The sequence below is a fragment of the Cyrtonyx montezumae genome, unplaced genomic scaffold (assembly GCF_038088225.1).
Source record: "Cyrtonyx montezumae isolate F1298 unplaced genomic scaffold, pur_monq_1.0 scaffold_37, whole genome shotgun sequence".
In the NCBI taxonomy this organism is placed as follows: Eukaryota; Metazoa; Chordata; class Aves; order Galliformes; family Odontophoridae; genus Cyrtonyx; species Cyrtonyx montezumae.
Window position 1 is genome coordinate 1,546,948 of NW_027072042.1, and position 60,948 is coordinate 1,607,895.

Sequence of the window (60,948 nt, forward strand, 5' to 3'; positions counted from 1 at the left end):
GCAGGTTGGATTCGCTGCCATTGGGAACAGTGCCCCACGGCTCCAAGCTCAGGGACGGGCAGGAAGGGCCCAGGAACACCAGGACTGGGAGGACGGTCCCCACCAGGCAGGGCTGGAGTTGCTGCTGCCCTATGGGTGCTGGGGCATCCATCTATGTGCACCAAGCCCCATCCCAGGAGACAGCGGGACATGGTCCACCCAGCATCACCATTAACAGTCTGGGCGACAGGACAGAGCGCACCCTTGTTATGTTCACAGACACGAAGCAGAGGAGTCCCTCTGCGGCCGGCACCGTGTGTTGGAGGCTGGAAAAAGGCCGTGTGCTCCGGAGTGGACTCTAGAGGTCTCTGTGGGGTAAGAAATGCCGCAGGGCCGCAGCACGGGCGGTGGGATCCTTCCCGGAGGGATCCCGCGGCGGTGGCACCGAGGGCAGACGGGCTGAACGCGGATGGCGAGGGCCTGGCATGGGGAGGATGCCCGCCCCCAGGAGGCGGCAGGTTTGCGAGGCACGCATTGGCACAGCCCCGCTCAGACCCCACCACCCGGACTGGGAGCGCTGGTTGAGCTCTGCAGTAATTCCCGAGCACCGTCACTGCTTTGCACTGCTGCGCACACACGTGTGCTCACACTGAACATCTGCACCGCGTTTGGTGGGGGCGACATGTCGGAGCACCTCCACAGCTCTGTGCCCAGGGGCAGCCCAGGGCACTGTGCCTGGAGAGGGGCCCCTCTTTGATGCACTGTTTTCCCCTCTTTGTGTTCCCCCTCTTTATCAAAGCCCCCTCCTGCAGCCGCACTGCGGGGACAGGAGCGGGGACACAGCCTGGGCACGCTGCGTGCTCCCTGCACAACATCACCTGCTCACCTTCCCAGGCCGTGCTCAGCTGGTGCTGCCAGCTCTGCTAACACAGCCATTGTGCCATTGTTTGAGGGCTTTTCAATCAGCACTGTTTGCTTCACAGACCTTGTCCTCCCAGGACACGATGCCTTCCTCCCCACTCCCTGCTCCGTGGGTGCAGAGCACAGCCTGGGAGAGCCCCCGTTCAGTTCTGGCACAGCACAGCTCCACGGGGCCGGTGCTGATGCTTTTGGCTTTTCTCTCCCACAGCCCTTTCCTGAGGGCTGAGCACTTTGCTGCCAGAGGGATGAGGCCCATGTGGGACCTGAACACCCCCCCACGCTGGGAGCAGAGGGGCAGAGTGACACAGCACTGCAGCACTGGGGGTCCAGGAGGAGCTGTGCCACCAGCCCCTGCCTCCTTCAGTCCATTCCCTGATGCCTTCACTGCCCAGAGGTCTGCAGAGCAGAGGAGAACCCAAACACTGCTGGGAGCAGACTCCCCTCCCCACAGACCCTGCCCCACGCCCAATGCATCCACCCAGGGCTCAGTGTTGGGGCTCAGGGTGCAGCCCCTCCACCCTTCCCCCAGCCGGGACCCCAGCACCCTGCAGCACACGCGGTGTGCCTGAAGCCAGGCTGGTTGCATTTGTTGTTGTTCTTCCAAAGGGAGAGGAATCGCTCTCAGCAGAAGCGCTCAGGAGGAGCCCACCTGCTGCTGCTCTGTGCTGGGGCAAGAGCTGAAGCCCCCAACTCTGCGTGTGCTCAAACGTTTGCTTTATGACTGCATTTCCAACCACACCACCCAGTGAGCAATGCCCAGTATATATTTAACCTTTAAGTGTTTTCTCCCTGGGAGAAGAGAGGAGGCAGAAGGCAGTGCTCAGAATAAAAAAAAAGCTCAGATGTTTGCTCAGCAGCAAACACCACACGGCCCCGAGGTCAAGAGAACAGAAACGTGGAGGAGCAGCAGCACGGATGCTCTGGAGATGCTATTTTTGCTCCCAAGAACATCTTCCCTCCAAGAGCTTTACCTGCGTGACGCAGAGACCCCACAGCAATAGCTGCACTGCGGGGCAGCTCCGTGCCAGCAGCAGCACGCTCTGCTCCGACCTCAGCACTCCCAAACTGCCGTGGCACATTGGTCAGCCCTGCTCACCACGAGCTGTGCGGGGCACACGAAGCAGCCACGGTGAGCAGCCAGCTGGAGGCTGTGTGCAGTGGAGACACAGAGCAGCACCTGCCCTCCCCAGATGGGTGCTGTGCCCATGGTCATATTCGCTTGGGTCCCCTCCGACCCAACCCTTCCATGAGTCTGCTACTCTTCCTCTTCCTCCCGGAGCTGAGGTGCACCCCAGGCAGCAAAAGGTGCACCTGATCCTGGAAAGGGCTGGGACTGAGCTTCTGCTGCTCACACACACCGGCAGTGCTCCTCTGCCGGGCATGGGGGGCTCATCCTCTGCTGACCCTTACCTCCAGCAGAGGGGGAGTGCACCCCACTCTGTGCACACAGAGCACCACGAGCTCCCTCCGCTCAGTGCTGTTCAGGAGCACAGTGTGTCAGAGAGCAGCACATCGAGCACAGAGCCCTGCAGAGCAGCAGCCCCAGCCCACGTCACTGCCCATGGGTTCTGCCACCCCTGTGGGCAGCACCAGTGCCAACCTTCCTCTGCCCCAGAGCTGTCCAGCTGAGCTCCTTCTCCCTGTCCTGCTGTCTCTGGAGTCACGGTTTTGTTCCTGAGCTTTGCTACCATTCTGCCTTGTGATTTAAACATATCCCACTTTGCTCACTGCCCGAACTAGAAGTTCATCCCCTTCCCAGGCACTTTGCAAGCCCTCTGCCTGCCCTTCCCAAGCTGCTCCCCTCAGGTCCTCCAGCCCTGTGGCCATTTCCACCTCCCCCTCCTGTCCCTTGGCACCAGGTCTCGCTGCTCCCGTGCTGCCCAGGACAGGAGCATCACCTCATGTCTCCATGGGATGATGCCCACCAGCCCAACCCTTCAGTTTGGGGCACACGGGGATGGGCTGATGGTTGGACTCCGTGATCTCAGAAACCTTTTCCAACCTCAGCAATTCTATGATTCTCCCTCAGCACCGCGACAGCCACGCTCCCCACCCCCTGCACCCAGACCAGGCTGTGTTTGTGCAGCTGGAGGCCGCAGCTGACGGCCCTTTGGGGACCACTCTCACTCTGCCAGCGTTGGTTTGCACTCACTGACCCGGAGCTGCAGATTTATCAGTGCAGTGCCTGGAGAGGCCCATGGAGGTGGTGCCCCAGGAGTGAGGGGTTGCTGGTACAGCCCTGTGCTGCTGGTACAGCCCTGTGCATCGTGCTCTGAGCAGCTCTGCTGTGTCCACCTCCAGCACAGCCCAGCCCCACGGGCACTATTCTGCACAATGGCCATTGAGAGGTCTCTGAACCACGCTGACACCTCACATCAGGAATCCCTGCCCACGGGAGGGGTTGGATCCAGGTGGCCCCTGAGGTCCGTTCCAAGGCAATCCGTTGTGTGGTTGCACAGATCCAGGCTGCCTGGGCGCTGCTTTTTCCTCAGCTGTCATCCTTGGGCAATGGCAGACCCCTCTGTGTTATCTTCCATGAACTCACAGGCATTCGACTGCTCTCTTATTTCTCTCCTTTTCCCATTTCTGGTGCCACATCAGTGCCGCTGGGTCCCACACCATGGGGCAGTGGGCCGCAGTGCCACTCCCACGGCACTCAGAGGACACGTGTAACTCAGAGCACTCCAGATGCACGAGTGACATTTGGCATCACACGGAGGCACCGGGTGCACTTCTCAGGTCACCTGGGTGTGCTGCCCTTCCCCTGGAGACCCATCCAAAAGGGACCAAGGGAAAGGAGGGAGGGGCACGCTTCAGCATAGGTTCATAAGGTTGGAAAGGACCTACAAGATCATCCAGTCCAACCATCCTCCCATCACCATCCCTACCCAACTACTAAATCAAATCCCTAAAAGCAGGGTCTGTGTTAGGACAAGGGGAAATGGTTTCAAACTGAAAGAGGGTAGAGGTAGGTTGGGTACAAGGAAAAAGCTGTGTGCTCTAAGGGCGGTGAGGAACTGGCACAGGTCACCCAGAGAAGTGGTGGGTGACACATCCCTGGAGACACTCAGGGTCAGCCCAGACAGGGCACCGAGCATGGAAACACAGGTGCAGAGCTGGAGCACAGGGCAGCATGCAGCGGGGGGGTCACGGTGCACATGACAGCACGTGGCCCCGCAGGGTGGGCTCCGAGGGCAGGGGGCCCTGCAGCTCCCACAGGGACCACCTCTCCACAACAGCATCTGCTCACGTTGGCCGTGCAGGGGACACGTCCCCACGGACACAGCCCTGCCCTGGCTGCTCCTTCTCGTGCATCTTTGGGCTGAGAGGTACTCTGTGAGATTCAGCTCCGGTCCCGCGTGGGTCCCACTGAGGACGCGGAGTGGTTCTGTGGTTAACGTGGTGCTGTGGGTGTCCACACTCGAGCTGCACCCAAGCACCACAAATCACGGAGCCACGAAGGCTGGAAAAGCCCTCCAAGACCCCTGAGCCCAACCCAGCCCACCCCGGTGCCCACCGACCGCACATGTCCACCTGGCCCTGCTCTGCCTGCAGTGGTCCCCAGGAGGTGAGGGATGGTGCCCCAGGAGGTGATGTTGGATGAAATGATCTTAGTGGGACTTCCAACCTTTATGTTTCTATGATTCTGTGTCCCAGGAGGTGGCGTGTACCCTCCTGGGACGGGATGGACGTCGTCTCAGGAGATGATGGATACTGTCCCAGGAGGTGATGGTACTATTCCAGGACATGATGGGTACTGTCCCCAACCTGCCTTAGGAAACAAACAGCAGCCCCACTGATGGGACCCGAAGTGCTCTGGTGCTGCAGGTTCCCAGCACATTTGGCCTTTGCCCCACCTGGCAGCTCCAGGTAACCCCACTCCCAGGGAAGGACAGGGATGGGGATGGGGATGGGGATGAGAACAAAGTCAGGGATGGGAATGGGGCCAGGTAGGAGACCCCACCATGGTCCCACTGCCCAGGTGCTCTCAACCCGTCCCCACTGGAGGGGACACTCGGTGGCTCCAGGACTTTCAGCAGCTGAACATTCTGCAGGGCTGAAGGCATCATGATTTTCATTACACTTGGAATTCCTCATGGCCAGCGGAGATCTAATCGTGCAATAAGCAGGCTGTTAAGCCTCGTACTCCAAAGAACGCTGAGGCCATTGTCTCCTAATCACTTCAGCAAATTTTAATTAGACCAGAACGTATTCTCTATAATCCCCTTGCAGAGGAAGCAATGTCCCAGCCAGGGACAGAGCCAGGGGGTGCAGAGCAGCTCAGTGCTGCTGACGGAGCAGCAGAATGGGAACCTCCCCAGCATCCAGCTCCGAGGCATCTGTGTGTCTGTGTGTCTGTGTGTCTGTGTGTCTGTGTGTCTGTGTGTCTGTGTCTGTCTGCCAGCCGAAGAGCAGAGCACAGCTCTGGCCACACGTGCAGGTCCAGGAGTACAGGAGCTGAAGGTCCTCGAGTGGAGGATGGGGACGTTCAGAAATGAGGTGGAGCCGCTCGTGATGGAAGCACAGAGAACCGAGCAGCAGCGCACGGTGCGTCAGCAGTGCAATGGCATCAGGAAACAGAGGGCTGCAATGCCTCTGATTGACAGCAGTGGGATAAGAGTGTCCTGGGAGCTCGGGGAAAGGAAAAGACCATGAGGGCACTGAGACCAAGAGCTGTGCAGGAGGGGAAAGGAGCGTTCGCTGGCAGTGAGCTCCCCCACGGCCGGAAGAGCTCCAGACCCAATCGAGTTAACAAATCAAATTCCTCAACAGATAATGAAATACATAAAGTTGTACCCAACAAATGGAAGAGAGTTAACTCAGCTCAGTGCCATCCCAGCTCCACATCACCCTGCTCTGCATCACCATCACCCATGCCACCGGGGAGGGGAGGGGAGGGGAGGGGAGGGGAGGGGAGGGGAGGGGAGGGCAGGGGAGGGGAGGGGAGGGGAGGGGAGGGGAGGGGAGGGGAGGGGAGGGGAGGGGAGGGGAGGGGAGGGGAGGGGAGGGGAGGGGAGGGGAGAGAGAGGAGAGGAGAGAGAGGAGAGGAGAGGAGAGGAGAGGAGAGGAGAGGAGAGGAGAGGAGAGGAGAGGAGAGGAGAGGAGAGGAGAGGAGAGGAGAGGAGAGGAGAGGAGAGGAGAGGAGAGGAGAGGAGAGGAGAGGAGAGGAGAGGAGAGGAGAGGAGAGGAGAGGAGAGGAGAGGAGAGGAGAGGAGAGGAGAGGAGAGGAGAGGAGAGGAGAGGAGAGGAGAGGAGAGGAGAGGAGAGGAGAGGAGAGGAGAGGAGAGGAGAGGAGAGGAGAGGAGAGGAGAGGAGAGGAGAGGAGAGGAGAGGAGAGGAGAGGAGAGGAGAGGAGAGGAGAGGAGAGGAGAGGAGAGGAGAGGAGAGGAGAGGAGAGGAGAGGAGAGGAGAGGGAGGCCATCTGGTCCCACTCCCCACAATGTCCAGGGACACCCACAGCTCCAGCAGTGCTCACAGCTCCATCCCCTGACCCCGGGTGTCTCCAGTGATGGAGCACCCACCATCTCTCTGGGCAACCTGTGCCAGTGCCTCAGAGCCCCCACTGTAAACAACTTCTTCCTTACATTCAGTCTAAATCTGCCCTCTGGTTTGAAACCATTTCCCCTCAGTAGCACAGAATAGAATAGAACAGAACGATTGGAAAGGATCTGGAATTTGATTATCGAGTTGAACTCCTTGTGCACCTCAGGGCAAACCAGAAGTTAGAGCACATTCCTGAGGGCATTACCCACTGCCTTCTGCACACCCGCAGCCATGGGGTTCAGCACTTCTCTAAGTCAGCCCCAGGACAAAAGCTCCACGTGGAGGCGGAGGCAGCACTGTGTCACAGCGGGATAGGAGCATGACAGCTCTAGACAGAACAGTGGCAGTGCCCACTGTGCTGCTTTGCTCCTCGCTGCTGCTCGGGTCTCCTGCAGCCATCGGGGGATGCAGGTGGTGCAAGAATCGCATCACTGCGTTGTGCTGATGCAGCACTCGTCCCGGGGATGTGTGTGCTTGGCACCAGCAGAAGTGCTCGGGCTGAGGATAACATCTCAGCACTGCTTCTGGAGAGCACTGAGCTGCACAGAGGCGGATGCAGAGAATGAGGCCTTGATCAAACGCGTCCTGAAGCTGGAATGGGATCACTGCTTGCATCAGCTGGTGCTGGGGGAGTCACACAGCAGCACTGGGGCCCCATTCTGCTGCTCTCGGGTGGACGGAGCTGCTCCAGTGCTGAGCGAGGGCTGCACCGGGGCCGTCCCACGGGGCACTGTGTTTATTGGATCTCGCCTGCTGCAGAGGAAATGTCTTTTATTACTCGGCCGTTTATTGATTGGATCTGTGCTTTCTGTTTTACGCTGAGGTTTATATTTCTCGCTGGGCACAAGCTCTGTTTTGAAAGCTCTGTATAATATCAGTAGGTGTGCCAACACAGTGTGCTGGCTGCCCCAAAGCCGATGGGACACCTCACTCTGCAGGCACCGCACCACGCTAGGCACACGTCGGTCCACCTGCCTTCCCCATCACATCGCTCTGAGCAGTGCTGCCCGTGGATGTCCCATGTCCCATCCAGCGATGGGAACTGCCCCACTGTGGGGCCACAGGAGGAGCTGTGGATGGGCACAGGCACAGTGCGGCCTCGAGTCGCATCGGGGGAGGTTTAGCTTGGGTTCTGGGCAGTGGCTGGGCACTGGCACAGCTGCACAGGGAGTGTGGGGGTCACCGTCCCCGGAGGTGTTTCAGAACCGTGGGGATGTGGCACTGAGGGCCGTGGTGGTGTGGGCTGGGGGTGGGTTTGGGGATCTCAAAGGGCTTTTCCACCATAGCGAGCCTTGGGTGCTATGATTCTAGGAACAGGGATGGGGCCTTTGGATGATGCCTTTCCCCTCTCCAAGTGTTGTATCGGCAGCACCGGGTCCTGCCCTTCCAAAAGAAGGAACAGTGGAGAGGCTGTGGATGCCCCATCCCTGGAGGGGCTCAGGGCAAGGCTGGATGTGGCTCTGGGCAGCCTGCTCTGGTTGGCGACCCTGCCCACAGCAGGGGGCTGAAACTCAATGATCTTTGAGGTCCTTTGCAACCCAGGCCACCCTATGATACAGAAAGGAGTTGTGTGTAGCCCAAGTACACACAGAGGGTGAGGGAGGTGTATGGGGGCTCCCAGCCCTGACAGAACACAGGGCCCCCCAAAGCTCCCCACGTCCTGCAGGGCCCATGGCAGGGTCACACAGCAGCACAGGGGTGGCAGCAGGGGGGCTCAGGGGATTGCACACTGAGGTCAGGCTGAAGGCTGGCAGATGAGTTTCCCAGAGCACAGTGTCTGAATTGAAGAGAGCAGGGAATGGCAGGGAGGGAACGAGGAGCTGAAATAAGTGCAGTGTGGAATAATCTAGTTTCCTAATGACAGAATTAATTCCAAAATCTATCTGACCTTGAGAAAGTTGGATGCAGAGAGAAAGTCGATCACCCAGAAACTGCAGCAATTAACAAAATTACCACTAGCATGGAGGGGAGGGGAGGGTGAAGGGAGGGTGAGGGGAAGGGGAGGGGTGAGAGGAAAGGAGGGGAAGGGGAGGGGTGAGGGGAAAGGAGGGGAAGGAAAGAAGAAAAAGAGAAATTATTACTGTTGGAAAAGCCCTCCAAGATCCCTAAGCCCAACCCCAGCCCATCCCACCGTGCCACATCCCCACAGTTCCTGAACACCTCCATGGTGACCCCACTGCCGCCCTGGGCAGCTGTGCAGTGCATCACTGCTCTTTTAGAAAACAATTCTTCCCTGATATCCACCCTAACCCTAACCCTGGCACAGCTTGAAGCCATCACCTCTTCTGTCTAGCCTGGTCTCCAGTGCTGCAGTTTCTGTAAACTTGCATCACAAGGAGGGAATTGTGGCACCTCAGCATGACTCCAAAGTGCCACAGCCCCACATCCCAGTGCCATGGAGCTCAGAGCTGGGGCTGGGCATGGGACGGGCTCCTGCACATCACTGCTGTCTGTAGGAACTGTGATTGGGATGCTAAACGGGCTCACAGGGATTAGTCACAAGAGCAGCACATCAGTCAGACAAATCTGCTTAAGCGAAGCACAGGAGTGAGGGGAAGCACTAATTGCTCTGTGGGTGAGGGCTCTGGTTAATCTCCCAAGGACGGAGGGCTCGGGGCATTGCCACGCAGGAGGTGGCAGCTGTCCCAGCAGTGCTCTGGGCATGGCCTGGAGGGAAGCCTTGCACAGCGGCTGCTCTGGGACATCTCCAAGCAGGGATGCTCCAGCCCTTCTCTGGGCAACTCAGCTGACCGAAGGGAAGGGCTGAGGTGTCCATTTAGCACTCTTCCATCTTCCAAAACTCACGGTGAGCTATAGGCAAGCACTGGGAGGGCAATCCCATGGGGCGCAGCAATGCTTTGCACAGCAGTAAAGCAATGTCTGCTGGGACAGACAGCACGTCAGGATCCAGCACGGCTGGTGGGGAGCTGGGGCACCCCCTTGTGCCACACACCGCCGTGTCCCAGTGTGGTCCTCGATCCACAGCTCCACCGATCCCACAGCTCACACTGAGAGGGAGAAGCACTGAAATTGGGGGCCCTCCAAGCAGAACACAGCCCTGCAGAGAGAAGCCACGCCGTGCATGGAAGGAATCAGAATACCTGAGATCATTTCCTTTGCATTTGTATTCAGGGCTCATCCGTGGCATTCTCTGTGCTGCCTGACTTCAGACTGACTGCCCTCCTGGCAGACACACATTAAGAGGGAACAATAAATTGCAGTACGGTTCTCCTGTACCTGGGTGCAGGGCAAATGGAAATAAGTTTGGAACAAAGCTTTATTTATGAACTTGGAATTGGATTATCGAGTCGTTGGCATCAGCAGCGGCAGCGCTGCTTTTTTAAGACCTTCCAGAAATTTCCAGGGAGATGTAATCCCTTCTTCTGACGATCTCCAGACTGTCCCTCATTTCCTCAGCTCCCCGATAACGTCTCTCTGTGCTCGTGCTGACGTTACTGCTCCTCATACATCAGATCACGATCTGGGAGCTGCAGCACAGCGCTCTGCTGGAGGGCACTGCAGCTTTGCCTGAAGCCCATCACGGAGTCAGAGTAATCCTTAGAGTTGGGAGGGACCTTTAAGGGCCATCTACTCCAACTCCCCTGCAATGAACAGGGCCAGTGCAGCTCCATCACTTTGCCCAGGGCCTGATTCAGCCTGGAAAGTCTCCAGGGACGGGAGATTCCCATCGATGGGAACGTGGTTGGGTTTTGTCCTGGGGATGTGAGAGCTCACCCAGCGGGGCAATGGAGCACAGAGCCATGGGGAGAGCTGAGTGCATAATGCCAGGGGTGGGAGCAGAGCCTGCATGGTGACCCCAACACCTGGGCTCAGGAGCTTCATCTTCGTTGGAACAGGCTGGTGTTGGCACAGCTGCCCAGGGAGGTGGCGGAGTCACCGTCCCTGGGGGTGTTCAAGAGCAGCGAAATGTGGCACTGAGGGACGTGGTCATCGGGCACGGTGGGGTGAGCTGGGGTTGGACTTGGGGATCTCAGTGGTCTTTCCCAACCTTGACAATTCTCTGGTGGCTTTCCTTCAAAGCTAGAGACACTGCAAGCCAGGCAGCAGATGCCATGCCAAGTGGTCACCACGCCAGCTGATCACCAAGTGCAACGGCTGCCTGCCGTGCCAAGCGGGCCCTGTGCTGCCTTCCCCGGGGCACCGCTCAGCATCACATCCCAGCGCGTGGGCTGCAGGGAGCTCCCCTCCTGTGTCCTTGAGCCGGCGGCCGCAGCTGGGCTGAGCTCTGCGTGAGTAATCCGCAAAGCCGTTGTGCTGATTGTCCGCTGCCCTACTTAACTGCGTCTCTGTGCCGAGCTGCAGCTCACTGCGAGGATGCACTGTGCCTCTCCCTGCAGGACCAGAGTGCGGACAGAGCACCACTGCCAATTAAATCCGCTGGGTTTCAAAATGCCGCACGATGAGGTCTCAGGAAAGGGGGCTGTCAGAATCACGGACCGGCCCAGGTTGGAAAGGACCTCAAGGGTCATGAATCTCCAACCCCCTGCCACAGGCACGGCCACCAACCTCCCCATTTCATAGCAGACCAGGCTGCCCAGGGCCCCATCCAATCCAGCCTTGACCACCTCCAGGGACGGAGCATCCAGGACCTCTCTGTGCAGCCCGTTCCAACACCTCACTGCTTTCACAGTAAAGAACTTGCCCCTAACATCCAACCTAAATCTTCCCTCCCTCAACTTAAAACCATTTCCCCTCGTCCTGGTGTTCTCTGCCCTGTCAAAGAGTTCACTCCCCTCCTGTTTACAGGCTCCTTTAGGTCCTGGAAGGCTACAGTGAGGTCACCCCACAGCCTTCTTTTCTCCAGGCTGAACAAGCCCAGCTCCCTCAGTCAGTCTCCGTCGGGGAGGTGCTCCAGCCCTCTGAGCATCTCTGTGCCCCTCCTCTGGACCCTTTCCCACAGCTCCCTGCCTTTCTTGTACTGGGGACTCCAGACCTGGACACAGTACTCCAGATGAGGCCTCACAGAGCACAGTAGAGAGGAACAATCCCCCCCATCCCTGCTGGTCACCCCTTTCCTGATGGAGCCCAGGATACCGTTTGCTTTCTGAGCTGCAAGAGCACATTGCCAGCTCACGTTAAGTCTTTCACCCACCAGGACCCCCAGGTCCTTCTCTGCAGGGCCGCTCTCAAGGACTGCTCCTTCCAGTCTGTATCGGTGCCGGGGATTCCTCCGGCCCAAGTGCAGAACCTTGCACTTTGCTGTGTTGAACCTCATTATGTTCACCCAGGCCCGCCTTTCAAGTCTGTTGAGGTCCCTCTGAATGGCATCCCTCCCTTCTACCATATCAACCACACCACTCAGCTTGGTGTCATCAGCAAACCTGCTGAGGGTGCACTTGATTCCGTTGTCAATGTCATTGATAAAGATGTTAAGGAGCACCAGTCCAACACAGAGCCCTGGGGGACACTGCTCGTTACCAGCCCCCACCTGCACACAGAACCATGAATCGCCACCCTCTGTCTGCAGCCTTTCAGACATTTGCTTATCCATCAGGTGGCCCACCCAACAAATCCACGTGCCTCCAATTTGGAGATGAGGATGTGGTGGGGACCGCGTCAAAAACCTTCTCAAGTCCAGCTAAATGACATCAGTCGCCTTCTCTTTGTCCACCAATGCCATCACTCCGTCACAGAAGGCCGCAGGTCTGGTTAAGCATGACCTTCCCTGGTGAAACCGTGCTGTCTCGGATCATTCCTCATCTGATCAAGCATGTCATCCAGGAGGATCTTCCCAGGCACAGAGGTGAGACTCACCGGCCTGTAGTTCCCCGGGTCCTCCTTGCTCCCTTTCTTGTACATGGGAGTGATGTGACCCTTCCTCCACTCATCCAGGACCTCACCTGACAGCCACAACCTTTCAAATATGACGGAGAGCAGCTCGGCAGCCACCTCAGCCAGCTGCCTCAGAACCCTGGCATGCACACCATCTGTCCCCATGGACCTGTATGCATTCAGTCTCATCAGGCGGTCTCAGAATTGCTCTGCCCTTACAGTGGGGGGGATTTACCACGCCAGTCCCCACCTAGAGGTTCAGGGATGCAGGGCTCAGGGATGTGAGAAATACTAGAATCCTGGCTGCCAGTGAAGGCCGAGGCAAAGAGCTCATTCAGTACCTCAGCCTTCTCTTTGTCCGTGGAAACCAGTTCTCCTTTTACATTTACCAAAGGAGGTACACTCGTTTTGGCCTGTCTCTTCTAGCCAATGTACCTGTAGAATGTCTTCATATTGTTTTTCACATCCCTCACCAAGTTCAGTTCTGCCTGCGCCTTGTCTTTCCTGATCCCACATCTGCAAGTCTGGAGGGCATCCCTGTATTCTTCCCAGGTGACACGCCCTTGTTTCCAGAGCTTGTAGGCATCTTTCTTGTGCTCAGTATGCCCAGCAGGTCCTTGCTGAGGACATGTACCACTTGAGGCAAACAGAAAATTGCCTGGAATGGGACAGAAAATGCTTTGCAGAACAGCACAGGAGCTCTGGCAGTCCTCTGCTTGGATGCTGTGTGGGAGTGCAGACCCATGGAGATGTGACTGAGCTGAGTGGCCCTGAGCCTTTCCTTTTTGTAGGGTTGGGATAACTGAACGAGCATCGGGGCTGAAGCTGAGATCCTGCATGTACCATTGATCTCCATCAGTGCACGTGCACAGGAGGATGAGGCGGGTTCTGAAGCAAGGGGTCCAGATGCAGCAGCACAGGAGGTTCTCCAGTGGTGCTGGAGGTTCCCACTGCTCTCTCCTCTCTCAGGTGACAACTGATAGGTGTGAGGGTACAGCCCTACGTTGTGCCAGGGGAGGTTTAGAGCAGAGAGCTTGCAAACAGGGAGGGGAAGTCAGGCACCAAGGCAGACTGCCCAGGGCCATGATGGGGTCACCATCCGCAGAGATATTGAAGAAATGTGCAGATGTGGCACTGAGGGACGTGGGTCAGCGATGGGGCTCAGTGGGTCGGGTGGGACTTGGTGATTTTGAAGGTTTTTCCAACCTCAATGAGTGCTTCAGCGGTCCCAGTGGCTTCCCCATGCCAGCTGCTGTAAGCAGGCCTCTGCCTCACGGATGATCAAACAGCCCTGACCCCGCAAAGCATCACCGAGTGCTCTGACACCCCAGGGTCATTTCCCTGCTCTGGGCCTAAGGGCAGGCACAGCAGTGTGGGACAGAGCCAGCAGGCAGCTCTGCACCACGTCCTCGGGACAGAGAGGACATCATGCCACAGGGCTGACACCAAACCTTCTCAGGTGGGTGGGAGGAGGATCCAAAGGACACAGTGGGTATTTGCAGTCCACCCCCAGTCCTCACTGGGGCACACTGAGCTTGTACACCTGCAAACACTCTGCTCAGGTGTTTTCTGGGGGCAACGAATCGCTGAACCACAGAACCACAAAACACTCTGAGTTGGAAGGGACCCGCAAAGAAAATGCAGTCCAACTGCTGGCTGCACGCAGGACCACCCCACATCCAAACCCTACGTCTGAGAACATCCTTCTGGTGCAAAGTTCTCTGGTCCTTCCTGAGGATGCTGTGGACACGGACCCATCGCGGTGCAGAGGGAGGGCGGGCAGTGCAGGGCCCGGGCAGTGCTCTCTCCTCTGACCCACGAGGTGCCCTCAGTGCTGAGGTTCAGTGCTGTGCCAGGAACACACAAACACTGCTTCACAAATGCCCATGGTCAGGGTCGTTAACAACTGCTGAAAGACCTAAGGAGATGCGAACAGGAGGGGTGTCAGGGAGATATCAGGTAAAATATTTAACGGACTATTGCTTTAAAGCACTTAAAGCCTTAACTTTGTGCTTGGTCAAGCAGAATTTGCTGCTGGTACAATCCGTGCTGGTTGTCCCCGAATGCCTCCCCGTGACTGCTTTGTTTGGGGACAGGGAGCACAGGGGGACACGCTCCTTCCAGGGACTGAGCTGAGGTTGAGTGCTCCACAACCGTCTGCCTCCCCCCACCTCCCGTGGAGGATGGGAGCTGTGCCAGCTGCTTCCCAGTTATTGGGGAACCCCTCCAGTCACCGCCGTTTTCCACGGAGGACAGACAGGAGCTGCGAAATCCGCCCCAAAACCTGACCAGAGACCCAGGAAAACCAGCTCTGCTCAAAAGATGGGATGTGGGGAAAGGGCACACATCTGTCCATCTGCTCACTCTGAGCAGTGGTACCACAGGAGCTGTGGATGGGTACAGGCACAGCACAGCCTCGAGTCGCATCAGAGGTTTAGGTTGGGTACTGGGGAGGGTTTCTTCTCAGGGCAGTGGTCTGGCCAGGTCAGGGTTGGGGGCACCATCCCTGGAGGCCACTGCGACGTGCCTGAGGATGCAAAGTGAGCAGCACCGCGGGGCTGAATCCACGTGGGATGTGTCCAAGGGCCAACAGCAGCAAAGCACAGCCGCACTGCGAGGGGAAGCAAGCAGACAGCAGGGCTGGAAAACCAGGGGCTGCCCCTCCGTGCTCAACCACCAGGCACACGGCGCCGGAGCATCGCCCACCCGGCCCAGAGGAGCTGCCAAGGGGTCAGCCCCGGCCTGGGGTGGGCACAGAGCACAGCGCTGAGCTGCGTGGAGGCACGAAATGCCACGAGCACGCACCGCCACGGTTGGGCACAGGGGAGCGCGCACTGCACTGAAGAACCGGCAGCGGAAAACAAGGAGGACGAGGCTCTCCTCCGGGGCCAACAGCGACAGGACGAGGCGGGGTGGGCAAAACGGGCCGGCGTGGCTCAGACGCGGGGCGAAACCCCTCCGTGGGAGCGCCGCGTCCCGGAGCTGCGGGCCCCGAGCCGAGGGTCCCCCCAACCCCACCGCCCTGTGCCCGTCCGGACCCAGAGCCACCCACCCACAGTCCGCGTCCCCTGGAAGTCAGCGCAGAACCCCACGCGCCCGAGACCCCGCGTGGACCCCCGCGGCGGCCGCTTCGCGCATGCGCACGGCCCCAGGCCTCGGCCACGCCCCCTCCCGCTTTGAGCCGACTTTCGCCGCTGTCCCCGCCCCTTCCGGTCCCGCCCCGGATACGCTGCGCCGCGCTCCGCACGCGCTCCTTTTCCGCCGCGCGCTCCAAGATGGCGGACACGCAGGTGGGGCCCACGCCACGCGGGGCCGCGGGGGGGAGGAGGCGGCGATGGCGGCCGCCGTGGGGACGGGGAGGAGCCCCGAAGCGGGCGGGGGGCGGACGTACTCTGCGCGGATCGGGCGCCGAGCGCTGGGGTGGCGGGGTTAGGCCGCGGTGTCGTGGAGGCCCACGGGGTGGGGTGTGGGTGGGCGTGGGGCCGGGTGTGATGGGCTCTGCGTGGGTGTGGGGCCGCGGTGGGGTGCGGGTGGGGCCTGGAGCTGTCTGTGATGGGGTCGTGGTGAGCGTGGGGCTGTCTGTGATGCCCTTTGTCCCCACTCCAGACCGAGCGGGCGTACCAGAAGCAGCCCACGATCTTCCAGAACAAGAAGAGGGCTCTGCTGGGCGAGGGCGGCAAGGAGAAGCTGCCCCGCTACTACAAAAATATCGGCCTCGGCTTCAAGACGCCCAAGGAGGTACGGTGTGACCCCGCAGTGCTCTGTCTGCTCCTGGAGCAGCACAGTTCGTGGGACCACAGAGTGGGGACGTTGGAAAGGAGCTCAGAGATGACCCAGTTCTGCCCCCCGGGGTGGGGACACTTCCCACTGGGCAGGGCCCTCTGTATCTCCCTGATACCTAATCGTTTACTACGTCTCCCTCTTTCAGTTCACAGCCGTTCCCCCTTGTCCTGTTGCTGTGTCACTGTATGAAGTTGCTCTCTAAGGTCTGGAAGGCCACAGTGAGGTCTCCCTGCAGCCCTCCCTTCTCTGGGCTGAGCACCCCCAGCTCCTCAGCCTGTCTCCATACAGGGGTGCTCCATTCTCTGAACACCCCCATGCCCTCCTCCAGACCCACAGCCCCACATCCTTCCTGTGCTGGGAGCCTCAGGCCTGGACACAGTGCTCCACATGGGGCCTCTGGAGGGCAGACAGAGGGCGACAATCCCCTCCTGTCTGCTGTCCCCCACCTCTGTTGGGAGGGGGACTGAAGCCCAGGGGACTGGTGGCCTTCGGGCTGTGAGCACACACTGCTCCCTCTCATCCAGCAGAACCCCTTGGTCCTTCTCCACGGGGCTGCTCTCAGTGACTTCTCTCAGTCTGCACAATCTGGGATTGCTCCAATTGAAGCGCAGCACTTTGCATTTGGCCCTGCTGAACCTCACGAGGTTCACACATGTCCTTGTGCAGGACCTTTTGGGTCTGTTTCTGTCATATCAATTGCAGCACGCGCAGCTCCTCAGCACCTGGGTCTCCACATCACTGGGTCTCTGTGCTGCAGGGCTGCCCGTGTGCCCAGACACTGAACACTGCTTCTCTCATAGGCTATTGAGGGCACCTACATCGACAAGAAGTGCCCCTTCACTGGTAATGTCTCCATCCGTGGCCGGATCCTGTCAGGTGAGTTGTGCAGCACCAGAAACGTAAGCGCGTGATGCCACCCGAGCAGAAATCACACAGAGCCCACAGGTGCCCCTCGGGAGCTGCGGGGCAGCACAGCACTGGTCCTTGAGCTGCACATGATGCCGTTCTCACGATGGTCTTCCAAGCCTCAGATCGCAGGGGCTGTGACGACAGTGCCACATGGCATTGCTGATGCTTGGAGCAAGGACCCACTGCTGGTGTTTGTGCAGTGCAGGCTGTAGGGCAGAGACCAGGGTGTGTTAGGGGCTCGTCGAGAGGACAGATTGATCTGTAGCACAGGTTGTAGGCCGGTAAGGGGGAAGGAAGTCCTTGTGTCCTGCAGGAGTGAGAGGAGCCGCCCTGAAGGGACGTGTGGTAATTCATTGTTCACCGAGGTCAGCTGGGCCACTGCCCTCCCGTGTTGGGCACTGCTGCTCGTGGGTGACTCCTCTGGAGGGCTCCGTGCTGCAGCGGGTGGAAGCAGCTCCTCTCTCGTCCCCAGGCGTGGTCACCAAGATGAAGATGCAGCGCACCATCGTCATCCGGCGGGACTACCTGCACTACATCCGCAAGTACAACCGCTTCGAGAAGCGCCACAAGAACATGTCTGTGCACCTGTCCCCGTGCTTCAGGTGCGTGCTGGCACGGCTCTGCTCGCCCGCATGTGACACGCGTGTGGGCTGTGCGGTGCTCAGCCCTGTGCCGGCTGAGGGTGCTGCTGGTGGTGATGTCTGAACTCACGATGGTCTTCAGAGTCCCCGCTGGTGAAGGGGCTGCTGACAAAGGCTGTGGCCGTTGCTGAACCAGCAGGTGTGGTCTGTCTGCGTGCTGCGTGTGAGAGCACGTGCTCGCTCGGGCCTGTAGTTATTGAGAGGTTAAAAAAGCAAGGAAGAGCTCGGGCTGATGTTTCCAAAGGAAATGCTGAGGGTGCTGGGGGGCTTCAGAGGCTGGTGTGTGTCCCCATCTGCATGTGCCAGTCCAGCTGTGTTGGCTCAAGGAGTGCATCAGGACCAGAAGGGAAACTCGTGGCGGCTGAAGGGTTTCCCTTCGGGTGCTCAGCACTCCTCCTGCACCCGGGGGATGCTCCCATCTGCTGCTGCAGTTCGTGCTCACGTGGAGGGACGGACTGAGGCCCGGGGGGATGAGCTCTGCTATTTCAGCACAGTCATCACTGCAGCTCTGATGGTGCAAGGTCACTTGCAGTGCCGTTCCACAGCACTGGCACTGTGCTGCAGAGCAGGGAACTGCAGACTGGCAGCACTGAAACTGCTTTCATTGCAGGGATGTGCAGATCGGAGACATCGTGACCGTGGGAGAGTGTCGGCCCCTCAGCAAAACCGTCAGGTTCAACGTCCTCAAGGTCACCAAGGCTGCAGGCACCAAGAAGCAGTTCCAGAAGTTTTAAAAGCAGCAGATGGAGTGTATTTGGGAGAAATAAAACCTTTTTAAATCTACCCTGGCTGTGTGATGTGGAGCAAAGGGCACAGGAATGCAGCAGCACGTGTGAATGCATTGAGCTGCAGGAGTGGCTCTGAGCTCGAGGGGATGTGGTGTCAGGCAGGTGCTGCTCTGATGTCTCAGGTGTGGGTGAGGGTCAGGGGATGAGCAAGTGGGCTGCAGGGAGGTGGGCACAGCTTGGGCTTAAACGTGTATTAACCGTGTTTAATGAGAGCTGCCACGTGGTGGGCCCTCAGAGGTGTGAGAACCAGAGGTGGAAGTGGAGCACCTCAGATCAGGGTTGCTATGCTCTCAGCACCGCCTTAATGGGGCTGCTCGTTGGCACCATTGCAATACTGAAAAGGGACGAGGTGGGGTATGGGATTCATGGCTCAGCAGGGCTGTGGGACTGCATCCCCCAGCTATGGGGCAGCGCTGCTGTGTCTGAGTGGGCAGAGCGTGGGGGTGGGGTGGGGTGGTGCTCCTGGAGGCAGGGCTGGAACAACTGGGCACTGAGTAAGGCTGATGGTTGAAAACTTGGGGGCTCTTGGGACACCCTGTGCTGAATCAGTCTCGCCTTTCCTGTGCCTGGGAATGGTTTCCAGGAGATAGCAAACACCCCCAAACTGTCCTGTAGGGGATCCTCTAGGAGGCAACGCTGCCAACCCCCCATCCAAAACCTCACGTCCCCTTAGGAAGCAGTGGGGAAACTCCAAGTTCCTCCCGGAGGTTTTTGGGGAGGGCTTTTACATCTTTTACTACTTTTACAGTGCCTTTACATCAATGCACACTGCTCGGGAAGCAAGCAGGGGGAGCTGGAAAACGGGATGTGCTTGGAGCACTACGAGCTGGTGGCGACCATGGGGGTGTGGGGTGGTGCTCAGAGGGTGTCGCCTTTTCAGAAGGGGTGGGCTATGTGGGAAGGGGGGTCGCCCTCTGTGTTAAGGAGTGGACAGACTGAGGAGCTCCCTCAGCATCTTCATCAGTGATGGGTTTGAGCGCACTCTCTCAAGTTTGCTGATCACACCAAAGCTGAGGTCAGAAGGAGGGACCATCCACAGGGACTTCAACAGACTCCAAAGGTGGGACCGTGTGAACCTGAGCATAGCAAAGCACAAAGTTTTGTGCCTGGGTCTGAGTAACGCCCGGTGCATGTAAAGACTGGGAGAGGTCCTGGTAGATGAAAAACTGAACGTGAGCCAGCAGTGTGCTGCTGCAGCCTGGAAGGCCAATGGTGTCCTGGGCTCCATCAGGAGAGGGGTGGCAGCAGGGACAGGGAGGGGACTGTCCCTCTCTGCTCTGCTCTCCTGAGGCCCCATCTGGAGTACCGTGTCCAGGTCTGGGGCCCCAGTACAGGAAAGGTGTGGGGCTGTTGGAGAGGGTCCAGAGGAGGGCCATGAGGATGCTCAGAGGGCTGGAGCACCTCCCCTACAAAGACAGGCTGAGGGAGCTGGGCTTGTTCAGCTGGAGAAAAGAAGGCTGCGAGGAGATATCATCACACCCTTCCAGGGCATAAAAGGGGATTAAAAACAGGAGGGAAATCAACTTTTCACAAGGGTAGGCAGAGAGAAGATGGGGGGAATGGTTTTAGGCTCAAGGAGAGAAGGTTTAGATTGGAAGTTAGAGGGAAGTTCTTCACAGGGAGAGCAGAGAGGTGCTGGAACAGCCTGCAGAGAGGCTGTGGGTGCTCCACCCCTCGAGGTGCCCCAGACCAGGTTGGATGGGACCCTGGGCAACCTGGGCTATACCACATCTGGATGTTGGTGGCCCTGCATGGGGCTGGAACTTGATCCTCGGGATCCTTGATCCGTCCCAAGCCATCCTATGCTTCTGTGATCTGTGAAGGTCCCTTCTGATTGAGCTGCTCCGTTCCAGCTGTCAGGAGCCCTGAGCACATGGGAGCAGCACTGTGTGCAGCAGCACCATGCTCATGATGTGCACGTGAGACGTACTGCTCTGTGCCACCACAGCCGCTGTGCAGCTCCCGCACATCCCTGAAACCCTCTCGAGAAGGGCAGTAATGAACTGTGGGGCTCATTCCTCACCCAAAGTGTCCATGGAGGAGGTGACCGCCAGCACCTGTGTCGTCCTGATCCCACACATCAGTGCAGTGAAGCCCCACAGCTCCACACCGCTCCTCTCAGCAGCAGAAATCAGTGCTTCCACCATTCGTGATGGGAAGCACAGCCCGGTCAGTTCAGTGCTGGAAGGAGTTCTGTTCAGCTGTGTAACGTTCCCATTGACCCTGCAGCAGCAGGTCACAGAGGAGGTGACTTACACAGGGAATAGATTTACCCATGAAAGGTCAGCGTGGATCCCACTGAGGAGTGCTGTGTCCCCCAGCACCACAGGGCTCATCCCTGGGCCCTGGTGGCCCATCCCCAGCTATGGCTCATCCCAACACTGCAGGAACAGGGACACAGCACTGCCAAACCCCATCCCCCCATGCAGCAGCCCAGCCCTGGAGCAGAGCCGCCTGTCCTGGGAGCCCTGCAGTGACAAAGCTGTGCCATTGAGCACCACGGAGTGTGCAGGGAGGGCACAGGAGGAGAGCATACAGCAGCGGCACTCTATCGGCCACCCAAGATCGGCCCTGAGGTGTCCCAGCACATCCACACCTGGTGCTGCACAGAACTGCACAGCACAGAAGGACTGGGGAGATCTATGATCCTATAGTGGTGATCCACGCTCCAGGATGGGGGTTCTCTGCTGCCCCTCGTCCCCAGAGCTGTGCTGGGAGTGCAGGTTGTGTGGATGCAGTGCACAGTGGATGCTGTGGCACTCAGAGGTGTTATGCCTTCTGGGGATGCCATTGCTGCTTGGGGATGCCCTGCCTGCTCAGGGATGTCCCATGGCCACCTGTGGGGTCACCATGGCCGCCTGTGGGGTCATCATGGCCACCTGTGGGGTCACCATGGCCGCCTGTGGGGTCATCATGGCCTCCTGTGGGGTCACCATGGCCTCCTGTGGGGTCACCATGGCCGCCTGTGGGGTCATCATGGCCACCTGTGGGGTCACCATGGCCTCCTGTGGGGTCACCATGGCCTCCTGTGGGGTCACCATGGCCGCCTGTGGGGTCATCATGGCCACCTGTGGGGTCACCATGGCCTCCTGTGGGGACACCGTGCTGCTCAGTGTTGCCATACAACCATAGAATCACCCAGATCAGAAAAGACCTCCACGCTCATCCACCTACAACCAATACCTTCCCTCTACACCACACCCCTCAGTAGCACACCCACACATCTCCTGAACAGCTCCAGGGATGGGGACCCCCCCTGCTCCCTGGGCAGTCTATGGCAGCACCTGAACACTCTCTGCAGAGAAATTCTTCCTACTTCCCAACCCGACCCTCCCCTTGGAAGTCCATTCCCTCTTGTTCTTTTGCTGTTACCTCCTTCCCCACACTCCTCCACATCCCTAATTGCAGCCCCAGGCCCAAGGAAGTGTCCCTGAGGCCGTTGGACATGGAGATGTGGCATGGAGATGCTATGGTACAGGGGATCTGTGTGAGCATCACACTGTGGCACTGCTCCCAGGGTGACCCCACTGCACGGGGCTGCCATACAAACCCGATGTCCTCATGGGGTGCAGCAAGGTGTGGGTCAGGCAGGAAGGAAGGCAAGAGGAGACCTGGACTGCACTGCTCCCTGCATCCCTGGTGGCCTCCCAGGGAGGGACGTGTCCTTCTGCTGCCTTCCATGGGTCCCTGCACCATCCCCTCCATCCCACAGTGCCCCACACACAGCTCAGCTGTGCTCTGGGGGTTTGTCCCCCCACGGATCCTGGTGCATCATCCCAACCCCTCCCAGCCCCTCAGTGCTGGACACACACACTGTGCCACCCAGGACAGACGTTCTGTGTCCTTTCCCTGTGACCCATCAGAGCTCCTCCTGCCCGGACCCCCCACGCAGCAGCGCAGCACCAGCAGCCCCTGCATGCTCACGTGTGTGCACGTGGGCTCCCGGATCACCCGGACATCCCAGCAGATTCGGGGACCTCACCCCCTGCCCACCCCAGCCCCCCCAGCATCGCCTGCCTGCTGGGGAAGTGAAGCATGGCAGGATCAGCCAGGGCTGTTCCATCTCCGCAGGATTTGGGCGTCAATCTGTGCATCTCTGCTGGTGGAAGTGGTTTCCAGGACAGAAAAAAAAAGAGAAATGCTGCTTGGCTCTAATTTTGGATCCCCACCGCCCCCGGGAGCCGCAGTGCGGGGTGGGGGGAACAGAGCAGCTCTGCAGGGAGAGGGAGGGCTGGGGCTGCATCCCTGCTCCCAGCACCCACACCCCTGGCTGCAGCCCTGGGCTCTGCCTGCAGAAAAGTCCTGGCTATTTCCCATCTCTGCCCAAACATTGCCCCCAAACCCACACATCCCAATGCCTCACACGGAGATCCCGTGGCTGCTGGCGCTGCTTTGGGTGCAGCACTCCAGGTTTTCATGATGCCACGGCCGAGCTGCTGTGCCGTGCTGAAGACAAATGCTCCCTGAAGTCCATTGTTGTCATTGCACTGACCAAAGCAGAGCTCTCTCAGCTCCCATCGGATGCACGCAGTGCTCCCAGCAGCCTGGTGCTGCCCTCCCACCTGCACAACCATCCCTTCAGCCGCGTGCATCTTTGGGAGGAGGAGAGAACCAAAACCACTGAGGAGCTCTGAGACATCCCCAGTGTGTGCAGAAAAATACAGCATCCCCGGGAGGAAAGCACTGTCCTCAATTTATATCGAAACAGACACCCACACCAACAAGAGGAAGCACTGATGTGCCCAGCCCCTATTGCCTGAGGCTCCTCAGAGCTGCAAAGGGCACAGCCAGCCATCCCCCATCCCATCCAGTTCTACCCCATCCCATTCTATCCCCATCTCACTCTCATCCCCATCCGCATTCTCACTCCCATCCCTAGCCCCATCCCATCTCTACCCCTATCACTATCCCTATCCTTATCTCTATCCCTATTCCCACCCCCATTCCCATCCTCATCTCCATCCCTTCCCATTCCCATCTCATCCCCATTCCCATCCTCATTGCATTCCCATCCCACCATCCCCAGCCCCTTCCTATCCCCATCCCATCCCATCCCCATCCCACTCCTCATCCTATCCCCATCCCATCCCATCCCCATCCCACTCCTCATCCTATCCCCATCCCATCCCATCCCCATCCCACTCCTCATCCTATCCCCACTCCATCCCATTCCCGTTTCAGCCCCCACATTCACACTTCCCACACTGACACCACGGAGTAGGGCAGCACGGGTGATTTTCCAACAGATTAATTTTGGGGGGGGGATGGTCAGTGCCTGTCGGGGCTCCAGATCTGTGGGGATGTGACACTGAGGGACACAGTGAGCAAAGTTTGGGTGGGTTGGGGATCTCAGAGGTCTTTTCCAACCACAGCAAAACCAAAACTCCATACCCCCCCCATGCCCCCGACACAGCGAAGGGGACCGCGCTGATGAGGCTCCTTCCTCTCCCGCCCTGCACAGACGGCGGCAGCAATGCCCTCGGCCAGACCCTTTATTACAGAAGGGCTTTTACACAGCACAGACACACCAGCTCCCCCCATGCACAGCCCGGCCCCGCACCCCCACCCTGCCCCACAGCCACCCCACGGAGCGGGGCATTGCATAGAGAGGAGCGGGCGGGGGGGGGGGGGGGGGGGGGTGACACCGGGGCCGCGGGGGCGGCAGGGGGCAGAGCCAGCCCGCCCCACACCTGGTGGCACCGTCCGGCCCCGCCGTCCCCACGTATCCCCGCAGCTGCCCGGGGCCGGCTCCCGGCAGAACATTCATCCCAAATAAATTAAAAAGATCCCCCCCTCCACCCCCACCCCCACCCCCCCCCGGTTAAAAAGCGTCCGCCGGGGTCACTCCTCGGGCGGTTCGCACAGGAACGGAGAGGTGACGGCGTGGGCCTGGGCGATGGCCGCCAGCTCCTTGAGGAACTCGCTGAAGATGACGGCGCAGTACACGGCGTTCCTGACGCGCAGCGCCTCGCTCTGCCTCTCGGAGCTGCGGAGCAGCGCGGCCCCCGCCAGCGCCTGCAGCCCCGGCCCGTCCCGCACCTGCTGCAGCCGCGCCCGCGTCGGGCTGTGCGTGTGCCGCAGGATCAGCTCGCCCAGCGACGGCTTCCGGCTGCGGGCTGAGGGGCTGCGTCAGCCGCGGGACCACCGGCGCAGCCCGGGACGCGGCCCGGGGCTCGGGGCGCAGGGCACGCACCCGCGGCGATGGGGAGCGCCCGGACTCCGCTGCCTCAGCCCCTCCACACCAAGGGACGCGACCTCCCCGCCCCGGAGCGGCTCCCAGAGCCCACGCGGTGCCACGGGCACCCCACGCCCGGCGCACCCCGGCCCCACGGCAGCAGCTCCAGCCCCATCTCACCCGACGTCTCCGAGCGGCGCAGCGCTGGCACGACCCCGGGTGCGTCGGCCCAGTCCAGTTTGCCACGGGCGATCAGGTACTTCTTGGCCTTGAAGAGCAGCGTGGGGAAGTCCTCCTGGCTGGCAGCAAAGCTCTCGATCTTGTTCTTCACCGAGCCGAGCACCTGCGGGGGGGGGGGGGGGACGGGACATACAGGGCGAGACGGGATGGATGGGACTGGATGGAGGGGAGGGCAGAATGGGTGGCACCGTGGGCGGCAGCGCACCTGCAGCAGCGACTTGACGCTGGGCTGGAAGACCATGTTGGTGTTGAGCAGGAAGGAGCGCAGCAGCGGCTGTGGGTAGCAGGCCAGCTGGGCCACCAGCCCCGTCAGCAGGAAGTTCACGTACAGCGAGTTGTGCAGCATGTTCTCCAGCTTGCCGAACAGCACCGTCACGAAGGGCCCTGCGGGTGGGGGCAGGCGTCGGGCGGTGAGCGTGGGATGGGACGCAGAAGTATCCCCGTCCGCGCCCCGTTCGGCCCCACCTGTGAAGGGTTGGCTGTGGGGCGGCCCCACGGGGCGTGGTGGGCTGGCCACGGCCTGCGCCAGCGGGTCCAGCGCCCGCACACGGCCCAGTGCCTCCTCGCCCTCAGGCAGAGTGGCGAAGCTGGCGTAGGCCTCCTCCTCCTCCCGGGACAGCAGTGGCTCGGGCGCGGCGGGCGGCTCGGTGCTGGCCCCGTTCTCCATCTCGGCCTCAATCTCTCGCAGCTCCCGGGTGAAGGCCTCGATGCTGACGCCCGCCCCGTTGGGCTCAGCCGGCGCTTTGGCCAGCAGCTCCTCCAGCAGCGAGTCCACCGAGCGTGGCGGCTCCCAGCCCGCGGGCTGTGCCCGGGCCCCGTTGCGTGCCAGCCCCTCGCCTCGCGGACTCCTGCGCACTTTCTTCACCACCACGTCCCCCTCGGGCCGCCCCGGCTCCGTGTGCCCATGTGCCCCGTTCACCAACGCCCCCGAGTCCCGTGCGTCGGGGCCGGGCCCCACGGCATGGGGCTCACCGGGGCTGGGTGCCCCCGCCGTGCCCTCCTCGGGCAGCCCCCGCTTCTTAGTCCGCGGGGTCGGGGGCCCCGGGGCGCCGTCGGGCAGCGGGGCCGCGTCGGGGGCGGCTCCGGCGGCGGCGGCGGGCTCCTCGCCATCGTACGGCGCCGACCAGACGCGGCACGCCCATGCGCAGCGGTCGATGCTGCGGCGTGCGTCCCGCAGGTACTCCAGGTAGTTCCTGTCCAGCTCCGCCACCTCCTCCCAGCGGGCGGCCCGGTGTGCGGGGCTGCTGCTCGGCGTGCCCGGGGAGCGCGGGGCCGCGCCGGCCGCCTCGGGGCCGCCGCTCTGCTGCCTCATGAAGAAGGCGAGACGCGACGGCGTGGAGGGCCGCGGCAGCGCTGAGGACGCGTCCACGCTGGGGCTGCTCTGCCCTATGGAGCGGAGACGGTGCTCAGCAGCGCGGGGCCGGGGCTGACGCGCAGCGCGGAGCTGCGGTGCCGCTGCCGTACCCTTTGCCCGTGCCACGTGTTCCTCGTCGTGCTCTGGCAGTGGTACGTTCTCGGGGCGGCAGCAGCGTGGGATGAGCGAGAGGAACTTGGCGGCCGTCTTGCCGTAGATGTCCAGGTCCCGCACCGCGCGCTTCTGGCTCAGCATGACGTGGCTGCAGGGCAGCAGGTACCTGGTGGGACGCGGGGCTGTGAGCGGGGACACAATGGGACCGCGGGGCAGCAGGCAGCGGCACCACGCCGTTCTGCACTGCCGTTTCAACCCCTGGAGCCGCCCCTCGTAGGATACAGCTGTGCCCCGTCCAGGACCAACACGATGATACCCCCGCCCCGTCCCATACCGCCACTGGATCCCCTGGAGATGCCACCCTCAGGCCACAGCCGTGCCCATGCAGCACCCACTTGGTGACACCGCAGCCCGTTGCCATCCTGCCACTGAACCCCTGCAGATGCCGCCCCTGGGACGCGGCTGTGCAATGCCCAGCACCCACGGTGACACCCCAGCCACCTCATACCATCCGTCAGCCCCCAAATCCACACAGCCATGCCCACCCCAGCACCCTTAAGTCACCATCCCAGCCCCATCCCATCCTTTGGGCGTGCGCCCCATGTCCCTGCACGCCACAGCCTCTCCTCATCCCAGGGCCCACTGGGCGTCACCCCAACCCCAACCCAGCAGCACAGTACCTGAGCACCAGCTGCAGCATCACGTCCTCACAGTTGAGACTGAGCAGCGTCCGGAAGAGGCTCAGGGACACCATGCAGAGCTGGGGATGGAGGAGACGTGAGGCAGCTGCACATCCCGGTCCCCCCGGCCCCCTCCCCAGGCCCGGCCCCACCACTCACCCGCGAGTTGCTGTTGATGCGGCTGACGAGCGTGTCGAGGATGGTGGTGTTGTCGTGGCGGTGCAGCAGCACGAAGCGCAGGAACGTCTTGAGCAGCGCCGTCTCGCTGACGCTGCGCAGGAACAGGTCCAGGTAGGCAGTGCTGGCGATCATCTCCTCGATGGAGGTCTGCACGGGGAGCAGCAGCCAGAAGCGTGCTGGGGGTGCACCGCAGAGCGCCCCACGGCACCACACCATACCCCACGGCACCACCACTGGGCGCCCTTACCTTGTGCAGTGCCGGCCCCATGACGGGCACCAGGAACCCGTTGTGCACGTAATCCACCAACTGCTTCTGCACCAGCGGGTGGGCGACCTGCAGGGTGCGGGGGGGGGTCAGGGCGGCCCGGACCAGCCCACCCCGCCCCACGTCGCCCAGAGCCCCACCTGGATGACGGCGTTGCAGAATTCCAATGAGTTCATGAAGAGCACGAGGGAGGAGACCCCGATCCAGTCCTCGCGGCGCAGGCAGTGCCAGTCGTCCCCGCGCACCTCAATCTTGCGGGGCAGCGAGGAGTACAGCGCGCTCAGCCCCGTGGCCAGGACCTGTGGGCACAAGCAGGCATCAGCTGCACTGCGTGCGCTCTCTTTAAGTGCTGAGAGCAGCCCCAGGGCACACGGCACCCAGCGGCTGAGGCACCGTGCCGGCCTTACCGGGCAGAAGTAGGAGTTGTCGGTGATGGACTTGGCGACGGCGTGGTTGCTGGCCGACATGGCCATGATGAGCAGCAGCGCGTCGCGGGCCTGCTGCCCCAGCACGCCCTCGTGGTGGATGAAGGGGATGAGGAGGGAGAAGATGATGAGGTTGGCGGGGCCCTGGTCGGTGTGGCTGTGAAAGAAGAGCTCCAGGATGGCAGGCTCCTTGGCCACGGAGACGCAGAGCTGGTTGAGCAGCAGCACCAGGCTGTTCTCCAGCGGCGCGGACGCGGGCTCGGCGCAGAGGCTGAGCAGGCGCAGCAGCGGCGTGAGCACGGCACGGTGCCGCAGCAGGGGCTGCCGGGCCTGGCTGATCAGCATCTCATACAGCTTCAGCTGCTCCACCTTGCGCTCCTCGCCGAAGTCGCCCTGCAGGTGCCAGCCCAGCAGCCGCTCCAGCAGGTTCTCGGCCACCACGAACTCCAGGATGGGCCCCGCGGTGGCCTCGCCGCGCGGCCGGTCCTCGGCCAGCAGGTTCAGCAGCTGGTACGTGTTGTTACGCACCGCGCTCAGGTCATCGGGGGCCGGCGTGCAGCCGCGGCGCTCCAGGATGCGCAGCACCTGCGGGCAGAGCTGTCAGTGCCCACCCCCAGCAGCACCCCGCGCCCACCGCCCCGCGGCGCCTCACCTGCGCCCAGTGGTTCTTGAAGACCATCAGGCAGGTCTCGGGGTCGGCGGTGACGGGGCTCTGCAGGCTGGCGCTGCGGGCGGAGCGCTGCCCGACCCCGCGCGGGGTCAGCTTGCTCAGCCAGCTCATCCTCTCCATGGGGACGTGGTTGGGGGGCACGGCTCAGGGGCGGCGGTGCGGTGCCCCACGGGCCCGGCCCGATCCGATTTCTGCGAGGTGCCGTGCGGGCGTGGGGCAGCGGGCAGCGGGCAGGGCCACGCACTCCATGCTGCTGGGCTGCAGGACTGCGTTCAGCACCGGGAAGGGGCAGCAGTGCCATCCCAGCACCACCCCAGCACCGCTCCAGTACCACCCCGGTACCACCCCGGTACCACCCAGGCACCATCCCAGCACCATCCTGACACCGCCTCAGCACAGCCCCACACTGCACCCAACTCCAGTGAGCAGCTCTGGGGCTGGCACAGCTCCGTGGGTGCCCTCACGGGAGGGGGCAGAGGTGACTGAGAGCCACAGCTCCCGCACTGTGCCACACAGCACGGCCCCAGGCTCGGCCGAGGGTGAGGGTGAAGGAACTGCTGCTGCCACACCCGTATGGGGACAGGGACGGAGCCACACAGCCCAGACACCCCCACGGCACAGCCCAGAGGGACAGAGCCAGGAGGAGAAACCCCCACCAGCACGAGGTGGTGTCACAGGGATGGCACCCACCTGTGAGCGAGACCTCACAGGCACTGCTGGGACCCGTGGCACCACCGTGTCCCAGTGCAGGGCAACGAGTTGGACCAAGGGAAGGGGGTCCCAGAGCGGCCTCCCCAGAGGCACCGGGAAGGAGAGGCTGCTGGGAGCCGGGGGGTACAGGAGCGGGGGTAACAGGAGCCGGGGGGGGGACAAGGAAGTGCAGAGTGGAGGAGGGCGGTGGCCCAGCACTGCTCCACACCCAGAGCTGCACTTTGAACCGGGAGCTGAGCGTGGGGGCACCCCTGGGCACCCCGAGCACGGGACCCACACCGCAGCTCCCCCATGAGATCGAGGCCCCCGTGCCCTGGATCCTGTGTCCCACCATCCCATGGGGCAGAGGGCAGAGGGCAGAGGCAGTGCGTGGGGTCGGGGACAGCACTGAGCCCCCCCGTGCCCAACACACATCCCGAGTCCGTCTGTGCAGAGGGACCGGGGGGGTGTCGGGGGGCACAGGGACGGCACCGCGGGGCACTACAGCGGCCATTCCGGAAACCCCAAACCGCCAACGGCCGAAACGGGAACGGCAGCGGCGGCACCGCCGCATCCCGGCAGCGCGAGGGCGTCACCGCACCCGGAGCATTTCGGGCGCCCGAGGAGCGCCCACCGCACCGCGCTGCGGCTGCGGAAAGTCACAGCGCGGGGAAACGCGGCGCCCACGGCACCGCCGCCACGCGGGGCTGCGCCCGCACGGACCCCAACGCTGCTCCGGGACCCGTCCGGGCACAACAACCGGCTGCGGGTCCGCCCGGAGCACCAAACGGAGCGGGCCGGATGGGCTCCGGGGGTGGGGGCACCGCGGACCACGTGGCACCGGGCGGTACTGGGAGGCACTGGGAGGCACTGGGCGGCGTGGCACGGCCACAGCCACCCACGATCCTACGGCCACGGGACGCAGGAACCGCACGGGAAACCCCGGAGCCCTCCGATGCCGGTGGGAACGGGAGCACCGCAACACCGCTGCATCCCCGCACCGCCCCGCACCGCCCCGCACCGCCCCGTACCTGGGGTGAAGGTCGCGCTCTCGGCCGTCAGCGCCGTTCCTGCGGGGGGGGGGAGGGGGGGAGAGCGGCGCTGAGTCCGACGCGAGCGAACCCCCCTCGGGACCCCCCCCCCCCCGGCTCCGCCCCGCTCCGCCCCCGCGGCCCCGCCCGCCCCGGGCCCCGCCGCACCCCGCGCCCCCGCCAAGGGCACGGCCCGACCCCCGCCCCCGCCGCCTCCCGCCCCGTGTCCCCGCCCCGCCCCGGTCCCGCCGGTCCCGCCCGCCCCGCGCTGTCCCCCCCGTCCCCCCCGCGCCGCCCGCCCCGCGCTCACCGTCCGCCCCCGGTGCGGGCCCCGCGCTCCCGCCGCCATCTTCGCGCCACCGCCCCACGCACCGCGCGCACGGCCCCGCCCCGCGGCCCCGCCCTGAGCACCGGGACGGGGCGGGGCCCGATCCCTCGGGGGAGGAGCCTCGCGCCGAGGCCTGAGCGCTCATTGGCTGTGGAGAGAAGAAGGCGGGGATATGGGCGGGGCAAGAGAGTGGGCGGGGCGGGGCTGGCTGGAGGCGGGGCTACGGGCACCGGGACCCCCCGGGGCCGTACCGGGACGCGGCCGTGCGTGGCACCGCCGGCAGTGACACCGCCGCGTCACGGGGATCCCCGCACCGGGGGCGGCCCCGCACGGGCCACCGGAATCCGTCCCTGCCGCGGTGCCCTGTGCCGCTCTGCCGGCCTCGCACACGCATCCCCACGCCCGCACCCCGCGTCACGGCCGCGCCCCGTCCCCCCACGGCCCCGGGGACCGCTCGTTGCCTGGAGCCGTCCGCAGCCGTGACGGCGGCACCACGCTCTGCTGTTGGCGGCGGGACCCCGGCCCCACCGCACCATGCGCGGCCTCGGCGCGGTGCTGTCCCGCCGCTGGGACCGACCCCCGCGGGGCTCAGCAGAGCCCGGCACCGACGCCGGACACGGACGGGGGTGAGCGGGGACCCTCTTTCCCCAGACCACGAAGTGGGGCGATATGAAAGTGCTGTGGGGCAGAAGGGTGCGGTACCGCACCGCGATGTCAGCCACCTCCCCCCGCCCCGCAGCGCTGCCGAGACCCGGAGCTGGATCCTGGACCCCTCCGGGGACCGCTACTACTGGTGGCTGAGCTCCATGGCGCTGCCCGTGCTGTACAACTGGGTCGTTATCATCTGCAGGTGCGGCGCGGGGTGGGGGCGGGGGGATGCGGGGGGAGGGCGGGGGGAGAGGACGGCCCCGCGGACCCCCCGACCCCTCCAGGTGCTGCTTCACGGAGGTGCAGGAGCGGCACTCGGCGCTCTGGTTGGGCCTGGACTGCGTCAGCGATGCTCTGTACGTGATGGACATCGCCGTGCGCCTGCACACTGGTCAGTGCCCGCGCCCCTCCCCCCTTCAGTCCCCCGTCACGCCAGGAACCCACGAGCCCACGAGCCCCAACCTCTGGGCACGGCCCCCCCCGATCCCTCTGAGCTCCCCCAGCCAGGTGCTGCCCCACAGGGTTCCTGGAGGAGGGCATCCTGGTGCAGGACCGGGGCCGCATCCGGCGCCGCTACGTGCGCTCCAGCGGCTTCGCGTGGGACGTGGCCTCGGCGCTGCCCACGGAGTTGCTGTGCCCACGCGTGGGGCCGGCCCTGCGTGCCAACCGCTGCCTGCGCAGCCCACGCCTCTTTGAGGCCTTCGAGCGCCGGGAGACGCGCACCGCGCACCCCTACGCCTTCCGCATGGCCAAGCTGATGCTCTACGTCCTCGTGGCCATCCACTGCACCGCCTGCCTCTACTTCGCGCTGTCCACGCACCTGGGGCTGGGCTCCGACCCCTGGGTGCACCCCAACGGGAGCCGGCCCGGCTTTGCCCGCCCGCTGCGTCAGTACCTGCACAGCTTCTACATCTCCACCCTCATCCTCACCACCGTGGGCGACACGCCGGAGCCGCGCCGCGAGGAGGAGTTCCTGTTCATGACGGCCGGCCTCCTGCTGGCCGTGCTGGGCTTCGCCACCATGGCGGGCAGCATGAGCTCCGTCATCGCCAACATGAGCGCGGCCGACGCGTCCTTCTACCCGGAGCACGGCCCGGTGCGGCGCTACCTGCGGGCTCACGGCGTCCACGGGCGGCTGCGGCGGCGCGTGGCCGCGTGGCACGAGCACCTGCGTGCCCAGCACAAGCTGGCAGAAGAGCACGCCGTGCTGCAGCTCCTGCCCGCGCGGCTGCGTGCCGAGGTGGCCGCCAGCGTGCACCTGCCGGCGCTGCGCAAGGTGGCCCTGTTCCAGAGCTGCGAGCGCGGCGTGCTGGAGGCACTGGTGCTGCGTCTGCGCCCGCAGGTCTTCGGGCCCGGGGAGTTGGTGTGCCGGCGCGGCGACGTGGGCCGAGAGATGTACTTCATCCGCGAGGGGCGGCTGGAGGTGCTGGCAGCCGACGGCGTGACGCGGCTCGCCGTGCTGGGAGAGGGGCTCTACTTCGGAGAGATCAGCCTCATCAACATCCCCGGTGAGCCCCTGCCGTGCCCCCACAGTGCCAGCCCCAGACTGCTATCCCCATGGTACCACCCCCTCGGTGCCATCCCCACGGTGCCGCTCCTGTGCCACCCTCCCACCCCCAGATCCCGCTGGTGCCGGCAGATCCTGGGTGCGGGTTGGAGCCAGGGCGCGTTTAGGTATCAGAGCGCGGTGCTGGCGCTGCCCTGGTGCTGTCCCTGCCACCCCATCCCAACACAGCAACGCACCCCCAGGGAACCGCTCGGGGAACCGGCGCACAGCCGACATCCGCAGCATCGGCTACGCCGACCTCTTCTGCCTGGCCAAGGAGGACCTGGCGGAGGTCCTGACCGAGTTCCCCCGCGCCCGCGAGCTGCTGGAGGCCAAGGGCCGCCAGATCCTGCTGCGCATGGACAAGCTGGACGTGCACGCGGAGGCGGCGGCGGCGGCGGCACGGGAGGAGGCCGAGCACCGAGCACGGGCACTGGAGGTGGCACTGGAGGCACTGCAGGCACGGATGGCACGGCTCCTGGCACAGCTGGAGTGCAGCGCCCTCAAACTGGCACTGCGCGTCGGGCGCCTGGAGAGCAGAGCCCGGCAGCGCGGGGAACGGGGACGGGGGAAGGGCGGGGGGAGGGGTCCCAGCAGGATGCAGCGTGCTGCAGGGGGAGGGGGACCTGAGGGGGGACCCACCGGGGCACAAGGTCCCACTCATGTACAGGGTCCCACGGGGGCACGGGGTCCCACTGCTGCACAGGCTTCCACCCGTGCACGGGGTCCCATTGGCACACGGGGGCCCCCCAGGGCTCGGGGTCCCACCGGGGCACGGGGCACACAGCCCAGAGGCCGCTGGCGCTGAGGGTCGGGGATGTGCCCGGTGCGATAGCAGTGACAGTCGGTGCTTTGTACGACAGTCGGTGCAGTCGTTGCTAGGTAACGGTGACAACAACCGCTCGGTGATGGTGACTGTAGCTGCTGTGGAGCAATAACAACAGTTGCTAAGTGACAGCGGTGGCTGTTGGTGAACGAGGAGCGTTGTAACGGGATAGCAATGTAGGGACGGGGCACGATGAGGAGTGGGCACAGGGGGCACACGGCTGTGCCCGGGAAACGGGACGTGGGGGTCGGGGGATCTCAGCACAGCAGGAACGGGGACCGCGTTGGGCAGGTCAAAGCGGGGTAGAGGTGGGGATGGAGACAGAGATAGGGACAGGGTGGTGACAGGGAGGGGGCACGGGGGCAGCCTGAGATGGGGATGGGACAGGAACGGAGTAGGACAGGAGGGGAGAAGAGATGGCAGAGTGGGAGGTGACAGGGATGGGGATGAGGGTATGAACAGTGTCAGAACAGGAACGGGAAGGGGAACAGGAACAGGGGTTTGGACGAGGATAAAGAGAGAGTGTCAGGGGACAGAGATGGGGACAAGAACGAGAGCAGGACCAGGATAGAGAGGGGAAAGGGGCGGAGGGCAGGGACAGCCCAGGGTGGAGGTGGGATAGGAATGGGTACGGGGAAGGAAAGGGAAGAGAGGGGACAGAACAGGATGGAACGAGGATGGGGATGGAGGAGGGATAAGGATGGCTTCAGAACAAAGATGAAGATAGTGATGGGGATGGGACAGGAATGGGGATGGGTACAGGAAGGGATGGAGACAGGGTTGGAGCCGGTGTAGGACACGGATGAGAATGGGGACAGCAACGGGGACGGGGATGGAATGGGAGGGGGGAGAGGGAAACGGCGATGGAGACGAGAATAAGTCCGGGAACCACGGGTGGGGTGGGACAGGGTTTGGTGTGGAGTGGGGAAGGGAGAGGAAGAGAGAGGGTGGCTCGGAAGGGAACAGGGACGGGGCGGGATGAGGACGGGGACGCGTTGGGGAACGGGAGGGACCGGTGCGAGGCCGGGAAGGATCCCCGCAGCCCCGGACGCGGCAGCAGAGGGAGCGGCCTCGCACCCCCGGGGGACCCCGGCTCGGCCCCGGCTGGGAGCAGCCCAGCTGCAGCAAACAGCGTGGGGGGGGGCTGCGCAAACAGCGGCGGGGAGCGGCGGGCGGTGGCTGCTCGGGCACAGGGGAATGCTGCGGGGCGCGGCCGGGGCGGGGATCAGACCCCCGCGTGTCCTCCGAGGATCGGCCCCGGATCCGGCCCCGCCGCCCCCTCCCCATCCCCGCCCCGGACCCCCCCTCCGCCGCCCCCGCCCCGCTCCGCCCCGCTCCCCTCCGCCGGTACCGCCCCCGTTCACTCTCTCGGAGGCTCCGAAGCGCGCGGGGCGGTGCGGAGCGGTGCGGAGCGGAGCGGTCACGGCGGAGCCCCCCCGGGGCCTTCCCCGGTGCCGCCGAGGAGAGCGCGATGGGCGCGGGGCGGCTCTGAGGGCTCCGCCATGGACCCGCGCCGCCTGAACGAGTCCCTGCAGGAGCTGCTCTGCCGCCCCGGGAACGGCACCGGCTCCGCCAACGGCACCGGGACCGGACCCGCCTGGAACGGCTCCGCCTGCGACCTCCTCCGCAGGGGCCTCCGGGGGCCGCCGGCGCCCAAAGGTGCGGGGCGGGTGCGATGGGATGGGGCGGGATGGGTTTGGACGGGATGGGATGGGAATGGACGGGACGGGACGGGACGGGATGGGATGCGGTGGGACAGGACGCGATGGGCGCACCCCGTGGCCGCGCACTGGAGCCGCTCCCTCCCGGTGCACAGCGTCCGCAGCACGGCCCCGCTGCTCGGCACCCGGCGGTCCCGGTGGGGGGCTCGGACCGGGCGGGGACGGCGACCGTCCCGAGCGGAGGCGAGAGGGAACCCCAGGGATCCCCCGCTCCGCCGCCGGCGCACGGGGACGGGGACGGTCGCGCCGGGTGATGCCCGCGCCGGACTGCTCCGCTCCCGGTGACGGTCGCCGCATCCCGGAGCGCGGAGCGGGGCTCGGGGCGGGCAGAGCTCGGCCCCGGGGAGCGGCGGCACCGCGTTTCCGCCGCCCTCTGCCGTCCCCGTGCTGCAGCTCGGCCCGCGTGGCACCGCGTTCTGGCACCGCGTGCGCCGCAGCGGCGGCCGCAGGAGCTCCGGGGCACCGCGCAGGGCTGGCACGGGGAGCCGGCCCCGGGCACAGCGCACTGCCCGTGCCCGTGCACCCGCAGAGCTGGACCTGACGGTGCGCGTGCTGCTCTACGCGCTGATCTTCGTGCTGAGCGTCTGCGGGAACGCTCTGGTGGTGGCCGTGCTGCTCCTCAACCGCCGCCTGCGCACCGTCACCAACTCTTTCCTGCTGTCCCTGGCGCTCAGCGACCTGATGCTGGCGCTCTGCTGCATGCCCTTCACCCTCATCCCCAACCTCATGGGCACCTTCATCTTCGGAGAGGCCGTGTGCAAGTTGATGGCCTACCTGATGGGTACGGTGCGGGGCCGGGGGCCGTGCGGGGCGGGGCGGGGCGGGGCGGGGCGGGCCGGGGCTGCTGACCGTCGCTGCCCGCAGGCGTCTCCGTCTCGGTGTCCACCTTCAGCCTGGTGGCCATCGCCATCGAGCGCTACAGTGCCATCTGCAACCCGCTGCAGTCCCGCGTGTGGCAGACACGCTCGCACGCGTGCCGGGTGATCGCCAGCACCTGGCTCTTCTCGGCGCTGCTCATGCTGCCCTACGCCGTGTACAGCACCACGCGGGTGGTACCCGTCCCCGGCGCCCGCCCGCCCCTCAGCCAGTGCACCCACGCGTGGCCCAGCGAGCACATGCGGCAGGCGTGGTGAGTGGGGGGACGCGCGGCGTGGGGAGGGCGAGGGCTGCCGGGTGACAGGCGCTGCGCTTCCAGGTACGTCCTGCTGCTCCTCGTCCTCTTCTTCATCCCGGGCGTGGTGATGATTGTGGCTTACGGGCTCATCTCCCGCGAGCTGTACCGAGGGATCCGCTTTGAGCTGGACATCAAGGGGGAAGCAGCAGGTGAGGGGCTGGGAAATGGGGACCCACGCGGCTCTGGTCATCCTAGGGCAAGCAGCAAGGGACGCTAGGTCCTTTTGCCAAGTCCTCTCCTGATGCCCACACCGTGCTGGCGGAGGCCACGCCGCTCTGTGCCCGACGCAATGCCCGGTGCTGCGCCCCGTGCCACGTGCAGTGCCACCAGGCTCCTCTCGGTGCCGGCTCCATGACCGTGCCACTCCTGCCCGCAGCCCAGCGCAGCGCAGAACCGGTGTCCACGTGTGACGAGGGGGACGGCTGCTACCTGCAGCTCTCGCGGCCGGGCGGGGCGCTGGAGCTGCGGGCGCTGGGCACGGCGGGGGCACAGCAGGAGCGGGCACGCATCAACAGCTCGGAGGCGAAGCTGGTGGCCAAGCGGCGCGTGATCCGCATGCTGGTGGTCATCGTGGCCATGTTCTTCCTCTGCTGGCTGCCCATCTTCGCGGCCAACACGTGGCGTGCCTTCGCGCCGCGGGCGGCCCAGCGCGCCCTCTCAGGAGCGCCCATCTCCTTCATCCACCTGCTGTCCTACACCTCCGCCTGTGCCAACCCGCTCATCTACTGCTTCATGAACCGCCGCTTCCGCAGCGCCTTCCTGGGCACCTGTGCCGGCTGCCGCCGGGCGTGCCCGCGCCGCGCGCCCGACGAGGACGTGGCCAACGCCAACGCGTCGCTCTCCAAGTTCAGCTACACCACCGTCAGCAGCCTCGGCCCCCCCTGAGCCCCCCCGGCCCCCCCACCGCGCTCCCCTCGTGCCCTGCTTCAGCCCCGCCATCGTCCCCCGCTCCCCCCCATCCTTCACGGCCCGGGGCCGCCCCGCACACGGTGCCCGCGGGGATCCCCGCTCTGGTGCCCGCGCGTGGGGGGTGGGGGGTGGTGAGGGGACCTGGGACGGGCACGGGAGGCGGGGACGGAGGAGAATGGCGACGGAGAAATGCCGCTCCCCGGGTTTCACCGCTCCCCGCCCCCCCCCCCGCGGGCTCCAATAAAGCCTTCGTGTGGTGCCGCCTGCTGCGCTCCTTCTGACCCGCACCGGCACCGAGTCCCGCACGGCACGGACCGGTCCGGCACGGTTGGGCGATTCCCGGAGCCGGGAGCGGTGCTGCGGTCTCCCCCCCGCGGGGACACCGTGCCCCGCACCGCGCGCAGCGGTGATCGCGGACGCAGCCGCGGAGCAGCAGCACAGCGCTGCGGACACACGCACCTGTGCACACGCACACAACCGCGCTCGGCGCTCGTGCATGTGCGCGTTCACGGCGCCCCAATGGGATCCGCCTCCCGCACCGCCCCGATGAGATCCGCGTCCCGCAGTGCCTCTCGCAGCGCCCAGTCGGACTCACCCCGCACGGGGCTCCATCTCCCGCAGTTCCCCAGTGGGACCCCGCTGCCCACAGTCCCCCGCAGGGCTCCCATCGCTGCCCAGCGGAATTCCGTCCTCCACAACGCCCCAGTGGGACTCCATTTCCCACTGTTCCCCATCGGGACTCCGTCTCCCATCCCGGCCAATGGGACTCCAGCTCCTCAGATGCCCTAAATAAGACACTATTTCCCATTATCCCCCATTGGAACTTCCTTTCCCTCAGTGACCAATAGGACTCCATCTCCTATAGGGACGCGGTGCGACTCCAGCTCCGACCTTGACCAAACGGGACTGCAGCTCTCAGGAAGCCCAATAGGGGCTCCACCTCCCAGATGCTGTAACAGAACTCCGTACTCTTCGATATCTTCGTGGGGTCGGGTGTGCCTCCAGCAGTTTGCTGATGACCCCACGCTGTGGGGTGCGGTGACACCGCAGAGGGATGGGATCCATCCAGGGGGACCTGGGCAGGCCGAGCAGTGGGCCCAGGGGAACCTCATGGGGTTCAAGGGGTCCCCAGACAACATTCAACCTCCTGTAATTACCAATGGGACTCCCACTCCCACCGTGACCAATGGGACTCCACCTCTCACACGGCCCCAGTACAGCTCCACCTCTCATAAAGGTCTCCATCTTCCATGGTTGCGTGTGGGGCTCCCTCCCTCAGTCTGCCCCCAGGACTCCATCTCCCACTCATGGCTTCCATGACTACAACCCATTACCTATGGGATTCCATCTCCCAAAGTCCACCAACATGATTTCATCTCAAAAAATGCCACAAGGAGACCCCACGTCCCCCAGTCCCCAGCGGGTCCCAGTGGGACTCCACGTCCTCCCAGCCTGCCGCAGGACTCCACCTCCCATAATGCCCAGTGGACTCCAATTCCCATAATTACCAATGGACTCCATGTTCCATCATCTACCATCAGCACTCCATCTTCAAAATGTCCCAGTGGGAATCCATGCCCCCCAACAGGATCATCTCCCATCACTACCCATCTCTCTAAGTACCTATAGGACTCCATCTCTTATACCCACTGCAAGGACCGCATCTCCAGAACGCCCCAATGGGACTCTGCATCCCATAATTACCAACAGGACTCCATCTTTCATACGTCCACAACGATACATCATCTCTGACTATGACCCATTGGGTAATCCATCACCCATAACGCCTATAACAGACCTCTACCTCCCAGTTACCGACAGGACTGCACTTCCCCTAAACACCAGTAGGACTCCATATCCCAGAATGCCCATAGGACTCTATATCCCAGAATGCCCCACGAGACTGCACCTCCCACAACACCCATAGAGCTTCATGTCCCAGAATGTCCACAGGACTCCATGTCCCATAACACCCATAGGACTCCATGTCCCACAATGCCCCGCGCCGTCCCATCGTGCCCCGGCGCTGTTTACTCGGACTCCGCTCTCCTCCCGCCCACGTGCTCCTGGCCCCGCCCCTGGCCCCGCCCCGGCCCCGCCCCTGGCCCCGCCCCCCGCCGGCCGTCCCGCAGCCATGGCGGCGGTGCGGTGGGTGTTCGCTGCGGGGCGGCCGTTCCCGCTCCGCGCGGTTCTGGCGGCGGCGGTGCTGACGGCGGTGGCGGTGTCGGTATCGGCGGAGCCGCCGCCCGGGGCCGCGCTGCTGGAGGCCGCGGGGCCGCGCTGGGGTTGGCGGAACCTGACGTGCCCCGGCTGCCGGCTGCTGTTCGGGGCGCTCGACCTCGCGCTGCAGGTACGGGGACGGGACGGGACGGGACGGGACGGGACGGGACGAGGTCATAGGGGCGGGAGGGGATCGAGGACGGGGGAAGGGAAAGGATGGGGCGGGACGGAGAGGGCGCGGGATGGGGAACGGGGACGGGAGGGCATAGGGACGGGGTCGAGGAGGAGCCCGGGAACGGGGTCACCGCGACTCCGACGGTCACGGGACGGGGCTGGGCCGGGCCTCGTGACAGCCCCCGCAGGGACGGGACGGGACGGGACAGGTCGTGACATGTGGTGGGGTCACGGGACGGGGCGGGCGGGGACACGCTGGGGGATGGACGGGGACGGGGACGGCCTGGATGGGGACTGGACGGGGGATCCCGGGGTGGTAAAGGGGGGAAGGGAAATGAAAGAGGGAAGGAAACGGGAAGGGAAAGAAATGAAAAGGGGAAGGGGATGGGATGGGAGGACGAACAGATGGGGATGGGAATGGGGAATGGAAGGGGAAGGGGCAGCCGGGTCCCACAGCCCCGCACGCTGTTCCCCCGCAGCTGGAGCCCAACGTGGTGCGTGTGGGGCGCGTGGCTGCGGGGCTGTGCCGGGAGCTGCGCCTGGCGCGGGCGGAGGTCTGCCAGCAAGCCGTGCAGCTCTTCCAGCGCGACGTGGTGGCGGCCTGGGCCCGCTCCGTGCTGCGGCCGACCGAGGCCTGCGGGCTGCTGCTGGGCCCGCGCTGCGGCCGCTGGGACATCCTGGGCGCCTGGAACATCTCCCTCCCCGCCGCCCCCAAACCCCCGGTGCGACCCCCGCGGCCCCCTCCGCCCGGGGCGCCCACCGCCCGCGTGCTGTTCCTCACCGACCTGCACTGGGACCGGCGCTACGCGGCGGGCAGCGACCCCGACTGCCCCGACCCGCTGTGCTGCCGCGGCCCCCCGCTGCCCGGTCCCGGCGGTGCCGGTTTCTGGGGCGAGTACGGCAAGTGCGACCTCCCCCTGCGCACCATCGCCGCGCTGCTGGCCGGGCTGCCCCGCGCCGGGCCCTTCGCTGCCGTGTATTGGACCGGGGACATCCCGGCGCACGACGTGTGGCAGCAGCGGCGCGAGGACCAACTGCTGGCACTGCGCACGGTCAGCGCGCTGCTGCGGCGGCACCTGGGAGCGCTGCCCGTCTTCCCGGCCGTGGGCAACCACGAGGCCACCCCCGTCAACGCCTTCCCCCCACCCTACGTGCACGGCAACCAGTCGGCAGCGTGGCTCTACGACGCCATGGCCGAGGCCTGGCAGGATTGGCTGCCGCCCGCGGCGCTGAGGACCCTCCGGTGGGTGTGAGGGTCGGTGGGCACGGTGGGGTTGGGCTGGGGGATCGTGGAGGGCTTTTTGTGGTTCTGTGATCCCGTGAGCCCTCGTTCCCTGCAGGGCCGCCGGGTTCTACACGGCAGCGGTGTGGCCGGGGCTGCGCCTCGTCTCGCTCAACATGAACTTCTGCTCCCAGGCCAACTTCTGGCTGCTCATCAACTCCACCGACCCCGCGGGGCAGCTGCAGTGGCTCGTGGGGGTGCTGGAGGCTGCCGAGCGCGACGGTGACAAGGTGGGGGCTGCTGGGATATGGGGGGGAGGGGGGGTCCCGAGGCCCCGTGCCCACTGCCAGTGCTGTCCCACCCGCCCTCCCAGGTGCACATCATCGGGCACATCCCCCCCGCGCACTGCATGCGGAGCTGGAGCTGGAACTACTACCGCATCGTGAACAGGTCGGCCCCAAAGGCACTGTGTGCCAGCCCCAAGCCGGGCCTCTGCGGTCCCGCAGTGCTGCAGGGGACGGTGCCACCTGACCGCCCCGCACCCCACGCAGGTTTGAGGGCACCATCGCCGCGCAGTTCTTCGGGCACACACACGTCGATGAGTTTGAGATGTTCTACGATGAGGAGACGCTGACGCGCCCCGTGTCCGTGGCCTTCGTGGCACCCAGTGTCACCACCTACATCAACCTCAACCCCGGTGAGCCCTCCGTGCAGCCCCTCCTGGGGGCGGCCCCACGGCCCCAAACACTGCGGTGGAGCCACGGGGCGGTTGGGTTGGATGGGACCTCGTGGATCACAGAGCCTCGAGGCCTTACAGATCAGAATGGTTGGGATGGAGGGACCTCAAATCCCCCATCCCCACCTCTGCCTTGGGCTGGCTGTGCCCCAGCTCCAGCGGCCCAGAGCCCATCCACAGCCTCGGGCAGCCCTAGGGATGGGGCACCCCCCTCTGGGCAGCAGTGCCGCGGCCTCGCTGCCTCTGGGGTGAGGACTTCCTCCTCCCGTCCGACCTGGATCTCCTCCCGTTTATTTGAAGCCTTTCCCCGTTGTCCTGTTGCCATCTCCCCACGCAGCGTTGCCCTCCTCCTGTAGTCTCCCTTAAGCACTGGAGGCTGCCGAGCCCTCCCCAGCTCTCAGCTCCACGGGAGGTGCCCCGAGCTGAGCTCTGTCCGCAGGGTACCGCGTCTATGAGGTGGACGGCGCGTACCCGGGCAGCTCGCACGCCGTGCTGGACCACGAGACCTTCATCCTCAACCTGACCGAGGCCAACGCTCCGGGGGCAGAGCCGCGCTGGCAGCGCCTGTACAGCGCCCGCGGGGCGTACGCCATGGCCGGCGCCTTCCCCGCCCACTGGGATCTGCTCATCCGCCGCTTCCAGGACGACGAGCGGCTCTTCCAGCGCTTCTGGTATCACTTTCACAAGGGCCACCCCCCCCGGGAGCCGTGCCTGGAGGCGTGCAAGGCGGCCGTGCTGTGTGCGCTGCGCACCGCCCGCTCCGCAGACCCCGAGCTGTGCCGCCCGCTGCGCCCCGCGCGGCCCTTCCCACACATCCAGGAGCTCTGGAGGCAGCGGAGGCTCTGCTGAGAGCTCCGTGGGACCCGTGGAGATGGGGATGGGCCCCCGTGAGCCCCGGTGCTGGGAGGTGGGGGGGGGTTGGAGGGGTTGGGGGGGTTTTTCCCCCCCCCCCCCCTCGGTGGTGTAATAAAGGCTGGTGGCGGTGGCGGAGAGGCGGCTGCGGACCCACGGCACCGCGGGGAGGGGGGGCAGGCCGGGCTGGTGGAATGGGTTTATTAATTATTTAGTACAACACAGATCTCTGTTACAGCACGAGGGGCGGCTCGGAGCCCCCGAGGGCCCCCTCCCCCCCACGCGCTGCAGGTTAGACCGCATGCATCGGGGCGGGCGGCGCCCGGCCCGGCCCCACGCGCGGGGCGGGATTCCGGCCCCATCCCCGCCCCACGGCCGCCCCCACGGCACCGGGACCCGCACGCGGGGTGCGGCCGCGCCCGGGGTCACTCACACACACACACGCGCGCGCGTGTCCCGCGGCTCCGGTGGCTGCGCTGCCCTCGGCTCCGGCGCATCACGGCGTCTGTGCCCCCACGCGCTTGGGCTTCAGGCTGCCCAGCAGGCTCTGCACGCCCTTGCGCACGGTGGAGCCCACGCGCCGTGCCACCGAGTCGGCGGGCGGGGCGGGCAGGCAGGAGCTGGACGCCTGGGGCCGCGCGTCCAAGCACTTCTGGTAGCGCAGCTGCGGGCGGTGCGTGAGCGGCCGTGGGGGGGGGGGTGGGGGGGGCGTGGGGTGGGAGGGGGGATGCGGGGCGTGGGGGGCACTCACCATGCACGCAGCCTGCAGCGCCTCGCTCAGCCCCGCCGCGTTGGGCTCACACCACACCATGTGGCAGCGGAACGCGCCCGGGGCGCTGGCCATGATGAAGGCGAAGGAGCGCACGTCCCGACCCACGCCCATGAACGACAGGAACCGCACCCGGCACTCACACAGCACCGCCTCTGTCTGCGGGCACAGCAGCGGGGGTGGGGGGGTGGGGTGGGTGGGGTGGGGTGGGTGGGGTGGGGTGGGATGGAGTGGGGTGGGATGGGGATGGGATGGGATGGGGATGAGGTGGAATGGGATGGGGATGAGATAAGATGGGATGGGGACGGGAACAGTATGGAGACGGGGACAAGAACAGGGCTGGGGACGTGGGCACCACACCTGCTCGTGGGTGATGGTGAGCGTGGCGGGTGCCACGTTGACCACAATGGGCGTCCAGTGCTCTCTGCTGCTGGTGGCCAACGCTGCCTCCAGCGCCGCGTTGATGACGTCCATGCCTGGCACGTGACCATGTGGGGGGCTCGGGGGATGCGGGAGGACCCCGCTCCCCACACACAGCATCCCCAAACCACTCTCCCTCTGCGTCACCCCAGCGCTCACCCACGGGTTTGGCGACGGGGACGCAGCCCAGGTAGCACACGGGGAACTTCTGCACCACTTCACTCTTGGGTGCTGGGAACTCCACTGTGGGCATGGGATGAGAGCACTCTGTGCATCATCTGCCCCCCGGCTCCCGCCCCACGCAGCCGCCCACCCTGAGCCCCCCGGGGCCCCCCTGCACCGCACCCTGGAAGGGGATCTCCACCATCCTGGAGGCGTCCATGGAGAGGCCGTTGGCCAGCGCCCGCGCGCTTCGCCGTTCCACCATGATCTGGGGGGAGCAGGGGGCCGTGGCCCCACGGCCCCATCACACTGCGGCCCCAACCTCCATCCCCACAGCGGGGACAGCGGGTTGGGGCCACCAGGGCTGACCTGGGAGCAGACCTCGTGCAGGCTGGTGGCGATGTCCTTGGCGGGGCCCTCGCAGCGGAAGACGTGGCACTTGAGCATCTGTGTCAGCTGGTCCCGCGCCACGTAGGCAAAGTCCCTGCAGGGAAGGGCTGCGCTCGGGGCCCCCCCACCACCACCCCCCGGATCCCACACCCCCCCGCCCACCGCCGAGCCCCCAGCACAGCACAGTGCGGGCAGGGGCCGGGGTGCGGTGCTGCCCTACCTCTCCCTGGGTGCCCAGCCAGAGCAGCAGGAGAGAGCCAGAGAACGGAGTCAGTGGGGCCGGGTTGCCCCCACCCCAAAGCACAGAGCCCGGCACCCAGCCCACCACACCCCCACCCATCCCAGGACCCACACCCACAATGCACACAATCCCCCAGCCCCACTCCCTGCATGCACGTGGACCTCCCACCTCCCTTCACCCCACACCCCACGTGCAAATGGATGCACCAGTGCCCGGCACCCCGCATGCACAGGACCCTCATCATGCCCCCCAGCTGCACAGACCCACCCCAGATCCTGCACGGTGCCACCACCCTCACTCAGACACCCCTCTGTGCCCCCCAGCAGACCTCAGTGGGCCCAGAAGATCCCACACAGCCCCACACATGCCGCCCCCACCACGAGCCCCCGTGCCCCCACCTGCCACTGTCGCGCCCCACACCCCAGACGCGGATGCTGGCCACGGGCTGCGCGTGCAGCAGGCTCTGGTCCTGCGGGTCCACCAGCTTCAGCGTCTGGCTCTGCAGGAGCAGCAGCATGGCCCGGCCCTGGGAGGGCGACATCCAGCTGTGGGGCAGCGCGGGCTGAGGGGCAGCGTGCGTTGGGGACGTGGGGTGCGTGGGGCACTCACCCCCCCCCACGCGCCGGGCGCTCCGTGCTGGTGCAGGGACAGCTGGCGGATGCAGTTGTTGACAGCCACGCTGCTCCTGCCCGGTGCCAACTCCTCCTCACTCATCTCCACCCATCCCAGAGAGCGCACAGCAAAGCTCTGCGGGGCACAGAGGGGTGGGAGCAGCCCGGACCCCGCGACCCCACACATTGGGGGCAGCACCGACTCCTCCCCGCAGCGGTGACGGTGCTGCAGCTCTGCACCCCTGCAACACTGCAGCACAGGGAGGCGGGAGGGGGACCCCCTGCCAGGTGAGGGTGGCACTCAGCCCCCACTGTGTCCCCTACCTTACAGCCAGGCTCGTCCTCTTCGGCCCGAGCCACGCTGCAAGAGCGAGGGCAGCTGTGAGTGCGTGGCACCAGCTGCCACCACCTGCCCCCAGTGTCACCCTGAGCATCACAGCACCGTGCCCGGTCCCTGCAGCCCCACCTGCCCCCAGTGTCACCCTGAGCATCACAGCACCGTGCCCGGTCCCTGCAGCCCCACCTGCCCCCAGTGTCACCCTGAGCATCACAGCACCGTGCCCGGTCCCTGCAGCCCCACCTGCCGCCCAGCGAGGCCGGGTCCGGTGCCAGCGGCTCCGCATCCTGCGCTCCAGGATCACCATCCACCTCCTCCTCCTCCTCCTCCTCAGCTGTGGGGTCCTGGGGGGCAGAGGCGGTGTCAGGGCCGGGTGTGGTGTGACGTCCCAGGCCCCGCCAGCCGCTCACCTTCCAGAAGTCGCCGTTGTCGAAGCGCTCAGCCGGGGCGAAGCCGGTCCAGGCGAGCTGTGGGCACAGCGGGCAGCTCAGCTCTGCGCCGTGCTATGGGGCAGCCCCACATCCCCCCCCACTCACCGGCTGCTCCTCGCAGGGGGTGCTGCCCCCCGAGCCACGTGCCAGCCCCGCTGGGGGCTCCCACTGCGTGGTGCCCGTGGGGATGTGCCAGTAGTAGGTGCCCGAGGTGTCCTGCACCCGCATCCATCCTGCAGGCAGATCCGAGTCTGTCTCGAAGGAGTTGCGGGTCCAGAAGGAATCTATGGGGTGTGGGAGGGGGGTGGGGATGAGGCTGCGTCCCCACACTGAGCGAGGGAGTGCACACCGCCCCATCACATTTGGAAAGGGGTCCCACAGCAGGAGGAAACACGGCCCCCCATCGTCAGGGGTCCTGGGGGCTGTGGGGCGGCCCCATCACATCCCATCCACCCTGGTCCCATCCATCCCCATCTTGGTCCCTCTGCATCCCTCACCTGCACACACACCCCCCGCCCCCCCCGGCCCGGGCGTTTCCCCAGCAACTGCTGACAGCATCACCGGGAAGCACCGGGGGGGTGGGGGGGGGGAGGATGGGGGGGACTGGGACGGGGCCACAGGGACACAGAGATGGGGACGGGGTGTGGGGGGATGCAAAAGGGGCCACAGTAGCAAAGGGCACCGGGGGCCCGCGGCAGGGGCAGCGGGGGAAGGACACGAGTGGGCTCAGCACGGGGACACAGCGCGGATGGGGCTCGGGGCAACGCAGCGTGGGGGGGAAGGGGGTGGAAACAAACCGGGGGGGGGGCAAAGGCGAGCGCGGGGGTCCCACCTGCGTCGTCGGGCGAGCTGCCGGCCGGGCTGCCCTGGCTCAGCGTGGCCCAGCTCGAGTCCTCGTCGCTGGCCGTGCCGCTGCGGGGCCCGAAGAGGCGGCTGGCACTGCGGCCCGGCTCCCGGGGCGGGCGCTCCCCGCTGGGCTCCGATTCCCCCGTGGCCGGATCGCTCTGCACCGGCGTGGAATCGCCGTCGTCGTCGCCGTCGTCGTCGTCGTCGTCCTCTTCCTCCTCCCCGTCCTCGATGAGCGGGGCCCCCCCCGCGGCGGCGTTGCGGGCGTTGCGGGCGCTCAGCTCCAGCTGCTCGGGTCGGGGCCGCAGTTCGTTGCGGTTCTGGTCGCGCCGCTGCAGGTTGTGGCCGTCCTTCAGCCATTTGGCCGTGGTGGTGGGGGGCTCCTCGGCGCCCGGGGGGGGGGGCAGCGCCTCGGGGGGGCCGTGCAGCGCCAGGCTCAGCCCCCCCGGGCCCAGGCAGCTGTTGTCGTTGGCCAGGTCGCTGCGCTTGCTCAGGGACCCCGACATGGTGGGGGCCTGGTGGGGGAGGGGGTGGCTCAGTGCGGGGCATCCCACCTCCCCCTCCCCCCCCCCCCGCACCGCCCGGCCCTCACCTTCGTGCTGCGGCTTCTACAGCCCCCGCGGTGCCGGCACCTCCGCGTCCATGGGGCCTACGGGGGGGGCAGAGGGGGCAGACAGGGTGACCACCCCCCGGAGCACCCCCCCCCCCAATCCCACGCCGCATCCCCGCATCGCGTCCCCCTCCCCCCTCCCACCCCCCCGCACAGCCCCGTACTGCGGCCCCGGGGGGAGGGGGGGGGGGGAGCGGCCCCCGCTCGGCCCCTCCGGTACCTGCGGCGGCTCCGCTGCCGGGGGGGTGCGGGGGGGGCTCGGCTTCCGCTTCCGAGTGCGGGGCGGAGCGGTACGGAGTGTCACAGAGCGAGATGCTGCGGGGCGGCACGGCGCGGCGCGGCACGGAATGGCACAGAGCATATACGGCACGGCACGGCACGGCACGGCACACATACAGCACGGCACGGGATGGCACAGCACACATACAGCACGGCACGGGATGGCACGGCACGGCACGGAGTGGCACAGAATGGCACGGCACACATACAGCACGGCACGGGATGGCACGGCACGGCACGGAGTGGCACAGAATGGCACGGCACATATACAGCACGGCACGGCACGGCAATGTATAGCATACATACAGCATGGCACGGCGCAGAATAGCATGGGACAGATGGGTGGTCCCAGCACCCCCCGGTATGTGGGGGTCGGTGCCACGGGGACACTGCAGCCCCACGGGGCGCCCACGTCAGCTGAGCCGTGCCACGCGCACACCGAGCACGGCACAGTGCGGGTGCAGAGCGGCACAGCGCAGTGTGAGCACCAAGACCCCCCTGCCCCCCCCCCCCGCACCCCTCAGTGCCACATCCCCCCCACAATTCCTGAACGTTCCCAGGGACGGTGACCCCCCCTCCCGCCCCTCCCCCCTTTCTTCAGTGAAGGAATTGCTCCTAAAATATCTGATCTGAGTACACATGGCCCAGTACAGCCCAGTATAGCCCAGTACAGCCCAATAGAGCCCAGTAAGGCCCAGTAGAGCCCAGTACATCCCAGTACAGCCAAGTACAGCCCCGTACATCCCAGTACAGCCCAGTAGAGCCCAGTACAGCCCAGTATATCCCAGTAGAACCTAGTGCAGCCCAGTAGAACCCAGTACAGCCCAGTAGAACCCAGTGCAGCCCAGTACATCCCAGTAGAACCCAGTACATCCCAGTAGGGCCCAGTGCAGCCCAGTGGAGCTCAGTACATCCCAGTACAGCTGAGTACAGCCCCGTACATCCCAGTACAGCCCAGTACAGCTGAGTACAGCCCCGTACATCCCAGTACAGCCCAGTAGAACCCAGTGCAGCCCAGTACATCCCAGTAGAACCCAGTACATCCCAGTAGAGCCCAGTGCAGCCCAGTGGAGCTCAGTACATCCCAGTACAGCCGAGTACAGCCCAGTACATCCCAGTACAGCCCAGTACAGCTGAGTACAGCCCCGTACATCCCAGTACATCCCAGTACAGCCGAGTACAGCCCCGTACATCCCAGTACAGCCCAGTAGAACCCAGTGCAGCCCAGTACATCCCAGTAGAACCCAGTACATCCCAGTAGAGCCCAGTACATCCCAGTACAGCCCAGTCGCGCTGACCCCCGCCCCCACACTGCGGCTCGGACGGCGCGGGGCGGGGGCTGCAGTGCTTTTATTGCTCCCTGGGGGCGGGGGCCGCGCTCACTGCGCGCAGCGGAACAAATCGGCCGCGATGCTGCGCGGGGCCGAGGGCCGACGTGCGGACAGCAGCTCGGCCACGTCCGCGTAGCGGTGGTAGCTGTCCCCGCGCAGCACGTAGACGCCGTCGGCCGTGCACATGGCCCCGTCCACGCCGTCGTGGGGCAGAGGCTGCGGTTCGTCCGCTCGCCGTGGGCTCTGCGTCAGATCCACGCGCCGCACGCGGTCCCCTGTGGGAGCAGAACCGTCACCCGGTGCCGCGGGGACCCCTGCTCCGCCCCGAGGATCCCCGCCCCGCGCCCGGTGCCCACCTGTGATGACGTAGAGCTCCGCGGACCCAGGGCAGGTGAAGGCGGCGTCCGCCGCGGGGACCCCCAGCTCCTCCTGCAGAGCCCGGGGGTACCCCTCCACCCGCCGGTGGCCCTGACCCGAGAGGTAGATGGACACCTGCGAGCCCTGCACAGAGCACATGGGCGTGGGAAAGGTCACGGGTGGACGCAGGGCCGTGGGGTCGGGCAGTGGCAGGGACTGCCAGGAGTCAGGGATGTGGGGATGTGGGGCAGCCCCCCAGATGGGGCCATGTGGTGTGGATCGGAGGCAGAGGGGACACGGACGGCCCAGGAGCAGCCGCGGAGGGGCAGTGCTGTGCCGCCGCTCCCTGCCCTCCTCCCTGAACCGCGGTGCCAGGCGATGTCCCCGAGCAGCACCGCCCCTGGGGGCCCCACCTGGATCAGGTACATGCGCTTATCCCAGGAGAAAGCGGCATCCACGTCGCCCTGCAGGCCCGGCCAGCTGTGCTCCTGCGGCCACGCGTGCCACCCATCCCTCCACGAGTCGAGCCGGAACGCCAGCCCACCTGTGGGACGCATCAGCACCGCCTCCCCACAGTCCCGCGGCCCACGCCCCTCCCCCCCCCCAATCCCCGTGCCCCTCACCACGGAAGGCGTAGATGCGGCCGCTGTCGTCGGAGGTGATGGCCTGGAAGGGCCGCCCGCTGCAGCGCTCACCCGCACCGCCCCAGGAGGCGTTCCCGTGTCCTGCGGGATGGGGACAGCGCTGACACCGGGGTGGGGGATGGGAATGGGGCGGGGGTGGGGACGGGATGGGAATGGGGCGGGGACGGGGGACTCCAGCACGGCCGGAGGGGCCTCCACTGCACGGAGAGGACCTGAGGGTCCCTTGGCCACCTGGGGCTGGGACCCCGGGTCCTGCAGGAGGGGCTCCCCCAGGGTGTGGGTCACAGGAGTGGGTTATGAGGGTGCGGATCCGTGGGATGACGTCCCGAGGGTATGGGTCCGTGGGTGCCCAGGGTGGGACCCCGGAGTGCAGCCAGGAGGTGTCCCCGGGGTGTCACAAGGCTGCAGGTCCCAGGGGGAGCCTCACCTCGGCCGGGGCAGGGGATGAAGTAGTCACGGAGATCTCGGGGGTACCCGGGGGGCACCTCCCCGGTGCGGGGGTTGAAGCGCTGGAAGCGGGTGCCCCGCAGGCAGTAGTAGCGCTCCAGCCAACGCAGCGCTGCGTCGCACGGCCCCAGCTCCGGCCACGAGTGTTCTTTCGTCATCCGCAGCTCCACGTCGAAGGAGAACACGGCTCCCCCTGCGCATGGGAGCGGAACGGCACCGCGCGGCTCACGTGGGGCGGCACGGCTCAATACGGAGCGGCACGGCCCCGCACCCCGCACCCCGCACCCCGCTCACCCTTGAAGAAGAGCACGGTCTCCCCGCCGCACTCCTCGGGGTGACACTCCACAGCGGCATCCACATCTCCGGGGACCCCCGGGAACTCATCCCCGATGCGCCGGGGGAAACCAGGGCGCAGCTTCCCCCCGGCATAGGACCAGACCTTCTCGCCCTGCAATGCCCCCCCCCCCCGCCCCACAGCTTCAGACCCACAGCTCTCAGCTCTGCCCATCCCCACGGGAAAGGCCCTGGGAGAGATCCCCGGCACTCAGACAAAGGGTCGGGACCTCGGGACCACCTTCTTCATGGGCAGCCATGGATGTACACACAGGAGCAGCTCCCCCACACCCAGGAGCAGTCCAGGATACCCAGCCCGGGACTCCCCGCCCCAGCACCCCCAGCTCGGGACCCCTTAGCCCGGACCCCCATCTCGGGACTGTGCCTGGAAGAGGTAGAGGTTCTGGTGCTCCTCGGGGTGATCTCGGCGGTGGATGCGCAGCGCTGCGTCCACGGGGCCCTCCAGCTCCGGCCAGGACGCGGCCAGGGGACGGCTGTGGAGCTGGGGATCCTCCCGCGAGGTCTCCCACACGTCCCCTCCTGGGCAGGAGCACTGTGCTAGCCCCACAGCACTGCCCCACAGCCCCCATGCCACCCCAGCCCATCTTCATCCCTCATTTATCTGCATTCCCCATATTCCCTGATCCCTACAGATTCCATCTCCTCCATTACCCACAGTCGCCATCCCCATTCCCCATTCCCTCATTCCCACATTCCAGTGCCACGTTTCCCCCCCCCACCTTTCCCACATCCCCTCCTTTTCTCTCCCCTTCCCCCACTCCGTTTGCCCTACAGCCCATTACCCCCTCCTCGTGCCATCTCAACCTCCCCCTACCACATCTCCCCCCACCCCCACCCCCCAGCCCCCGCCGTACCTCTGAAGAAGAGCATGGTGCCGTTCTCACTCAGCGTCGCAGCATCAAAGCCGCCCTCATCCCCACAGATCTGAACCAGAGCTGTGGGGGGGGGAAGGGGTCAGGTTGGCACAGACCCCCCCAGTGCTGCCCGCAGCTCTGCAGCAGCCGCGGTGACCCTCTCCCCCCGCCTTCCTCCCCCCATTTTCTCACCGGTGTCATTGCTGGGGGACTCAGCCCCATGGTGGTGCCCATCTGCAGGTGCGTGGGGTTTCTGTTGTGTCCTGGGGGGGGGGGGGAGGGGCAGCACCGAGGGTCACAGCACATCTCATGCAGACCCTCGTGTCGAAAAACTCATCCACCCCACGCACCCCCCTCTCCCATACACCCCCGCCCCCTTATTGCAGCACCAACGCTCTGCGTAACCCCCCCCGCCACCCCACCGTCCCACTGCAGCCCCGACGCCCTTTGCTCCCCCCCCCAGGGCCCCGTGCACGCACTGCCCCACTCACAGCGGCCGTCCGTCCGCCACGACGAGCAGTGCCACGAGGCACAGCGCGGCCGTGGACCCCCCCATGGTGCGTGGGGGCACCGCCGCCGCCGCCGCCGCTTTAAGTGCGCTCCGCGGGGGGGGGGGAGGGGTTCGCACCACCTCCGGGAGCGTTGTGCAACGCGGGGGGGTCAGGGCCGGGGCAGCGCGGGCGGGGGGGGGCACGGACACCTCAGGGCAGCGCAGGTGGGGCTGGAGCCGTCCCAACCGCTTCCTATCAATCAGCCGCCCCCCCCTCCCCCCCCTGCTGGGAAATGTTTGCTCGAGCACGGCGGGCGGGGAAAGGGTGGGGGGGGAGCAGCGCGACCCATACCGGGATGTGGCGAGGAGGGGCCGAACCCACAGCCCCGCAGAGCGGAGCCCCCGCACCCACGGTCCCCTCTCCCCCCCCCCATAGCCCCGCATCAATCGGCCCCCACGAACGCTGCCCCCCCCTCCCCAAGATGCGGTCCTCTCCGAACATTTATGTATTTATTTATTATGTATTGATTTGTACATACACCGCGCGTGGGGGCTGCGGGCCTCCCCTGCCCCCCCCTCCCCCACAGCCTCCCCCCGCCCCCCCCACGCACCCCTGGGAGCACCACCGCGTCGGTGTGTGTGTGTGTGTGTGTGCGTGGGGGGGGGGGGGGGGTCACGGCCCCGCTCCGCGCCACGCGGGGATAAAGTGCAGCGCGGGGGGGGGGCGGCCCCGGCGCGGGGTCACTGCAGGTAGCGGTACGCCTTGAAGCAGTGGTTGCCCGAGTCCGCCACCACCACGTGCCCGTCCGACGTGAGCGCCAGCCCCTGCGGGCCGTACAGCGGGTCCGCCGCCGTGTTGATGTACGACAGGAACGAGCCCGCGCTGTCAAACACCTGCGGGACCCCCGCGGCGTCACGGCGACGTCACACCCAGCACAGCACCCACGGACCCGTCCCCGCCCCACTCATCTCCATGGGCACACACACACATCCCCCTACCGCCCCCCCCCCCCCCCGCACACCCACCCTATGGGCACCCACACACCCCACTCATCCCCCATAGGCACCCACACACCCCACTCATCCCCTACAGCCCCCCCCATGGGCACACTCCCCATCCCAGCTCCACTGTCCCCATGAGCACACAGACCCCATCCCCACCCCACTGCCCCCACCCCCCCCGTCCCTACATCATCCCCATGGCTTTACCGACCCCACCCGTGCCCCACTCCCAACGACCCCACGAACGACTCTGTGACCCTGACAACTCCACCGCCGGACTGGATGGGGCTCCTGCAGCCTTAACTACGGCTCAGCCCCAATTTGGGGCCACGCACCCACTCCGAGCACGGACCCACTGCCACTGCTGGGCCGTGGGAGTGGGGCGGGACCCACCTGGATGCGGCTGTTGCCCCAATCGGCCACGATGATGTTCCCGTTGGCATCCACGGCCACGCCGGTGGGCGCGTTGAACTGCCCGTTGCCCTCCCCGTGCGACCCAAACTTGAAGAGGAACTCTCCGTCCGCGTTGTACACCTGGGGGGGGGAGAGGGGGGTGTCCCCGAGGGGCGTCACCGCGGGACGGGGGGATGGGCGCAGCCGTGGGATGGGGGGATGGGCGCAGCTGTGGGATGGGGGGATGGGCGCAGCCGTGGGATGGGGGGATGGGCGCAGCCGCTGCGCCGCGCTCACCTTCACCGAGTGGTTGTGGAAATCCGTCACCACGATCTCGTTTTTGTTGTTGACCGCCACGAAGTGTGGCCCTGGAGGAGCGGCGCTGAGAGGGGACGGGGGCACCGGGACCCGTCCGTGAGGTTAATGTGCGCGGCAGCGTTAGTGCAGGCGGTGCCCGGCCCTGGGGAGCGCAGAGCTGGGGGACCCAGCACCCGACCCCCGCGGCAGAACCCGGAGACACGGCCAGGACCCGGGGCTGGGACCCAGAGCCCAAACCCAAAGCCCAGCACCCAGAACCAAGACTGAGAAACAGGCCCAAGGACTAGGAGCCAGAACTGGAGCCCAGAACCGAGGCTCCAGCACTCAGGGATGGAAGCCAGATCCCAGATCCTAGAAATGGAAAGCGGAGTCCAGCAGCACCGGACCGTGACCCAGAACTGGGACCTAGAACCTCAGCCCAGAACTGAGGCACAGAATGGGGACCTAGAACTCAAGCCCACAGACTTGCACCCAAAGTCTGAATCCAGAATCGTGAAACTAGGAGCCGAGCCCAGAGCCCAGTACAGAATTCAGAACTTGGACCTATATCTCAGCCCTGGGACACAGCACTGAGCACCAGAATCAAGACTCAAAACGAGAACCCAGAGCTGGGAGCTGGAACTAGAACCTAGAACACATCTCAGGGCCCAGAAACCGCCATCCAGGACACAGAGCTCCAGCAACAGAGCCAGAACCAGAACTCAAACCAAGATTCAGAACCAGGACCCAGAACTGGAGCTTAGATCTTAGACCCAAAACTAGAACCAAGAGCCTGGCACACAGCAGAGGAACCAGAGCCAAGAACCAGGACCCAGAACTGGAGCCTAGGACCTGATCCAGCTCCAGAGCCCAGGACACAGAGCTGCAATCCGAGCCCAGAGCCCGTGCCGGGCTCAGCTCCACCCCCACCCCCACCCCTGGGCGTGGCGGTACCACGGGTCGGGTCGGGTCGGGTCCTGGCAGCGCAGTACTCACCCGGCCCCGAGCGGCATGCAGTAAGGAGGAGGGCCGTGCCCGTGGTATTACCATCGAGTGTACCTGCAAACTGCCGCTCGGCCGTGCCGCGGCTGCCGAACTTGGTGACCAGCTTGCCGTTGGACTGGAAGATGAAGACGCAGCACGCCTTGTTGTCCACCACGATGATGTGTCCGTTGCGGTCCACCGCGACGCCCTTGGGGCCCAGCAGCCGCCCCGCGCCGATCTTCGTCTGCGGGAGGGGCGGGGGCATCAGCGCGTTCCCCGCGCCCGCCCACCCCTCCCCCCCCGGCCCGGCCCCCCCCTCACCTTGAACTTGCCCTCGGGGGAGAAGATGCTGACCCAGCGGTTGTCGTAGTCGGCGATGATGATATCCCCGTTCATGTCCACGGTGACGCCGGTCGGGCGCTGCAGCTGCCCCGGGGAGCGGCCGCGGACGCCGAAGCGCAGCCGGAACTGCCCCTCGTTGGAGAACACCTACGGGGCGGAGGGGCGGGGGGTGGGGGCGGGGAGTGGGGGGGGCCGAGCCGGGCCGAGAGGGGGGTGGGGGCGGGGGGCTCCTACCTGCACGCATTGGTTATTGCTGTCGGCCACCACGATGCGGCCGCTGCTGGAGGTGGAGATGCCCTGCAGGTTGGTGAATTCGCCCTTCTCCCGCCCGCGGGTCCCTGCGTGGGACGCACGGGCGTCAGCGCCGCGCCGCACCGCACCTCCGCCGTCCCCGCGGCGGCGGCGGCGCCGCTCACGCACCCACGCGGAAGATGAGCTCGTCCTCGATGGGGTTCTCCTTCTTCTTGCCGCTGCTGTACATGCTGGAGGGCCGGCGCACCGCCTTCTGCCGGATGTGGCCGCTGCTGGGCGACTTGACGCGGCGCTTCACGTCGTCCGGGGACGGCGGCACGTCGCTGGCTTTGACGGCGCGCACGCGGAAGGGGCTCCCGCGGATGGGCTGCCCGTACAGCGCGATGGACAGCTGGAAGTCGCCCTCGGCGCGCGGCGTGTACAGCAGCTCGTAGGTGCCGTTCTTGTTGTCCTGCACCTCGCTCTCGGCCGCGCCGCCGTCCGGCCCCGTCACGGCGAAGCGCAGGCAGGCGCTGCCGCTGCGCACCAGCTCGCCGTCCTTGTCCTTGGTGGTGACGCTGAGCGACGCGGGCTGCCCCACCACCGCGTGCCGCAGCCCCTCGCCCGTGGCCACCGTCTTGTGCGCGGTGGCGCTGGTGGTGATCAGCACGCCCAGGTTGAGGATGGATTTGCGCACGCCGTCGGTCTCCACCACGTAGTCCAGCTGGTCGTTCTCGTGCGGGTGCTCGGGGAACTCCTGGCTGGCCAGCGCGCTCAGCCGCTCGCTCATCTGCTTGCGCACCAGCAGCACCTCGGGCGCCGTGCCGTGGTGCAGCGCCTGCTCCGTGAACGCGCAGCTGCTCAGGATGTTCTCCTGGCCCTGGCGCAGCACCTCCAGCTGCGCCTGGAGCACCTGCGGACCGGGAGGTGTCAGCGTGCCCGCAGTGCCCTGCAGGACCGTGCCGTGCCGTGCAGGGCCAAGCAGTGCCATGCAGCACCGTGCCATGCCGTGCTGAGCCAAGCAGTGCCATGCAGCACCGTGCCATGCCATGCAGCACCGTACCATGCAGTGCCATGCAGCACCGTGCCATGCCGTGCTGAGCCAAGCAGTGCCATGCAGCACCGTGCCATGCCATGCAGCACCGTACCATGCAGTGCCATGCAGCACCGTGCCATGCCGTGCCATGCCGTGCAGCACCGTGCCATGCAGTGTCATGCTGTGCAGCACCGTGCCATGCAGTGCCATGAAGCACTGTGCCGTGCCGTGCAGGGCCAAGCAGTGCCATGCAGCATCATGCCATGCCATGCCATGCCATGCCATGCCATGCCATGCCATGCCATGCCATGCCATGCCATGCCATGCAGCACTGTGCAGTGCCATGCAGCACCGTGCCATGCAGTGCCATGCCGTGCAGCACCGTGCCATGCAGTGCCATGCCATGTAGCACCGTGCCATGCAGTGCCATGCCGTGCAGCACTGTGCCATGCAGCACTGTGCCATGCCATGCCATGCCATGCAGCACTGTGCCATGCAGTGCCATGCCATGCCATGCAGCACCGTGCCATGCAGAGCCATGCCGTGCAGCACCGTGCCATGCCATGCAGCACCATGCCATGCAGTGCCATGCCGTGCAGTGCCGGGCCATGCAGTGCCATGCTGTGCAGCGCCGTGCCATGCCGTGCAGCACTGTGCCATGCTGTGCAGCACTGTGCCATGCAGTGCCATGCCGTGCAGCACTGTGCCATGCAGTGCCATGCCATGCAGCACTGTGCCATGCCGTGCAGCACTGTGCCATGCAGTGCCATGCCATACAGTGCCATGCCGTGCAGCACTGTGCCATGCAGTGCCATGCCATGCAGCACTGTGCCATACCGTGCAGCACTGTGCCATGCAGTGCCATGCCGTGCAGCACTGTGCCATGCAGTGCCATGCCGTGCAGCCGTGCCATGCAGCGCTGCAGCTCCAGCAGCACTACCTTCTGCTTGGCCCCGCAGATGGCCTCCAGGTCGCGCACCAGCAGCCCCTTGCGCTGCTGCAGGGCCCTCTCGAGCTCCTCGAAGGTACTGCCGATCTCGGACACCGCCTCGTTCTTGCGCTCCACCAGCTGCTGGCTGATCTCCGACACCAGCGCGATGGCGGCCGCCAGCTGCGGGAGCCTGCGGAGCCGGCGCTGGGCACGGAGGGGCGGCCGCCGGCCCGGCACCCCCCGCGCCCCCCACCCTCACTGCCCTACCTGCCGCGGATGGCGTCCAGCTGCTGCTGCAGGGCCGCCTTGTGCTGCTCCACGACGTCGCGCAGCGGCACGGTGACGTGCTCCCGGTGCTCCCCCTCGGTGCACTCGCGGCACATGGCGGTCTCGCAGGACTCGCAGTAGAACTCCATCACCTGAGGCAGCGGCACACCCCCCCCTCCCTCAGGGACCCCTTCGGCGGCACAACCCCCTCCCCTCCGCCGCCACCACCCACCTTGCCCTCGTGGTTGGGGCAGGACAGGGGCTGCCCGGTGACGGCACTGACGGGGTCCAGCCCCGGGCCGGGGTGGGGGCCGCGGCTGTCGGGGTCGCGCTGCAGCACTTCCATCAGGTTGGTGATGAAGAAGTTGTTCTGCAGGGCCGCCACGCCGCGCTCGGGCAGGATGGAGGTCTGGCGGCACACGGGGCAGGACAGGGTCAGGCTCTGGGGCGGGATATAGTTCTGGAGACACCTGGGGCAGAACGGGGACAACGAGAGGGTCAGGGCCGCCCGCGGGCAGCGAGAGGGGCGGCGGGCACCGGGGGGGTGGGGAGGAAGGGGGAGGAGGGCTGCACCACGGTGCAGTGGGGGGCACAAGGTGGGATGGAGGGATGGGGATGGGTGAAGATGGACGGATGGGCGCTCTGGAGCAAATGGGGAAGGAGGGGAGGAAGGGTCTGGAAGGGTGGAGAGAGAGATGGCGAAGCTGCACCACAGTGCTTCAGGGTGCATGGGACAGGAGCGGAGGAAGGGGCTGGGGGAGCAGATGGAGGGACGGGGCTGTGTCATGGTGCACTCGGGTGTGTGGGACAGGGCTGGGGGGGTCCGATGGTGGAAGGACGGACAGACGGGGGCCGTGATGGGGTGCACTGGGGTGTGTAGGGGGAGCAAGGGATGGGGCTGGTGGGGTGGCAGATGGTGAGATGGACAGGGGCTGTGCCAGAGTGAATCAGAGTTCACGTGGCGGGAGCATGGGGCAGGGTCAGGAGTTGGACAGGATGGGCAGGGATGGGGACACAGCCCACGGAAAGCTGGTCATGAGACCTCGACGTGGGGCCACGGACAGACAGGCAGACAGAAGGATGGATAGGACAGGGCCATGCCAGACAGAATCAGGGGAGTGCCAGGGGTGGGCAGGGGCCTGGGGGGGCACAGAGAAAGCATATGTCAGTACAGAGTCCCCAGCCATGCTACAGCCCTCCTCTCCCCCTCCCCATCCCGATCCCACACTGTGGGGCAGGAACATCCCTTCAGCCACAGCCCACATCACGGGGGCTATGAGGCCACAGGGGCCTTAGGACCCCCCGGGATGAGTGAGGGGCCCCATCTTGTGCTGGAGGCATGCGGGGGGATACAGGGGGTGCAGGTGGGGCACAGGGCGGTGGGAACGTGGTCAGGCCCTTTTCGGAGGCAGCAGGGATGCAAAGAGGTGCAGTGAGGGCTCAGCAGGACACAGTGGGACACGGCAGCTCCAGCCCAGATCCTGCAGGAGCTGCAGGAAGGCAGGGAATGCTGCGGGCAAAGCAGTGGGGCCCGGCAGGGAAGCAGTGTGAACGCCGTGGAGCGCAGTGACCACGCTCACCTGCAGGAGGTGCGGTGGGGGATGCCCTGAGGACGCAGTACACATGCAGTAAGTGGGTGCAGCTGGGGTCAGGGCGCAGCAGAGGGGCACAAGGAGAGACACAGTGGGACACAACGGATTTTGGGGGTTCAGACACTCAGTGCAGGCACTGGGGGTGCAGTGGGGCTCTTCTCGCTAGAAGTCCTCAGGGAAAATGCTTTGGCGGATGCGGTGCAGCACATGGGGGGGAATGCAGTAGGGATGCAGCAAAGATGCAGTCAGAGGCAGCAGGGCACAGCAGGAATGCAGCGAGGGACGTGCAGCACGGCCAGCGTACGGCAGGGATGCAGTAAGGGTGCAGCGGAGGTGCAGCGGGGGTGGAGCGAGGTGCAGCAGGGATGCAGTGGGCATGCAAAGGAGGTGAAGTGGCGACGCGGTGGGCAAAGCACCGAGGGACACGCGGCAGGGCCAGGACGCGGCAGGAACGCAGCGGGGACGCAGAGGGGATGCAGTGTGAGCAGCCGCGATGCGGCGCAGCGCTGGGGGGCGGCGGGGTGGTCCTCACCTCTCACAGAAGGTGTGCAGGCACGGCAGCACCTTGGGGTTGCGGTAGCGGTCGAGGCAGATGCTGCACACCAGGAACTGTTTGTCAATCTGCCGCACCACCGGGCTGGCGCTGGCCTCCCGCTTCGCCATGGCGGCGTCCCCGAGGCCCCGCGGCGCTCAGCCTGCGGGCGGGGCTGTCAGCGAGCGCCGGGCCCCGCACCGCGCCCCGCACCGCGCCCGCTCGCAGCCGCACCGCCGGCGAAACGGGAGCGGTCCTCGGTCCGGAGCGACCCCGCCCGTCCGGCACCGCTCACCCCGAGCGCCGCACCGCTGCCCCCGCAGCGCTCCCACCCGCCCCGCGGCCGCCCCCTCCCCACGCGCCGTGACCGGGACCTTCACCCCCCTCCACGGGCGCCGCCGCCCCCCAGCGACCCGCACCGCCTCGCCCCCCCCCCCCCTCCCGCCCCCGGCCCCGCTCTCGCTCACGGCGCTGCGGCGGCCCCGCGGCTGCAGGCCCCGGCGCGGCCCCGCCCCGACGGCCATTGTGCGGGCCCGGCACCGCGACGTCACCACCCGTCCCCGCCCCGGGTGGGGCGCGGGGCACCGGCACCGGGATGGGATGGGATGGGATGGTGCGGCGCGGCCCCCACCGCGGTGCCGACCCGCGCCCGCTCCCCCGGCGGAGCTCACCCCCCCGCACGGCGCTGCCCGCGGCTCCGCAGCCCCCGCACGGCCCCGGCCCCACCCGTTCCAGCCGTGTCCCGGCCGCCCGCCCCGCCCCGCGGCCGCGCTGTCACCTTCCAGCCCGGCTCGGCTCGGCTCGGCTCGGCTCGGCACGGCTCGGCACGGCTCGGCTCAGCCCCCGGCGCGGGCAGCCGGGGCCGGCGGGGCGGCAGCGCGCATCGCCGCGGCTCGGCTCAGCCCAGCCCGGCCCGGCTCGGCACGGTTCGGTTCGGTTCGGCCCGGCCCGGCGCGGCGGGGACTGCGCCAGGGCTGGGCGCGCTCCGCAGCCGCATCTGCCCGAGCGGCGCGCACCACTGCGGGGGGGGCGCGGCCCCGCGCGTTCCCGCGGCGGCGCGAGAGGAGCCCTCCCCCCCCGTGACCGCCCCCCCGTGGCTCTCAGCGCCCGAGGAACCGCTCGGAACCCCCAGCGGGAACGGAGCGAGGGGTCCCCACGCGCGGTCACGGCGAAACCGCACCGAATGCCCCCTCCACAGCCACCAATGGTCTCGCCCGGGCTGTGGCTCTG

At 65.7% G+C, this 60,948-nt stretch overlaps 8 protein-coding genes and 2 non-coding genes across 11 annotated transcripts; 6 read left to right on the plus strand and 4 right to left on the minus strand.

Moving 5' to 3' along the window:
- The first annotated feature begins 15,447 nt into the window (after positions 1-15,447).
- Positions 15,448-18,349, plus strand: RPS11 (ribosomal protein S11). Its single transcript, XM_065745802.1, has 5 exons — positions 15,448-15,527; positions 15,844-15,975; positions 16,821-16,896; positions 17,402-17,531; positions 18,181-18,349. The coding sequence occupies exons 1-5, from the start codon at positions 15,513-15,515 to the stop codon at positions 18,302-18,304; spliced, it is 477 nt and encodes a 158-aa protein (XP_065601874.1). The 5' UTR covers positions 15,448-15,512; the 3' UTR covers positions 18,305-18,349.
- Positions 17,011-17,101, plus strand: LOC136054523 (small nucleolar RNA SNORD35). The gene has a single exon (XR_010622745.1). It is a non-coding gene; the product is annotated as a small nucleolar RNA SNORD35 (small nucleolar RNA).
- On the plus strand, positions 17,619-17,710 carry LOC136054519 (small nucleolar RNA SNORD35). Its single transcript, XR_010622741.1, has one exon. It is a non-coding gene; the product is annotated as a small nucleolar RNA SNORD35 (small nucleolar RNA).
- A 5,806-nt stretch (positions 18,350-24,155) lies between the features above and the next one.
- Positions 24,156-28,791, minus strand: FHIP1B (FHF complex subunit HOOK interacting protein 1B). Its single transcript, XM_065745734.1, has 11 exons — positions 28,444-28,791; positions 27,774-28,376; positions 27,507-27,665; positions 27,349-27,435; positions 27,081-27,248; positions 26,922-27,001; positions 26,238-26,407; positions 25,239-26,159; positions 24,979-25,157; positions 24,714-24,876; positions 24,156-24,474 (listed from the first exon to the last, which is right to left on the minus strand). The coding sequence occupies exons 1-11, from the start codon at positions 28,579-28,581 to the stop codon at positions 24,200-24,202; spliced, it is 2,943 nt and encodes a 980-aa protein (XP_065601806.1). The 5' UTR covers positions 28,582-28,791; the 3' UTR covers positions 24,156-24,199.
- A 2,706-nt stretch (positions 28,792-31,497) lies between these two features.
- Positions 31,498-33,512, plus strand: CNGA4 (cyclic nucleotide gated channel subunit alpha 4). Its single transcript, XM_065745701.1, has 3 exons — positions 31,498-31,549; positions 31,680-32,666; positions 32,908-33,512. Exons 1-3 carry the CDS (start codon positions 31,522-31,524, stop codon positions 33,510-33,512), a joined length of 1,620 nt encoding a protein of 539 aa, XP_065601773.1. The 5' UTR covers positions 31,498-31,521.
- A 1,487-nt stretch (positions 33,513-34,999) lies between these two features.
- On the plus strand, positions 35,000-37,312 carry CCKBR (cholecystokinin B receptor). Its single transcript, XM_065745766.1, has 5 exons — positions 35,000-35,189; positions 35,781-36,032; positions 36,116-36,380; positions 36,447-36,574; positions 36,802-37,312. The coding sequence occupies exons 1-5, from the start codon at positions 35,033-35,035 to the stop codon at positions 37,308-37,310; spliced, it is 1,311 nt and encodes a 436-aa protein (XP_065601838.1). The 5' UTR covers positions 35,000-35,032; the 3' UTR covers positions 37,311-37,312.
- A 2,153-nt stretch (positions 37,313-39,465) lies between these two features.
- SMPD1 (sphingomyelin phosphodiesterase 1) lies at positions 39,466-42,565 on the plus strand. Its single transcript, XM_065745753.1, has 6 exons — positions 39,466-39,684; positions 40,208-40,971; positions 41,069-41,240; positions 41,324-41,400; positions 41,502-41,647; positions 42,126-42,565. Exons 1-6 carry the CDS (start codon positions 39,469-39,471, stop codon positions 42,533-42,535), a joined length of 1,785 nt encoding a protein of 594 aa, XP_065601825.1. The 5' UTR covers positions 39,466-39,468; the 3' UTR covers positions 42,536-42,565.
- A 432-nt stretch (positions 42,566-42,997) lies between these two features.
- Positions 42,998-47,253, minus strand: APBB1 (amyloid beta precursor protein binding family B member 1). The gene is made up of 13 exons (XM_065745751.1): positions 46,732-47,253; positions 46,005-46,183; positions 45,879-45,935; positions 45,712-45,812; positions 45,456-45,492; positions 45,130-45,267; positions 44,919-45,046; positions 44,259-44,373; positions 44,073-44,157; positions 43,887-43,970; positions 43,668-43,783; positions 43,290-43,466; positions 42,998-43,202 (listed from the first exon to the last, which is right to left on the minus strand). Exons 1-13 carry the CDS (start codon positions 47,249-47,251, stop codon positions 43,035-43,037), a joined length of 1,905 nt encoding a protein of 634 aa, XP_065601823.1. The 5' UTR covers positions 47,252-47,253; the 3' UTR covers positions 42,998-43,034.
- A 1,659-nt stretch (positions 47,254-48,912) lies between these two features.
- Positions 48,913-52,215, minus strand: HPX (hemopexin). Its single transcript, XM_065745718.1, has 10 exons — positions 52,113-52,215; positions 51,814-51,884; positions 51,622-51,702; positions 51,132-51,286; positions 50,708-50,861; positions 50,394-50,606; positions 49,946-50,047; positions 49,736-49,866; positions 49,322-49,466; positions 48,913-49,240 (listed from the first exon to the last, which is right to left on the minus strand). The coding sequence occupies exons 1-10, from the start codon at positions 52,175-52,177 to the stop codon at positions 49,014-49,016; spliced, it is 1,344 nt and encodes a 447-aa protein (XP_065601790.1). The 5' UTR covers positions 52,178-52,215; the 3' UTR covers positions 48,913-49,013.
- A 528-nt stretch (positions 52,216-52,743) lies between these two features.
- On the minus strand, positions 52,744-59,936 carry TRIM3 (tripartite motif containing 3). 2 transcript variants are annotated; one of them, XM_065745741.1, is made up of 11 exons: positions 59,719-59,936; positions 57,827-58,064; positions 57,595-57,746; positions 57,337-57,517; positions 55,550-56,273; positions 55,364-55,467; positions 55,109-55,276; positions 54,851-55,031; positions 53,804-53,874; positions 53,507-53,647; positions 52,744-53,005 (listed from the first exon to the last, which is right to left on the minus strand). In XM_065745741.1, exons 1-11 carry the CDS (start codon positions 59,847-59,849, stop codon positions 52,853-52,855), a joined length of 2,244 nt encoding a protein of 747 aa, XP_065601813.1. In that variant the 5' UTR covers positions 59,850-59,936; the 3' UTR covers positions 52,744-52,852. The 2 variants fall into 2 exon arrangements, with proteins under 2 accessions (XP_065601813.1, XP_065601814.1); XM_065745742.1 differs by having other exon boundaries at positions 54,863-55,031; positions 59,719-59,935.
- Positions 59,937-60,948: the final 1,012 nt, after the last annotated feature.

Bases quoted from the DNA above. Each gene is read 5' to 3' on its own strand.
- RPS11 (XM_065745802.1), top strand. The intron at 15,976-16,820 runs GTACGGTGTGAC...CTTCTCTCATAG, and splicing joins GCTTCAAGACGCCCAAGGAG to GCTATTGAGGGCACCTACAT. The intron at 17,532-18,180 runs GTGCGTGCTGGC...CTTTCATTGCAG, and splicing joins CACCTGTCCCCGTGCTTCAG to GGATGTGCAGATCGGAGACA.
- FHIP1B (XM_065745734.1), bottom strand. From the start codon at position 28,581: ATGGAGAGGATGAGCTGGCTGAGCAAGCTGACCCCGCGCGGGGTCGGG. The intron at 27,666-27,773 runs GTAAGGCCGGCA...TTGTGCCCACAG, and splicing joins ACAACTCCTACTTCTGCCCG to GTCCTGGCCACGGGGCTGAG. The intron at 26,408-26,921 runs GTACTGTGCTGC...GCGTCCCACCAG, and splicing joins ATGCTGCAGCTGGTGCTCAG to GTACCTGCTGCCCTGCAGCC.
- CNGA4 (XM_065745701.1), top strand. From the start codon at position 31,522: ATGGACATCGCCGTGCGCCTGCACACTG. The intron at 31,550-31,679 runs GTCAGTGCCCGC...GCTGCCCCACAG, and splicing joins CGCCGTGCGCCTGCACACTG to GGTTCCTGGAGGAGGGCATC. The intron at 32,667-32,907 runs GTGAGCCCCTGC...ACGCACCCCCAG, and splicing joins CAGCCTCATCAACATCCCCG to GGAACCGCTCGGGGAACCGG.
- CCKBR (XM_065745766.1), top strand. From the start codon at position 35,033: ATGGACCCGCGCCGCCTGAACGAGTCCCTGCAGGAGCTGCTCTGCCGC. The intron at 36,033-36,115 runs GTACGGTGCGGG...CGCTGCCCGCAG, and splicing joins GTTGATGGCCTACCTGATGG to GCGTCTCCGTCTCGGTGTCC. The intron at 36,381-36,446 runs GTGAGTGGGGGG...CTGCGCTTCCAG, and splicing joins GAGCACATGCGGCAGGCGTG to GTACGTCCTGCTGCTCCTCG.
- SMPD1 (XM_065745753.1), top strand. From the start codon at position 39,469: ATGGCGGCGGTGCGGTGGGTGTTCGCTGCGGGGCGGCCGTTCCCGCTC. The intron at 39,685-40,207 runs GTACGGGGACGG...GTTCCCCCGCAG, and splicing joins CGCTCGACCTCGCGCTGCAG to CTGGAGCCCAACGTGGTGCG. The intron at 41,401-41,501 runs GTCGGCCCCAAA...CACCCCACGCAG, and splicing joins TACTACCGCATCGTGAACAG to GTTTGAGGGCACCATCGCCG.
- APBB1 (XM_065745751.1), bottom strand. From the start codon at position 47,251: ATGTCGGGGTCCCTGAGCAAGCGCAGCGACCTGGCCAACGACAACAGC. The intron at 44,374-44,918 runs GTGGGGGCACGG...CCTTCCCTGCAG, and splicing joins GTGGGGCGCGACAGTGGCAG to GGACTTTGCCTACGTGGCGC. The intron at 43,467-43,667 runs GTGTGGTGCCCA...CTGTGCCCGCAG, and splicing joins TCACCATCACCCACGAGCAG to ACAGAGGCGGTGCTGTGTGA.
- HPX (XM_065745718.1), bottom strand. From the start codon at position 52,177: ATGGGGGGGTCCACGGCCGCGCTGTGCCTCGTGGCACTGCTCGTCGTG. The intron at 50,048-50,393 runs GTGAGGCTCCCC...CCCATCCCGCAG, and splicing joins CATCCCCTGCCCCGGCCGAG to GACACGGGAACGCCTCCTGG. The intron at 49,467-49,735 runs GTGGGGCCCCCA...TGCTCTGTGCAG, and splicing joins AGCGCATGTACCTGATCCAG to GGCTCGCAGGTGTCCATCTA.
- TRIM3 (XM_065745741.1), bottom strand. From the start codon at position 59,849: ATGGCGAAGCGGGAGGCCAGCGCCAGCCCGGTGGTGCGGCAGATTGAC. The intron at 57,747-57,826 runs GTGGGTGGTGGC...CCGCTGCCTCAG, and splicing joins GCCCCAACCACGAGGGCAAG to GTGATGGAGTTCTACTGCGA. The intron at 55,277-55,363 runs GTAGGAGCCCCC...TCCGCCCCGTAG, and splicing joins GCAATAACCAATGCGTGCAG to GTGTTCTCCAACGAGGGGCA.